At 34.8% G+C, this 72,089-nt stretch overlaps 1 protein-coding gene across 1 annotated transcript; it reads right to left on the bottom strand.

Annotated features, from left to right (window-relative positions):
* Positions 1–49,639: 49,639 nt before the first annotated feature.
* LOC131854080 (uncharacterized) lies at positions 49,640–68,887 on the bottom strand. Its single transcript, XM_059205204.1, has 4 exons — positions 68,529–68,887; positions 66,559–67,388; positions 49,998–50,120; positions 49,640–49,738 (listed from the first exon to the last, which is right to left on the bottom strand). The coding sequence occupies exons 1-4, from the start codon at positions 68,821–68,823 to the stop codon at positions 49,640–49,642; spliced, it is 1,347 nt and encodes a 448-aa protein (XP_059061187.1). The 5' UTR covers positions 68,824–68,887.
* Positions 68,888–72,089: the final 3,202 nt, after the last annotated feature.

Genomic DNA, 72,089 nt, shown 5'->3' with positions numbered 1-72,089 from the left:
TTCAAATAAGAAACGTGAGCAGGGCCGGCGCTAGGGTCCTCAGCGCCCGCATGGCATTTTTAACCTGGCGCCGTTTATTTTATTTATTTATTACAGGCTACTAGGCCTATTATAGATACCATATAGATTAACATACATATAAATAAAATTAAGATATTAAATTGTTGAGAAAACTCTTTTGATATTAATATATTTCAAGTTTTCTTGTATTCTATAATAAAAAATATAAAATCAAAATTAAATTATATAATTGTCACTTCACTATCTTTGTCAGTTATCTAACTAGCACGGGAAGATGGTACGTTTTCGTTCGTTCGTTCGTTCAAGGAAAATATGTGGAAAGAAAATTCTTTTCAATTTTATGTCGTCTCAAAAATGGACATGGCAGATATAAAAAGCATTTGCATAGGATGAAAATGGTTTCGTTTACTATATGTGATTTTTGTTCTGCCGACGAAGATCAATCATTAGACCACTTGTTTTTTGACTGTCAACATTTCGCAATCCAGCGATTAATATTTATTGATAAATTGATCAATATATATTATAAAATGGAGATCCCGCGCTCCTACCAGAATCTATTGAAGAACCCAGAAACTTACAAACCCATTTTCGAGTACGTTATATTAACTTTTCAAGATTTGTAACTTCTGAAGACAATTATTAGAAAAAAAATAATATAAGAAAATATTACGGAAGACAATGGCTGTATGGGCTGAGTCCTTTTGCCTTTCCCTAAAACGGGAAAAACCGAACCAAAAAAAAAAAATTATAACGGGAGGTAATGACAGTTAAACTGTATACCCTCAAAAATATTTAGTTTGTTTTATATGGTTTTTTTATATTATTTATAATTTCTGATGCATTCTGATGCATTGTTTGTGTCTGTTTGAGTGTTTTTCTTTGTAAATTATGTAATAAACTTTATGGGACACAGTCACCTAGATACATCATAATAATAATTGCATTTAATAATGTCTAGTAAGACAAATTCAATATTGTCTACTAAGCACTGCTGTGTCTAAACTGTGTCACCCTACTTTACATTTTCCTATTGTTATTTAGTATATAAGATCATTATTTCTATGTACACATTGTCAGTTTATCATCATCTGTAATATACATCGTCTCGACCAGCAACATCGTATCTTTACCCGCAACAAACTTCAAACAAATTCAAACTGCCTATCATCTTACCATTAAATATATTTTTCCAGTCATAAATAGTTTTACTACATATTTGTACAATATAAATTGTCTGTGTGATTACGGCACTGACGGTGGCAATCTGCCACGGTAGCGCCGGTACACCACCTTCGGCCAGTAGTCCACCTTCATGGGGGCGGCATGTTCGTGGGGACCTGGGCCACAAACGCCATGAAACTCGCGTTGTGGCTCGACTCCAGCTGCGTCACCCTCATGTTTCCCTATTTATATTTAAGATTATCATTATATAGTATAGAATAAAGTCACTGTCGCTGTCTGTTGTATGCTTAAATCGTTAAAACTACGCAACGGATTTTGAAGCAGTTTTCTTTAATAGATAGAGTGATTCAAGAGGAAGGTTTATATATATAATACATGTACACCCATGCGAAGGCGGGGCGAGTAGCTAGTTTATTGTAATTTATTAAGTATTCTATAGATTTTATCTTATATATAAAATTCTCGTGTCACAGTTTTCGTTCCCATACTCCTCCGAAACGGCTTGACCGATTCTCATGAAATTTTGTGAGCGTATTGAGTAGGTCTGAGAATCGACCAACATCTATTTTCCATCCCCCTAAGTGTTAGGGGTAGTCCACCCCAAAGTTTTTTTTTTATTTTAAGGCAAAACAAGGTTTGTATGACAGCTAGTATTTTAATAAAATTGGGCGGCTTTTGGGAAGCTTCGTCAAGTCTTCTCGTCGTCGCTACCACAAAGCGTTAAGACCAAGGTTTATAACCAGTGCGTCCTACCCGTTATGACTTACGGTACCGAAACGTGGACACTGACGATACGACTGGTCCACCAACTCAAAGTCGCTCAACGAACGATGGAAAAGGCTATACTTGGAGTTTCTCAGAGGGATCAAATCCGGAACGAAGTAATTCGCCAGAGAACTAAGGTCACCGACATAGCTCGTATTTGAAAGTTGAAGTGGCAGTGGGCTGGTCATATCTGTCGCAGAACCGATGCTCCCTGGAGTAGGCGTGTTCTAGAGTGGAGACCGCGAATTGGCAAACGTAGTGTAGGACGCCCTGCAGCTAGGTGGAGCGACGACATACGTAGGGTTGCGTGTAAAAACTGGAAGAGAAGGGCTGAAGATCGTGCCCAATAGCGTGCCTTGGGAGAGGCCTATGTCCAGCAGTGGGCTAATGATGATATATCCGAATCTCGTGATGGCGCCCCCTTCGACGAGGCGCCCGCATGTGTTGCACGCCCGTTTCTGCCGGCCCTGAACGTGAGTCTACGGGACTATTGTCCCATCGGACAATAAGATTGTTTGCTCGGCTCTTTTATAATTACACGACATGCAAACGACAGGTTGAAGGAAATGCGAACTGTTAACGTTGGTGATAGCGTTGTAAATGTTCTAAATGATGTCATATATATACTTATATAAATATAAATAACCGAGGAAAATTTACACAACTCCATCTAGTCTCAAGCTAAGCAAAGCTTGTATTATATGCACTAGACAACTGATATAAATATCAAAATAACTTTATTCATGTAGGTTTATTACAGACTCTTATGACATGTCAAATCTACCATTTGTTCGGAACATTTTCGAGTACTGCCAAGAAACTCAGCTCGTATTTTTTTTCAAATAAATGTTGTACATACGTATAATTAGTAAAAATCACGGTCTATTTTTTTTTTTTATTGGATTGTTTGGGCTATTGTCAGATGTGTAGCACCTGTAGCACTGCGACCTACATAGATCTATTGTGCTCGCCCTTTTCAGAGTTCGCTACCTAGACCCGTCAGGGACAAGAATTGAAGGATATTCTTAGGAGCGATGGTTTTTATCTCCTCGGGAAAGAGTGTAAACTTTCCAAAGGAGATATTTCGTTTATGCATGAGTGGGCTACAACCACATAGGATGTGAAGCGGCGTTTCCTCTTCAGTTTGGCAGAATCTGCAGATACTTGTCGTGCATAGGCCTAGTTTAGCCATATGCTTGTTTCATTTGCAGTGTCCTATGAGGGCCCTAGTCATTATGCATATGTTGCTTTTACTCAATAGCAGTAGTCTATTGGAGTATTTGTTCGAGAAGCCCGATATTAGGTCTTTTGAATGTGTTAATCCTGGCATTTCTTGCCAGTGATTCAGTGCTTCTCGTTTGGTTATTAATTTGAGATGTCCCAGTTTTAGGCAACGAGGCACACCACAGAAGGGTTCTTACCACGTTTTATATTTATTTGCTGACTTCCCGATATTTCGGCAGTGTTTCAACCACCATGATCACGGGTAAACTCAGTTTACCCGTCAGTTTACCTGCAGTTTACGTATAAATAATGACCGCGTCAAGTTTAAAACAATATTGTACATGTTTACAATAATACAGATTCATTTTTAAATCCAAATTTGGGAGAATAGAGTGACCACCAGCATATGAAAATTTATCAAAAGCAAATAGTGTAATCAATGTTATATACATACACAGAAACTCATTAATACAAATGTTTGTACCATGCGAGGAATCGAACCCGCGATCGTCGGAATTAAAACGGTGTACTAAACCGCTAGACCACCGAGGACTTTACACACATCACGTCACAATAATATTAACATTACATATAATACTCTGATATTTCTTACATATTTCCTAATGAGTATATTTTCTTTTTCTAGTATATTGAAGCTTCACAATGTGAAATGTAAGACAATACTTTGCCGGAAATATGAGTTTTGCTTAATGGAAGGAAATTATATGAAAATAATACTTATATTTTTATCCTCAATTGCTAGCAGGCTTTACTAATGTCGAGTAAAGCTTGCTACCAATTGAGGATGAATATATATACGACCTCCATTTCATATTATTTTTAAATTTTATAATTTATATCTATATATATATATATATATTGAAATACCATCCTGATCATCTGGATGAATGGCGGTCTTCCACAGTGCGGTTTTCTAGAAACTTTTTGCCTCGCACAACCACATTGTGGAATCACCTTCCAGGAATGGTATTTCCGAACCGATACGATATTGAAACCTTCAAGAAAAGAGCTTATTCCTTTTTAAAAGGCCGACAACGTACTTGCAATTCCCCTGGTGTTGCGGGTGCTCATGGGCGGCGGTAATCACTTACCATCAGGTGATCCGCATGCTCGTTTGTCCCCTGTGTTATAAAAATATATATATATATATATATATAACTCAAAGGTGACTGACTGACATATTGATCTATCAACGTACAGCCCAAACCACTGGACGGATCGGACTGAAATTTGGCATGCAGGTAAATGTTATGACGTAGGCATCCGCTAAGAAAGGATTTTGATTAATTCTACCCCCAAGGGGATAAATTAACGCGAGCGAAGTCACGGGCAAAAGCTAGTAGGTATATATATAATATTGGAGTGTCTGTTTGTAATATTGAAATAACCGTTTTTACTACATGCAAATGAATATAAATACCGTACATACACCAAAATACCATTTTTTACAATTTTTGTCTGTCTGTCTGTTTGTTCCGGCTAATCTCTGAAATGGCTGACGAGACTTTTTTTGGCAGGTAGCTGATGTAATAAGCTGTAACTTAGGTTAATTTATTTTAGCTTTTTTTTTATGTTACAAAAATAAAGTTTGTTTTGATATGTTTAAATGTCTTATTATCTAAAATATAGGTTGTACGCTTCTAGATTTAAATATGTCGATACTTCATCACTCCCTTTAACCCCTAGATTTTCTTTATATTCAATCAATAGCCTATAAAATAAGTTTAATCTTTCTAGCTTTAAAAATAACAACACTTCCATAACCTTTTTTTCGCAATAAAAAGAGCCTATGTCCTTTCTCAGGGTCTGGACTATATGTGTACCAAATTTCATTTAAATCGGTTCAGTAATTTTAGCGTGAAAGCGAGACAAACAGACAGTTACTTTCATGGCATTATATACATTTTAAATATTTTTTTTTTTATAATTTTTTTATAACCACAGACACAAAGTCCGTGCTCTTATTAAGTTAATTTTTACATTTTTGTTTGACTTAAATTGATTTATTTCAGTAAATCTATTTTGGTCAGGCCCCATATAACAATTTTATGGATGTCAATATAATAATAATACAAATTTACTAAAATTAAGTACAAATATTAAGTATATACAAGTCGGAATTGAATATATATATCAAATTTAACAATAAAATAATAAAATAGTCATATAATAAATTAAATTACAATTAAAAATAAATGTTAAATTAATTTACAATTATAATTAAAGTAAATACTAAGTTATACTGTTTTCAGGCGTGAGTGAATATATACATGGCAACTATACTACTATGGTGTAATTTACTACTTCGTGTTTTACCAGGGCCATCCTGCAACCTTCCCTATCCTCAGTTTCAGCTCTGTCACTACCAACTTCCATCCTATCTATACTTATAATTTTTGAAGTAGTATTTAAAATGTACTACTACTACTATTAAAAATGGAAGTAAGGATAATAGGAATTAATAATATAACATTTTACAATTAATATACAGGGTGGCCCAGAAGTCACTTTACATTTTGAAAATTAAATAACTTTTTTTCTATTAATATATATATTTTTCTCTTTTCAGAATTAAAAAATATAATCCCTGGAAATATCTATCATGGATAAGTTAACAACAGAACAACGAGTGAAGATAATTGAATTTTACTATGAAAATGGATGGTCAATTGTTGCAACGCAAAGATCGTATAAGCGCCATTTTAATGTTCGACAATCTCTCTGAAACCTGACAGCATAATTTACTCATTTCTAAAAGTCTGCTGGTTTTAAAGATTGCACTAATTGTACCTTGTAAGGGTACATGTGCAAGTCTCTCTGAATGCGCTGCAGAGAACTCCGTGAGATGCCAAGTTCTTGACAACGCCTAGTTGGGTTTTCTTCAATGCTACGGCTCATAGCTTCAGTACTTTCACGTGTACGTACTGAAAGACCTCGGCCACTTCTAGTCCTATCACTTACTGAGCCATGCTGTTGAAAACGCTTCACTAAGTTCCTTATTGCAGGCCTACTAGGGGGATGTCGAACATTAAAATGGCGCATATACGATCTTTGCGTTGCAACAATTGACCATCCATTTTCAAAGTAAAATTCAATTATCTTCACTCGTTGTTCTGTTGTAAACATATCCATGATAAAAATTACCAGGGATTATATTTTTTAATTCTGAAAAGAGAAAAAGAAATATGTCAACAGAAAAAAAGTTATTTAATTTTCAAAATGTAAAGTGACTTATGGGCCACCCTGTATATACAAAAAGGATATATATACTCAAACATATTGAATAGATATTTAAAATGATGATCCCAATATTGCATTTGTTATTGTAAAATTTAATTTTATACTTCATATATCCTTTGAAATGTATATCACAAGTCACTATCTGTATATAAATCTCCAAACGGCTTCCTCACAGAAAATATTCATTGTAAAGCCTTAAAATAGAGAGTTGTAAGTCATCGCTACCCCACTGTACTGAATGCATTTGACCTGGGAACATAATCGACCGGAACTACTGCATAATATTTTGCTTGGAAGCGTACCATGTCCGCAGTGGAGGCTAAACTTAGTAGGAATTGCAAGTAGTTGCATGTACGAAGGAATGTAAACTTATGAATCACACGTAACGTTTCAACAATTATAATCTGAATTTACTTATTCGGAATGTAGACTCATTATAGATAGATAGATAAATGCTTTATTCACAATCACAGACACATAACATACATGAGATACAGAAAAACACGAATTAATACAAGAAATGTAGGTGACTTTATGTGCCGCAAAAGTGAAAAGGTAGCCAACTCAGCATAATGCTACAGATAACTCTGCAGCGCTGATATTCTGTTGGCTCCTTACTTATACTATACTTATTACTTTTTTTTTCTGTGCTTATCCTGCAATCAGTCGGAGACTATTGTAACATTATTTGTTAATTATAATTTATTTTGTATAAAACATACATATATTTAAAATAGATATTTATTCGATTAATATAATCTGTAATGTTAAATCTTATCTTCTAAAGATATAGGTCAATTTGACATACATCTTTAGAGGTCAATGTCATTCAAATCGTCAGATGTCAAAGTCATTCTTTTAAATAAAACTTTATGATCAAAACGGGAAAATAACATGATGGTCAATTTTTGTCGGTTGATATATAAACGAAGTGAGGAATAAAGACAAACAAATAAAGACAAAGCAATTTGTATTATCTATTATTAAACAGCTGTTTTAATTATTAGCAAAGAAAAGGGCACCGATATAGTCGTAAAATATTGTGTAATTATGACTCATAAGTATGAGAGTGGCACCGGTGTCAGAGAGGTTGAAGAGTAATCGTCTATCATGGTATGGACATGTAATGCGTAGGAATGAGGATAATATTTTAAGAAAGGTGTGTTAGTAACATATGAATGTGGTTATAAGTGCAGAGGAAGGCCGAAAAAGAGATGGATGGACTGTGTGAAAGATATGGTAAGAAAGGAAGTAAATAACGCGATGACTGCGAACAGGGATGAATGGAAGAGAGAAACATATTACGCCGACCACAAATAAATGGGATAATGAAGAAGAAGATGATGATGATATGACTCATGTCATATAAAACTATATAGGGTTTATAAAAAATTTAGACAATAAAAAAGGTGTATAAAATAGTTTCCAACATATACCTTATTGTATTTTTAAATACAAGATTTTAAATGTTACAAATGTTGGCAAAGGACGTCCTCTCGACTCGACCTCTAAAAGAGATTTCTTCCAGTCAACCAAAAACAGCGTGACACAGGAAGTAGTGTGTGGAGAATAAATAATAGACGTAAGAAAAGTTAAAATTAAAATAAAAACGTAAACTAAAGAATTCAAGTCAAATCATGACATAGTATAAAATAAATTCGCTGTCGCTGTCCGTCCCTATGTATGGTTAAATCTTTAAAACTACGCAACGGATATTGAAGCATTTTTTAGGTAGAGTGATTCAAGAGGAAGGTTTATATGTATAATACATATATACCCGTGCGAATTCGGAGCATTCGCATGGGTATTAGTATAATATATATAACTACAAATATTATACAATATATATATATATTTAAATAATTAATACATAAATATATACCTAAAGATTATACTACAACGGAGCAAAGAATCGTAGCCAAATTTAACCTGCCTGAAAATGATTAAAAAGTATTCTTAAAAACTTTCTCTGTAAAAATGGTAAAAAAGTCAATTTACATAAGTATAGAGTATTATAATATCCTCACATATAGTCTGAACGATGCAGCAAACAAGCGTAGAAAATTTTGATCTGTTTGAAAAAAGATTAAATTGTATTATTAAACACTTTCTCTGTAAAAATGTCAAAAAAGTCAATTTACATCTAGATTATCATAAAATCTTCACATACAAACAAACAAACCAAAATTAAGTATAAATACAAATGTAAAAATAATATAAAAATAATTTTATATTTAATATATTGACATTCATAAAATTATTATATGGGGCCTGACCAAAATAGATTCTGATTTATTTAAATAATTTATACAAAATGAAATGTAAAAGGTTAACATAATAGGAGCACGGACTTTGTGTCTGTGGAAAGAAAAAAAAATCCTTACATGCAGCAAACAAGCGTAGAAAATTTTGATCTGTTTGAAAAAAGATTAAAATGTATTATTAAACACTCCCTGCAAAATAGTAAAAAAAGTCAATTTACGTTTGGATTATCACAATATCGTCACATATAGTCTGAACGATGCAGCATTTTCTGTTTGAAAAATGATTAAAATGTAGTATTAAACACTTTGAAGAATTGTGACTCTGAAGTGGCAATGGGCAGGGCACATAGCTCGTAGGACAGATGGCCGTTGGGGCAGTAAAGTCCTCGAGTGGCGACCACGGACCGGAAGACGCAACGTGGGAAGGCCTCCAGCAAGGTGGACCGACGATCTGGTCAAGATCGCTTTAAGGCGTTGGATGCGAGCAGCGCAGGACCGATCGTCGTGGAGATCTTTGGGGGAGGCCTATGTCCAGCAGTGGACGTCTTCCGGGCTGCGATGATGATGATGATTATGATGATTAAACACTTTCTCTGTAAAGCCGTCAAAAAAGTAAATTTACGTCTAGATTATTATAATATCCTCACATATAGTCTGATACTCAGTAATAACCCAATATTTCTTGCTCTATACAATTTTCCTCTCAGGTAACGAACGCGCCACAAACCGCCAGCTTCCCGGCAAATGATGTAACTACTGTCACACGCACCCTGCGCGGTAACGAGACGATAAATCTCCACAATAAATATAGAAAAAAGTTTTTAAACCTGCCTCGTACACGTATAAAGTAGTAGCTGTGCACGCGGTTTTACTCGCGTGAAATTAGTAGCCTATGTGTTATTCTGATGTGTAAGTTACATTATTAGTTTCATCAGAATCTGTTCAGGAGTTTTTGCGTGGAAGGGTAACAAACATACTTCCATACTCACAAACTTCCGCGTTTATAATACTAGCTGTTTTTGCGGTTTCTTATAATTTTAATATAAAATATAGCCTATGTGTTATTCTGATGTATAAGCTATATTACTGTAAAGTTTCATCAAAATACGTTCAGTAGTTTTGGCGTGAAAGAGTTACAAACATCCATCCGAACTCACAAACTTCCGCGTTTATAATATTAGTAAGATATTTCATGAAATTGGTATGTGAAACAAGATCACGGCTCGCCTTATGGGAAGTGTTTATTTACGTTTGTCTTATTTTATATATATACTAGCTGTTCCCGCGACTACGTCCGCGGGGAATTTAACTTTATTTTTCTAAAACAAAAGCAACCTAAGTTACTCCTTATTACATCAGCTACATGCCAAAAAAAGTCCCGTCAAAATCGGTCCAGCCATTTCAGAGATTAGCAGAGAACAAACAGACAGACAGACAAAAATTGTAAAAAATGTTATTTTGGTGTATGTACCGTATTTATATTCATATGCATGTATTAAAAAACGGTTATTTCAAAATTACAAACAGACACTCCGATTTTATTTATATGTATAGATAGACAAAACGATCTAATAAATCTAATAAAATTTAATTTCATTTCATTTCATTTATACGTTTGTTTTGTCTGTATATATATAAAAATATTGAAATCATTTAATATTGTTCATACAAAATATACAAAAATCATAAATAATGTATTTTACATAATAATTATATCTCAGGATAATTCACATAGCGCGATCTAGTTCTAGTCTAAGTAAAGCTTGGTACTAGAATACTGATATAAATAGACATATTTTTTTGTATAAATAATGTAAATAGAAAACACCCAATTCAATATAAACAATCCATTCTCTTAAATACAAAATGTTTGTACTGTGCAAGGAATCGAACCAGCGACCATCAAGTAAAGCAGTGTGCTAAACGCTCACTTGTACTTATATGTAACTTCATTACTTTGTCCTTTTACCTTTGAATTTTAGTATATAAATAACTTAAGCTGGTCGTACGAGCAAAACTTGCAGGTACAACACGAGCGCACCTGTCCCACGCCACAAGCAGACCACTAAACGGGGAACTAAAATTAGGTAAGAACATACATGTACTTCATATCTTCTATATATATATATATATATATAAGTCAAAGGTGACTGACATAGTGATCTATCAACGCACAGCCTAAACCACTGAACGGATCGGGCTGAAATTTGGCATGCAGGTAGATGTTATTACGTAGGCCATCCGCTAAGAATGGATTTTGATTAATTCTACCCCCAAGGGGATGAAATAGAGGATGAAATTTTGTATGAAACTTTGTTAATTTTAAACCGATCGGGCTGAGACTTTGCATGCATAAAGCTACTATGACGTAGGCATCACCTAAGGCTAAAAGCATTTTGATAAAATCCACCCCTAAGGGGATAAATTAATGCGAGCGAAGCCGCGGGTAAAAGCTTTATTACAGTCCATTTATTAAGGAACCCGTTATTATGTTAGTATAGACGAAACTCACAAAAATATGTGCGAAATCGGGTGAGAGCACTAGTCTTATATAAAACATAGTTACCCAAAACTTCCCAAATATTTTTTACACGAATCGGTCTACACAAGAGACTAAGTATGGAAAACTAGTCTTGTGTAAATGATAGTCCCCCAACATTTCCCAAAGATATTTTACACGCATGACGGTTCAGATGAAAGGCTAAGTGTAAAAAAGTAGTCTTGTATAGAACGTAATTACCCAAAGATTCTTTACACGAATGACTGTCTAGATAAGAGGCTAAGTGTGGAAAACTAGTCTTGTATAGAACATATTTAAACAAATTTTACCAAAGATTTTTTACACGCATGACTGCCCAGATGTGAGTCTAAATGTGGAAAACTAGTCTTGTATAGAACATAGTTATCCAAAACTCCCCAAAGATTTTTTACACGCATGATGGTCCAGATGAGAGTCTAAATGTGGAAAACTAGTCTTGTATAGAACATAGTTATCCAAAACTCCCCAAAGATTTTTTACACGCATGATGGTCCAGATGAGAGTCTAAATGTGGAAAACTAATCTTGTACAGAACATACATAGTTACCCAAAACTTCCCAAAGATTTTTACAACGGTCTACATGTCGAGTCTAAATTTGGGTAATAGAGTCCAACATGCATTACCCAAAATTTCTGTCAAGTAAATGTCTTATGATGTATTTGAAGGTACAGGTAAGGCGAACGACTGAGGTGTTCTTTATTTCATCCACGAATACTGCACGAAGGTTGGCTCTTATTGCTGTGTAATTTATGTAGATTGCCCCACAAATGGTTGTAGGGCACACGGTCGTCTACTCGGGTCGGACGATGCCGACACACTTAATTTAGGGCCCCGGAGAGCCTTTTTTATTTTAGAAACATTTTCCAAGATATAAAGTTCTGAACACGAGGTACATTATCCTCGTTTTCTATGTTTTAGCCGAAGGAGTCTTGTTTAACAGTCTGTTATTACAGGAAATAGATTTAAATGAGGCAATTTACACGTAAATATAATAAATATTCTAAAATATTAGGAAACTTTTTGAGAACCATTATGCAAACATCTTAAAATTCTCCATTAAAACATTTTTGGAACAACGATGGCCGCAGGTTTGATTAACACCTCTCACGGTACAAGACGATTATAGTTTCTGTTCATCTAGAGTATTTATGTACATATAATAATAATAACCTCAGGACAATTCACACAGCGCCATCTAGACCCAAGTTAAGCTAGCTAAAGCTTCTGTTATGGGTACTAGATAACTGATACAAATACATAGATATTTTTTTCGTAAATACATACATATTATACATAGAAAACACCCAGACCTATACAAACAATCATACTCATGAATACAAATGTTTGTGCCGTGCGAGGAATCGAACCCGCGACCATCGGTCGTAAGGCGGTGTGCTAAACCGCTAGACCACCGAGGCCGTCTGATAATGTATGTATTTAAAAAAATCTATTTATACCAGTCGTCTAGTACCCATAACACAAGCTCTCATTAACTTGGGACTGGATGCTGCTGTGTAAATTGTTCAGAGATATTAATATAATTATTTTGCTTGTATAATAGTTCAAAATTTTAGAATCCTCTAAGAAAGCATTTTTGGAACACCGTTTATTTAGTCGTATAATAGGTAGAATATGTATGTATGATAGCTGATTGAATACTGTTCAGTTTTGACGGCCTCGGTGGTCTAGAGGTTAGCAGTTTAGCTAGTTACTCGACAACTGATATGAGTACTTAGATACATTTTTTTTTTGTAAATACATAAATAAAAAAACTGAGCTGACCTTTGAAGTTACCCTTAAAGTCTTCACAAGCCCTTCCTTTGTTTGGAGTGCCATCTGCACTCGCCCCATCGTCCGGTGAAGCTGTAAAGGCCAAGTGCGGTCAATAACATTAGAATAGTCCAAAAAATAACATAATACGCTCTGGTCCTATTACCGGCCAGGAATTACTATGTAATATTACACACGATGTTTTATTACAAAGGTCATGTAATGATATACTGGAGGCCACACTCGCAACGAATACCAGTTCACAATTGTACTTATTAATACAAAGTTCTGTACTGTGTGAGGAATGGAACTCGGGACCATCGGAAAGTAAAACGATGTGCTAAACTGCTAGACAATCGTAGGCACCTGATGTCTTCGTTGTCTTTCACCCACATTCAGACAGAATTATCGTTTTAAAATCTAAATATATATAACTCAAAGGTGACTGACATAGTGATCTAGAGTTATAATAATTATAATAATAGTGATCTATCAACGCACAGCCCAAATCACTGGACGGATCGGGCTGAAATTTTGCATGCAGGTAGATGTTATGACGTAGGCATCCGCTAAGAAAGGATTTTGATTAATTCTACCCCCTAGGGGATAAAATAGGGGATGAAAGTTTGTCAATTTTAAACCAATCGGACTGAGACTTTGCACACATAAAGCTACTATGACGTAGGTATCTCCTAAGAAAGAATTATGATAAATTCCATCCCTAACGATAAATTAACGCGAGTGAAGCCGCGGGCAAAAGCTAGTCTTCCATAAAAAATAACTGTAGATCTATAGTTGAAGCCAATTTACGTTTATAATATTATAACATCCTTATATATCGATACAAACGATCATACTTATGAATGAAAATGTTTATACTGTGTGTGTACAAATGTCTGTACACTCTGGTTCTATTACCGGCCAGGAATTACTATGTAATATTACACACTGACCTTTTATTACAAAGGTCACGTAATACCGTAATTTCTGCGAGCTTAGATTTATGCGACAGTAAAAACTTTATAGATCAAGGTACCAAGGTTAAGGATCAACGTGTTAGATGTATTGGAATTGGATCGGATGTTATTGCTATTGGGATTACTGTTGTAGCTTTTAATATGACATTAATCTATATATATATACGTAATAAGTCTGCTGAACCCGAGGTTAACGTAAATAATTAAATCTAGATTAATATTATACAGAGAAAAGATGCGAATTTTTTTATGACTAGCTGATGCTTGCGGTCCTGTTTGATTTTTTGAGAGGAAGGTAACTTTAAAAGTTGGAATGTGATGGACAAACACATTATAGCATTTATAATATTATTATGGGGCGACTAACTTCTCAATTATTAGATTAAACTAAAAATTATTTTGCCTACTAAGAATTATCAGCAATGTGGCAGGAAAATAGTAGTAGATTGAAAATTCAATGAAATTTGGTACACAGGTAGTCTAGACCCTGAGAAAGGACATAGGCTATTTTTTAATGCGAAAATAGGGTTGTAAGGGGTTGAAAGGGGGGATGAAAGGTTGTATGGAAGTATCGTCTATTTTAAAGCTAGAAGCTAGAAACTTATTTTTAGGTTGATTAAATATAAATAAATATGACATTCAAAGATTGTAAAAATGTTGTTAAGGAGTTATAATAGAACAGAGGATGAAAATTTGCATCGAAATTCGTCTTTTTTGAAGCTAGAACAATGAAACATTTTTCGTTGGCTTTTTAGAAATTATTGAATATGTTTTCTTTTTTAGCCAAGGTCAAATTCAAATTCAAAAATCATTTATTCATGTAGGACATTTTAGCCGCTTATGAACGTCAAATTTTTACATTATAATTTTATTTTTTCACTACCGTCCAGTTCGATCCAATTGAGAAGAACTGGCAAGAAACTCAATTGAATTACTTTTTTTTTAAAGCCAGTTTATTTACAATGTATATTTATATAGGTGTCTATGTCTAACATTAAATGAAAATTCAGTGCACGAACAACTATTGCCATGCACACTCGTCATTCAAGTAATCGTTTAGTGAGTAATAGGCTTTGCTCAGTAAATATGATTTAACAGATGTTTTGAATTTATTTAAGGGTAATTCCAACATATCCTTTGGTATCTTATTGTAAATTTTTATACCTATTCTCACAAAAGACCTATTAACTTTTTCTAAACGATACTTGGGGACAGCAAGTTTGTCTTTAAATCTAGTATTAATATTATGAACTATAACAGTATAACACGCGGACGGAGTGGAGGCACAGCTAGTATACTATAAGTTTCAAGCGTGTAAAGCCGGGGGCACATCCTAACTAATTCCCGGGTGTATTAATATTCATTGAGGCGTTAAAGTCTGAAATGGTTTTGCTGTCAAATTGATGTAACCCAATATTCTGAGTTAATTAAATCTTAGTAATAAGCGTATGACTAGAGCAGTGGATTAGCGGAAATAGTCCTGGATTAGAGAAGGGAAATATTAATTAATTTCAGGAAATTTGTAAATCAACACGGAAATGAGGCGAACCTATAGATATACATATATAATATATTTAATTAAAAATAAAATATGACTATAACTATCTTCGGACGAAGTTGGTACCGAATTAATAGAAATAGAAATAGAAATAATCTTTATTCAAATAAACTCATTACAAGCACTTTTGAATAGTCATATTTTGATTCTACCACTCATTCGGAATGCAGATTCATCACAAGAAGAATGAGCAAGAAACTTGTGTGTTGCTCTTTTTAATAGATGTTTTTAAGTTTAATAGATGTAATTAAGTTAAATTAACAAATACTGAGACGCGGAAACACTAATTAAGATGTCGAGTTAGCAGGTGCCCAGCGCGGTGGCTCAACGAAGATGTGGGGCGCTGATTGGTCATTTCGAAGTACGGGCACAAAGTACAAGGCCGTGCTCCTCATCAGCAATTTCCGTATTAGCAACAGCTATAACATACGTTGATATAGATATTATAGGCCGTATAAATTGATATTTTCTGAAAGGCTTGGCCAAAAAAAAGCAGTAGGCAGTTTTTCGTGCTCATTCTTTTTGTGCAAATTTTCATTTCTATTGAACGGTAAAATAAATAAACATGTGATTAATCAAATGTTAACTTAAATTATTGTATTTTTATAAAGATTATATCTATTACTAGCTGTACCCGTCACTTCGTCCGCGTGGAATTTTACTTTATTTTTCTAAATTAAAGTAGCCTAAGTTACTCCTTAATATATCAGCTACCTGTCAATAAAAGTCCCGTCAAAATCTGTCCAGCCATTTCAGAGATTAGCCGGAACAAACAGACATATATTACTGACAGATAGACAAAAATTATAAAAAATGTTATTTTGGTGTATGTACCGTATTTATATTCATATGCATGTAGTAAAAAACGGTTTTTTCAATATTACAAACAGACACTCCAATTTTATTTATATGTATAGATTAGATGGACATCAGTTTAGACTATTTTTTAAAATAAACAGATTACAAATAACCAGTTTTGAAAAAAAAAATATTAGGCAGCCGCTACGGTTTAAGGGTTTAGCACTCCGCCTTACTTCCGATGGTCGTAGGTCCGATTCCTGGCACGGTACAAACATTTGTATTCGTGAATATCTTTTTATACGTCTTGGTATTTTCTATGTATATCATTTTTAAAAAAATGTCTGTATTTACATCAGTGTGTCTAGTACCCATAACATAAGCTCTGCTTAGCTTGGGGCTAGATGGCGTTGTGTGAATTGTCTTGAGATATTAATATAACACCGCTTTACGAGCGATGGTCGCGGGTTCGATTCCTCGCACGGCACAAACATTTGTATTCATGAGTATGATTGTTTGTATCGGTCTCGGTGTTTTCTATGTATAATATATACCTATGTATTTACAAAAAAAAAATCTATATATATGTATCAGTTATCTAGTACCCATAACACAAGCTTTAGCTAGCTTCACTTGGGTCTAGATGGCGCTGTGTGATGTCCTGCGATTAAAAAATTATTTATTATAATGGTAATTAATATAACTATATATACTACTAATAATAATAATAAAAATAACTACTATACTACTATAGATATTGGAATACAACTGCCTGCGCTGACGGGTATACGCTTGCAGCATTAGAGGATTATAGGGTTATCATAACCCTAATAAAGAAAGAAATAAAAACATTTATTGACAACCATTATTGCTAAAAGCTAGGGTATATATATAAATAAATCGATCCAATGAGTAATATGTTAGGTTAGTTTTCTACAGACAAAGAACCAAAATGAGGGCGATACAACGGAAAACTACGCAACGGATTTTGAAGCGGTTTGTTTTAGATAGTGATTCAAGAGGAAGGTTTATATATATAATATATGTGCACCCGGGCGAAGCCGGGGCGAGTAGCTAGTATTGTATAATATAATAATGTAATATGCTATCTGAAAGACGGAATTATGTAATTATTTACAGAAGCATAACCAATATAAATTTTGCATGTCTTCATATAAGGCGAATTGTATGGAACTATATGTACCCACTTCATAGTCTCTGTGCAGACCATATTCCACGCAGAACAAACGATTTTATTTAATTTCTAATTTAATATAAAAAAAAAATTCAGGTACCCGCGACCCACTAAAGATAAAACGGCGCGTTAAACCACTACACCATCGAGGTATAATAAATGCAGCAGTAATTAAATCTATTCATTTTCCTAAAACACAGTCATGAAAATGTGATAAAATTTTATTTCATGCAATCAAGCGGATTCCATGGAACCCAATATCGAGGGTCAACTGTCTGTGGGTCGGGGTCAGTAATAATGGAGGTCGTTACGTGTCGTGCGGTGATCGTGCGATCGTACCGATTGCACTCATATACTACAATCAGTAAGTAATTTATTAAATGTCTGCCACTTTGTGTCGACAGTTGAGATTTCATGACGACAGTTTTTTTTATACTACAGTGGTGGCTAACAAGCATACGGCCCGTCTGATGGTAAATTACCGTAGCCTATGGACGCCTGAAACACGAGGGGTCGAACCTGAGACGTGCGCTTTGCTGACCCTTAAGAAATCTTAATGTACCCCTCTTGAAAAACCCCATGCTGTAGTCTCGTGAAAAAACCTAAGCAGGAAGTTTATTCCACGGGGTCGAACCTGAGACGTGCGCTTTGCTGACTCTTAAGAAATCTCAATGTACCCCTCTTGAAAAACCCCATGCTGTAGTCTCGCGAGAAACCTTGGTAAGAAGTTCATTCCAAAATCTAAGTGTATGGAGGAAGCTGCTCTGAAATGGCACTGTCCGAGACCACTTTGTTCAGTAAAGACTAAACTATTACTAAGGGGACTACAAGTTGATGGCTGACGGTAAGTGGTACCTGTCGTCTACACGATAGACAAAAAAAAAAGTTATTCAATTGAGTTTCATGCCAGTTCTTCTCAATTGGATCTATATACCGAACTGGACGGTAGGGAAAAAAATTAAAATTAGAATGTAACAATTTGACGTTCATAAGCGGCTAAAATGTCCTACATGAATAAATGATTTTTGAATTTGAAAATTTGACTTTGACATCACATTAACCAGACCCTGGTCATCCATTATAGAGGATTTACCTGTAATCTGGGTTCTATAATTCATTCTCGACGACCTCGGTGGTCTAACGGTCTAGCACACCGCTTTACGACCGGTGGTCACGGGTTCGATTCCTCGCACGGCACAAACATTTGTATTCATGAGTATGATTATTTGTATCGGTCTGGGTGTTTTCTATGTATAATATGTATTTATTTACAAAAGAAAAAAACTATGTATTTGTATAAGTTATCTAGTACCCATAACATAAGCTTTAGCTAGCTTAACTTGGGTCTAGATGGCGCTGTGTGAATTGTCCTGAGATTATTATTATTATAATTGTGCTGCCAGAAACATAAATAGAAATAGAAATCTTTATTCAAATAAACTCATTACAAGCACTTTTGAATAGTCATATTTTTGATTTTACCACTCGAAACGCAGATTCAAATTCAAAATTTTCATTATTATTTTTTATTTATTTTGTGCCATTAAAAAACATACAGCCTCAAATTTTCACAGGTGGTAGAAGACGACCAACTCCTATTTTTTAATAACTTAAAAAAACATACAGCGTTAAATTCTCAACCTTCTACCACCAACTCCTATTTAATAGCGATTTTAATTTATATAGCAAAACAACGTTTGCCAAAAAGCTAGTATAGATATAAATATAGCTAGATATTTAGAGCTGCAATGGTATTCTGTAAGCGTTTTATCAACTCATTTCACTCATCGCTTCACTCAAGGCAGTCGTATCACTTGTCAAATATGAAGTCCCCACTGAGCTATCGAGTTGATATCTTTAGAAATACAGGCAGTCCTACAGAGCTGCCTGTATTTCTGAAAAAATTACTAGTACCTGTTTTACCTTTATCCCGCTCTCGAGCGTGTGGCGCTGCAGTCGCTATCGAGTTTTACAGAATTGATATCTTTAGAAATACAGGCAGTCCTACTGAGCTGCCTGTATTTCTAAAAAAAATAGTTGACGACCTCAATTTGTATTCATGAGTATGATTGTTTGTATCGGTCTGGGTATTTTCTATGTATAATATGTATGTATTTACAAAAAAAATCTATGTATATGTATCAATTATCTAGTACCCATAACACAAGATTTAGCTAGCTTAACTTGGGTCTAGATAGCGCTGTGTGAATTGTCCTGAGATTATTATTATTATAGATTATATTAACTAATGCTTGTTTTACCTTCATCCCGCTCTTGAGCATGTGGCGCTGCAGTCGCTATCGAGTTTTACATAATACCAATGTAGCATCTCACCGCGGATACCACTTTCGAATTACAGAATAGGTCTACTGGTAGTGGAGGCGAGCGAGGCAAATTTGGTTCAACACAGCTAATGCATGTCTAATGGGCTGTGATTAACATTTGCCCGTTCTGACCATCGTTTCCAATTCATATTTAAGTTATTCATATCTATTTCATAATTATATGATTTACGAGTGTATGTATATATTTAATAACTGACCAGCGCAACTTCGTCTGCATTCTTGACATTTATATACATTATATATCGCCCAATTTACATAATTTCTTGTTAAGTTATAGTCTATACTTTTTTCTGACGTATAAACTATATTACTGTAAAGTTTCATTAAAATCCGTTCAGTAGTTTCTCTCGTTCAGAAGTCTCAGCTCGATCGGTTTAAAATTGACAAAGTTTCATACAAACTTTCACCCCCTATTTTATCCCCTTGGGGGTAGAATTAATAAAAATCCTTTCTTAGCGGATGCCTACGTCATGACATCTACCTGCATGCCAAATTTCAGCCCGATCCGTCCAGTGGTTTGGGCTGTGCGTTGATAGATCACTATGTCAGTCACCTTTGAGTTATATATATTTAGAAGATGTATACTCGTGCGAAGACGGGGGGAATAGTTAGTAATATTATATATTAAGATTAAGATATACGTAGAAAAACACGAAGATTAATATATACAAGTTGTTACCTACTACAGCGTCTAATTTTTAGACCAAAGACTCCTATGTCGTAACATAATAACATCCTATATCCTATCCTTTTTTACATAATCAGGGCTATAGGGTGTATCTGTAGCTTCATGCTGACTTGGTTGCCTATCCATGTATGCGGTATACAAAACCATCTCTATTTCTTTTATTTGAACACTTATTTTCCTGTAACCTTATTTTCATGTAGGTATTTGTTATTGGTGAATTCAAAATTCAAAATTCAAATTCAAAAATCATTTATTCATGTAGGACATTTTAGGCGCTTATGAACTATTTTTACATTATAATTTTATTTTTCCCTAACGTCCAGTTCGGTTTATAGATCCAATAATAAGATAATAAGAATAAAGAATATATTTATATATCTATATACGTTCAGTACTGAATAGTAATTAATATATCTTATATATAAAATTCTCGTGTCACAGTTTTCGTTCCCATACTCCTCCGAAACGGCTTGATCGATTCTCATGAAATTTTGTGAGCGTATTGAGTAGGTCTGAGAATCGACCAACATCTATTTTTCATCCCCCTAAATGTTAGGGGTAGTCCACCCCTATTTTTTTTTTTATTTTAAGGCAAAACAAAGTTTGCCGGGACAGCTAGTATCTGTAATATTGAAATAACCGTTTTTTATTACATGCATATGAATATAAATTCGGTACATACACCAAAATATCATTTTTTACAATTTTTGTCTGTTTGTTTGTTCCGGCTAATCTCTGAAATGGCTGCACCGATTTTGACGGGACTTTTATTGGCAGGTACCTGATGTAATGAGTAACTTAGACTACTTTTATTTTAGAAAAATAAAGTTAAGTTCCACGCAGACGAAGTCGCGTGTACAGCTAGTAAACAAATATAATTATGAATAGTATACTATTTAAATCTTCGACCATTAGAAAGAATTCATGAAAAGGTAAATAATATTTATTTTAAAGAACAATACGCAAGAAGAATTCTTGTGATGAGTCTGCGTTCCGTATAAAAACATATGACCATTAAAAACTGCTTATATTAAGTTTATTTGAATAAAAAATATTTTTATAAAATGAATTGTCACATAATACAATACTAATAATAATAATATATTGCCATACCGCATGACGAGAACCTCGTGAAAGCCGAAACTGAGAAAAAGAGAAAATATCTCGACCTGGCTCACGAGGTGACCGAAATGTGGGAGGTGATGTCCACCGAAATCATTCCAATCGTTATGTCGGTGAACGGTCTTATCCCAACCAGTCTGGAACAACATCTCAGACGGTTGGGATTCCGCGGCGGCTCACTCCCGGGAAAGATGCAGAAAGCGGTGCTCTTAGATTCTGCCCGCATTGTACGCCGGTTTCTCTCCCTGGGGCCCTGAACCCCGGCCGACTGTGCTTCTGCCGGGGGTATGTTGCCATCTCCTCTCCTTAAGAGGGGAGATGAAATTATCAAAAAATAAAAAACTTCCTTTCTATTCTATTCTATTCCGAATATATGTAGTAATAAAATACTAGCGCAAAATGGACATTACTTTTAAAATAATATACAGAACGTCATACATCTTCATCTCACAAGTGTACTCGTAAATATTGACAATAAAATACAAGTTGGATTTAAAGTTAGCATAAGCTCTACTAAGATCTAAAAGTAGAGCGTCAGAAACTTCGGCCGGCAAAGTGTATGGTGGCCGTTCCACGAGTGCCAAGTTGGCCGTAGGTACAGTAAAGAAACATTTTTGTAGAAAACATTGAAAATTTATGATCTAATATAACCGAAGTTGCTACTCGATATGAGTATAAACGGAGCCGAGTTGAATTTTAGATTTTACAGCTTTGTACGTCATTGATCGAGCGCAATGTTTGCCTTTGGTGTTTTTGATCGAGGCCCTGTAGAGTTTGAAACTTGTTATTGACTAGTCTGTCCGAAAAATACCTAAACTTGATTTATTGATGATTATGTTTATAGTCAATTTTATTTATTACTAACTACTCGCCCCGGCTTCGCACGGGTGTACATGTATTATACATATAAACCTTCCTCTTGAATCACTCTATCTATTAAAAAATACCGCTTCAAAATCCGTTGCGTAGTTTTAAAGAAATAAGCATATATATGGACGGACAGACAGCGACAACGAATTTATTTTATACTATGTAATGAAATAATAACAAACCTGGATTCCTAATAGTGCCATCTAGTTCCAAGCTAAGCAGAGTCTACGTTATGGGTACTAGACAACTAATATCAATACTTAGATATATACTTTTTAATAAATAAAAAGCTCAATAAGAACGCGCCTTAGATTATGATTGAATAAATGACATATGTAAATAGAGAACTCATGAATACAATAGTTACTTTTAAACTTTCGTGTTTAATATACATTATTTACCTCTCTCAGAGCAGTCAGCTCGTGACCATGGCTAGTGCAACCTAGTCGAAACGTCGGGAGAGGTTCGAGGTCGAGGACCTTTATTTCCCATAAAATATTCGTGTTAAGACCCGGTCAATAATTTTAATCATGAATACAAATTTTTGCACCGTGGATTCGAACCCACGAACATTGGAAGTACGGTATCCTAATCGCTACACCATTGAAGCTGCCAATGCATTGAATGTTTTCTTAATAAAAGAGTTGTGGCCTATATATATAGGTTTATTTCCGCGACTTACAAATCATAGAATACAATTCCTAACTGATGATATTTATGCCTGAAAACCTCTTCTTACAATGTCCAGTTAGAATGTCCACTTGTACCTTAACAGAATCAATCTTTTATGTTAATTAAGACTACATATATACGTATAACACGATTAGTAACAATGTTACACAACTTCTGAAACTAAATATACGTTCAAAAGTGCGTAGTCAAAATTTACTGATTGACGTACCGATACGAGCCCTAATATTAACTGTAATGGCGCTGCAACGCCCTCACCCAAATGTTTTTCACGTTCATTAAGATCTGTATCAGGTACAACTTTGACTTTCAAACGATACTGTAACAAATGCCTCTTGTAGATATCAACAATTCCTTATGATGAGACAACATTTCTGATGATTTTTGTATGAATTTAATTATCTACTTGCTTTTGCCTGCGGCTTCGCTCGCGTTAATTTATCTCCTTAGGGGTGGAATTTATCAAAATACTTTCTTAGGGGATGCCTACGTCATAGTAGCTTTATGCATGCAAAGTCTCAAACCGATCGGTTTAAAATTTACAAAGTTTCATACAAACTTTCATCCCCTATTTTATCACCTTGGGGGTAGAATTAATCAAAATCCTTTCTTAGCGGATGCCTACATCATAACATCTACCTGCATGCCAAATTTCAGCCCGATCCGTCCAGTGGATTGGGCTGTGCATTGATAGATTACTATATCAGTCAGTCACCTTTGAGTTATATATAGATATGTAGATACGTTTAAAAGAATATATCAATTGATTATCTTGTCAGTTTTTCTTAAATGCAGAAGCTAGCAAATTTTAATAATGCATATATGTAAATAACTCTGGACTTTGAATATTGTAATAGAATTATTTAAATTCGCAAGTTCAAAGTATTAAAATATTTTGGATATTATGTTCTCTTTAAATTTAAAAATATAATGATGACTGTAATTATTATATTCAAGACAACTGAGTTCTAAGACACTGAATCTGTAGTTTAGATGGGATGGTAGGGAAAAAATAATACGAGGAACTTAATATCCTACATAAATAAATAAGTTTTGAATTGGACTATAGTACCAAAGACGTGTTACTTTAATTTAAACCACGTAACCTAAAATAAAGGTTTAGAATTTACGGTATGCAAAGCGTTAAGAGTTCAAGAGTAACAATCTTTAAGTTTTGTTTAAAGAAATGCTAAAGTTCGGAACTTCTGAAAGCCACAAAAAAGTATCAGGCGGAAGTGACGCGCGGTAGCTGTAAATCCTAGCTACAACAAAGTTTTAGGAGTCGACCACCGTTGGAAGTGGCCTGGCGTGTAATTTAAATGTAAATTGCCCACTCGCCCGCCTACCTTGGTTTACCGAGACGCCGATATTTCAGAAGAATGGACTTTTTGCCCGAGAGTGCAATGAAGTGTCCCGTAAATTACCTTCCGCCGAATTATTGGTGATGATAGCGTTTTCCGACAGCTTTATTGGTGATATTTATACGAAAGTGAAAAGTTATGCTATCATTCGAATCGCTGAATCGCTTGCAGCTGAAAATATTTTATTGGCGAATAAGATCTCAAGAAAAACCGATAAAGCAACAGCAAGTTCTATGTTTAACACTTATTATTACGTAACAGATCGTTTGCCTAAAGATTGTGTACAAATTCGTGCAAGTGCGAAGTCCGCAGATGTATCAGTAAGTGTCCGCAGATAATTGTGTAGAATCTGCGAATACCGAGATAGCACTTGCGCGAATTTGTTTGCATGTCATGCAGCTTGCTTTATAAGTTATAATCGGTTTGAAAGATGAATTACAGGTTTTGGAAAAGACGAAAATTTAAATTCAAATTCAAATTCAAAAATCATTTATTCATGTAGGACATTTTAGCCGCTTATAAACGTCAAGTTTTTACATTATATTTTTTTTTCCTTGCCGTCCAGTTCGGTATATAGATCCAATTGAGAAGAACTGGCAAGAAACTCAATTGAATTACTTTTTTTTTAATCCAGTTTATTTATAATGCATATAGGTGTCTATGTCTAACATTAAATGAAAATCCCGAACATGAAAACTATTGCCATGCACGCTCGTCATTCAAGTAATCGTTTTGTGAGTAATAGGCCTTGCTCAGTAAGTATGATTTAACAGATGTTTTGAATTTATTTAAGGGTAATTCCAATATAGATATCCTTTGGTATCTTATTGTAAATTTTTATACCTATTCTCATAAAAGACCTATTGACTTTTTCTAAACGATACTTGGGAACAGCAAGTTTGTCTTTAAATCTAGTATTAATATTATGAATATTGCTGTGTTTTGGAAATAAGTCAAGATTTTTATGAACATATAGGATATTTGAATATATAAATTGAGAAGCAACGGTGAGAATATTTGCCTCTTTGAATTTCTCTCTTAATGATTTAAGGCTGGCAGTCCGCATACATAAGACAAAAGTTCGTGACTAAATTGTTTTAATATACAGAGGTACAGTAAAATGTGAAAGTGGAAGGATGCAGCTACCAGACGCCGGCATTCATATATAATCGGATATTTATATATTTAATTAAGCCTTATATTATACTTAAAACTTAATTAAATCTAAAATTATCTTTAAGGGGCAGTAAAATCCTCGAGTGGCGACCACGGACCGAAAGACGCAGCGTGGGAAGGCCTCCAGCAAGGTGGACCGACGATCTGGTCAAGATCGCTGGAAGGCATTGGATGCGAGCAGCGCAGGACCGATCGTCGTGGAGATCTTTGGGGGAGGCCGATGTCCAGCAGTGGACGTCTTCCGGGCTGCGATGATGATAATGATGAATTAAGTCTTATGAGTTGTCTTATGAGAGTACTTATGAAAGTTAATTAAAAAGCATTGTATTAAATATAGATGCCAATTACAAATTATTTTCTCTATAAAACTATCTAAAGAGAATAACTAGGTCCTCAAGAACTAGGTCCCCTAAGGAGTACCTTAGGGAACCTAGTTCTTGGTAGTAATTAGGTACGTATATAAAAATAAAATTGTAACTGGCAGTCTACAAATATGTACGTTGCCATGCCGTGAAAACATAATAAAAAAAAGTAATTGGAAAACATAATTAAAATTAGAAGAAAATTAAAATAGAGGTAGAGTACATATATATTAAAATAAAAGTGTAACTGGCAGCCTACAAATATGTACATTGCTATGCTGTGGAAACATAATAAAAGAAAGTAAAAAAGAATAAAATTAAAAAAGTTAAACATGAAATTGTATTGTTATCAGTAAAAATGAATGAAAATAGAGAGATGCTTGTAGAGATGTTTATTATAGCAGAGCGCAGTGACTGAAGTGTTTTTTTTTTTTTTTATATTTAAATACATTTTTCCACAGACATATTCGTCCGTGCCTTTTTTAATTTACTTTAATATTATTATATTTATTTAATTTCCATTTTTGTACAACTCCAGCCGAGATGTTACAATTTGCCTAACAGTGACACCGAGGCAGACCTTATCCGTCTGGCCCAGAACCACCGCTGGCCGGCCGGGTGAGTTGACAACATGCAGTGTCACCCATCTTTATTTGGAAGATTAGATTTATCAATATGCATATACAATTATATAAATCTTACACTACTACTAATTTCACAGTTTTCATTACATTGTGCAATGTAAGAATTCATAATGTAACAATACACATTATGAATTCTTACACTGCATATACAATTATATGAAATCTTATTCTAACACTATTTTCAAAGTTCACTATTTGTTATAGTCCAGGTTTTGTTTAATTATTGATTGTTTAATTTCACAGTTCACTTTTTGTCGTAATTCGGCAATTTTTTTTTTTTTTCCCTTTTTCACTTCCCTTTCCCCTTTTTTCTTTCTTTTTTTTTTTTTTTTTCTTTCTCCTTTTTTTTCTTTTCTTTTTTTTTTTTATACTTTTAGCGAGCATGTTCCGGCCTTTCCAGTCCAAAGCGCCCCGACGATGCATCAGCTGTTCTGGTTTTCTTTGTGCTGATTATTTTAGCGCAATCAGCGCATCAACGATCGCCCTGTCTCTATTTTTAATCGCCATCTGCAGTGAGTACTCACGAATGTCCGAGTGAGTCGCGCCTTCGGCCTCTTGTATAAAACGAGCAACTGCGTCTTCTCGATTTCTCGTATAATATACGCAGTCGCCTGTGTGCCTGGTGATGGCTACCACGGCATGAGAGTAGCTGCCATGCACTTCCAAGGGTTTACTTCTAGTATTGATGATAATAACCCTCTCCGATGTCAGTCCCTGGGCCTCATGAATCGTCAGCACTTTAGACTCCTCGTCCATTCCATATCCCTCGGATATTAGCTTTGCTTTCTCCGCTTGGGTATGAACCAGGTATAGAGTCCTGAAGACTGAAGTGTTATAAAACAAAATATATAAAAAGAACTCTCATATTTTGAATATGGATAAACGAATATAAAAACTGCCAGTGATTCTCATTGCAGGTCTAACATTATTAACTAAAATTTATTTTAAATTAATCAAACAATACCTCAATTCGGCTTTTGCAAGAGCATATTAAAATACTAAAAACTCACAAACTATTATACTTTGTGAAAATTTGTTACTTTTAATTTAAACTATTACTTGTATTTTCATCATCGTATTTCACAATTTGCCGCAACTGAAAAGATATATAGGTGTTGGCTTCAGTTTAATTTGGCACAATACGAGTTTCAGTAAGCAGAGCACAGTGCTCCAATTTAGAGCGGATAATAACTGGATATTGGATATTGCTGGAAAATGTTTGAAATCTAGTATAATGGACTCGTTTAAGAAACATAGTTAATTATTAAGATCACATTCATAAACTTAAGCAATGCTCTTGTCGGTGGAGCTCTTGCCACTTTCTACGATCTTCCATCACACTCATTAAGCCTTGATACGTTTGATGTAACTGTGCTTTGATCTTCCTCTCCCCTTCTTTACTTCTATCTTTCCCTCAATAATTACTTTATTTATATATAATATATAATGTTAAGATCACAACTAACTATTAATTGATCATAGATCTGGTAAAAACACATATGAAGTAGAATTGAGAAAAAGTAAATTTAATACATGTAATTTGGCAAATACATTCAAACTGTATTTATTCATGTATGTATACCATATGGTAGATTATGACTTTGAATTAAAGAAGAAATCTGTGGTATTTCATTCACCTGCCTGAGAAAGGTTTGAATATCCCCAGAAACCAGCAGAAGACTGTGTAATGACAGAAATAGGAAGGGGAAAGCGGGACTCACCGACCGGGCTAATTTGATTGTAAATTGAAGACCTTGGGTGCTTCGTCCTTGACTCCGATTCCACACACCACCAGCAGTTTATTTCACACTTATAATGCACTGGACACGTGAATTCACACAGATTTTCTTGTTAAATCTCAATTAGAATATGAGTAATGTCAACTCAGGTATTAACGGCAGCCATAATGAATTGCACATTTTCTTTTTTTTCGGGGTTCACACGCTCACGCAGTTAGCACCGGTTGGCGGGAATATTTGAATTTGGAATTAATTGAACGAATGAAATATCTTCTTATTGATCGTTGATTAATACAATGATATGGGGATTGGAAAAGGATGTCAGAACACCATAGATAGACACTTTTGACTATTGATACACAACTATTTGTTTGAAACACACACACACACACATACGCACACATATACAAAAACGTACACACACATATACACACATTTAGTATATTATTTGAACCTTCATAACCACATAGCTAAATGTCCCAATTTCATCTTTTACCTTTCCTTTACTATTTACTTATGTCTTATTGGAACTGCAATTTCTTTTTTATTGTTAATTATGTATATTAGTTTTTAAATATGTATTTAGTATACAATAATTTGAGGTAGACATTATTTAACCCCTAGATTTATTTCAATTAAAGTGCCCACGGGTGATTACCCAGACCCAACGTGTAAATTTACTTCCATTGCGGAGTGACCCACCGGTGGGCATGAGGTCTTTACGTGATAAATATATTGGTCTCGCGGTTTACCATACTGCCTTATTTGAGATGGTCACAGGTTCGATAACTTGGACAGTACATACATTTGTATACATGACTATAATTGTTAGTATTTCTCTGTGTATTTCCTATATATATGTGTTGAAAATTCCAACAAAAATAGATATTAAAACCTTCTTAATTATATAGAACGCTGTGTTCTCTATATTATGATTGTCATTTATTTTTAATGATCTTTAATATTTTATTATACCACTGTTGGAAACTATGTTATATACCTTTTTTATTGTCTATATTTTTTATAATATTATATTGTTTTTATATGACATAAGTCAATTTTAATGTACAAATGTGTTCTACAACTACAACAGTGCCGTTTTACTTTTTGCTCGTCATCTTGATCTCCATCCTTCACAACCACTAATTAAATCGACATTTAAAAAAAATACGATTTAATTTACAGTTTGGTGTTTTTGTAAATATTTGCAACGAACACATCCACGCAAGTCGTTGAGATTCACACAATAAGTGTTTATAAAAAAATGTGTTTTTACAGTTGTCTAGTACCCCTAACACAAGCTCTGTGTAGGTTGGGACTAGATGGCGCTGTGTGAAATATAACAACCTAAGAGTGATATAGGTGATAATAAATGGCTGATAACTTGTGTAAAAAAAAAATTAATATCAAAAACTGCTAAATACTAATTACGAATTGAACAATCTAAAACAGATATATATATATAGACATATATATTTAAACAAATATATGTATATATCTATATGTTAAGGGGGTCTTCCTATGTGATGGGTTGAAAAAATCGATTTTTTTTTTCATAAATTGCTCCCTTAACATGTCTAGAATACGGTAGTAAAGCGATTTTAGAAAATTCGAAGTCGTTTTAAAGATACAGCAGGTAAAAGAAAGAGCGGTTCGGAGCGGTGAGTTGGCAGTTACAGACCGGGCCTATTGTGTACCGTCGGCTTTATACCTGGCATCCCTTTTATTAATATATTTGTTTATACAAGTTTAGACACGTTTCTACAGACTTAAACAGAAATTTCTATTGTTATAATATTTTACCGAAGTTATTTTAGTCTATCCAAGAAAGTTATCCAAGAAATTACAAAATTCTACGGATTAGCAATTCGACGCCATCCAGATTCGCTTGAAGATATGAGAAAGGAAGTTTGGGCAACGTACTATCACAAATGTTCTTCTGATGAAAACCCTCAGCATCAATTTTGTCCAGAAGGCGAAGACAGTTGGTGTAAATGGCGTAAGGCTGAAGCTAATAATGAACTGGACCAATTTCATCACGATAAACCACCTCTAATTCCGCAAGTCCAAGAAGCTATCAAACCGGTTTTCGAAGATTTATCGAAAGACGAATTATTAATTCGTTGTTTAGGAGCAGAGACACAAAACAATAACGAATCTTTGAATTCTTTGATTTGGACTTTCGCTCCTAAACATCTTCATTCTGGTCCCAAAGTTGTTGAAATTGCTAGCTACTTAGCAGTTATTATCTTTAATGAAGGTTTTCAAGGTATTTTAAAAGTTATGTCGATTATGGGATGTCCTGTTGGTCGTGAAGCCCAAGCGTATGTTGAGAAACGGGATGAAAAGCGAATCTTACGCTCTGAGCGGCGCGTAAGTGATGTCGTTAAACAAGCCAGGATTGACTCAAGAGCTGAACAATCTGCTTTAAAAGAGTTTCACGAGGAAGAGGAAGGAATACTCTATGGACCAGGCATCGCCGATTGAGAGTAAGTTGATATTTTAATAGTTTTTAACGGACTTGAAACTTTAAACGCGTTTTTCTCAAAACTGTGTTTTTCAAACTTTCCTCCATTGTATCTCAGAAACGGCTGGACCGAATTACTTGAAATTTACAGGGCACACTCAATATATGTAAACGCATGGAATGAACTATTAACAATCGAAAATTTTCAAAACTTCGATTTTTTTATAGCAAAAAACAAAAAAAAAAAACGCCTAATTTGCAACTTTTATTTCAAATGTCTATCAAAAATCCAATTTTTTTTATATTCATTTGATTATAGGTCATTCCGTGCTTTTAAGCCTACAAATTAAAACGCCTTTTTTTTTTTTTTTCAGATAAGCCGATCAGCCGGAATCGTGGAGGAAGTGGGAGCTCTTTTTTTCGAGGCGGGGGTGTTCAGAGCGCTGTAACTCTAGTTTGACTGAATATTTTTAGCTGAAATTTTATATTTATACTGTCCAAATATGTGTTAATAAATGATAAAAAACTTGAAGCTCTAAATATTTACTGGTCGTAGAAAAAACTTAAAATATCCCTAAAAAACAGGCCGTCACATAGGAAGACCCCCTTAATATGTGAAGCAAAAACTTTGTACCCCTTTTTACCTTTGGAGTATGAAATTTCGCATATTATACTTTACTAGTCACTCGCCCCGGCTTCGCCCGGGTGTACATGCATAGGAGGAGGAGGAAGGTTTATACCTTCCTCCTGAATCACTGTATTAAAAAAACCCGCTTCAAAATCTGTTGCGTAGTTTTAAAGATTTAAGCATACATAGAGACGGACATAGATATAGAGATGATGTGCAGAATTCTAATATGTTTTTTAAATTTTACATATAAATATGTTAAATCAATGCGATTACTTGAATGACGAGCGTGCATGGCAATAGTTGTTCATGCACGGGATTTTCATTTAATGTTAGACATAGACTATTATCTATCTATATTTTTTTTATTTTTTTACAACACAGGGGACAAACGAGCATGCGGCTCACCTGATGGTAAGTGATTACCGCCGCCCATGAGCACCCGCAACACCAGGGTAAATGCAAGTACGTTGTCGGCCTTTTAAGAAGGAATAAGCTCTTTTCTTGAAGGTTTCAATATCGATCGGTGTGGGTGATCAATGTGGTCGTGCGAGGCAAAAAGTTTCTAGAAAACCGCACTGTGGAAGACCGCCATTCATCCAAATGATCAGGATGGTATTTCAGTTTCTGGCGGGTGGTACGGTGGTGAAACTCAGCAGCTGGTATTAATCCGAACAATTCCTCAGAACACTCCCCGTGATATATGCGGTAGAAAATGCACAGAGATGCAATATCTCGCCGCAAAGCCAATGGGTCGAGTCTGTCACATAGACGTTGATTACCAATGATATAAATATACATTGTAAATAAACTGTAAAAAAAAAAGTAATTCGATTGAGTTCCTTGCCAGTTCTTCTCAATTGGACACCGAAATGGACGGTAGGGAAAAAATATAATATAAAAAAAATTACGTACATAAGCGGCTAAAATGTCCTACATGAATAAATAATTTTTGAATTTGGAAAACAAACAAAGAATATTACAAAGTAAAATACAGACCTAACTAATGTGTTTATTAATTGTTCTAGTTTCTCTCTAGTCTGTGCTTAAGTAATAGATCTCTCTGTATAATAATATTGGTATAGCAATTTCGCAGCCCTAAGGTATTTATCCACTTGACGCATGTTTGACAAGGCCTGCTAATTACAGAATTCCTAGGCGTTAACAACTTTAGCCCTGTGTAAACACGTGATAAATTGGCAGTGATAGCTACTCTGTGGAAACAAGCGGCGCCAGTGTGCGTACACAATCAATACAAACACATTGCTTGGGGTGGAAGGTGATTGTTAGTAATGTGGATTGATAACCCCATTGCTAGCAATGTACCATGTCAGGTCGACCTCCACGCGGTTACCCCTGGAAACCATCGTGTTAAATTCCTGGTGAATTTGTCACGATGGGCTAACTGACCTGACCTCATGCTCATCTTATCATCCTCCACTGGTGCCCCGCCAGTGTAAACCGTTAGCGCAGGCGGGTGCACCATTCCATTATCATCCACAAAAAAAAACACATTGCTTTAATTGCATTAGTGAGTGGGTTTATTTAGAGTTGCTATACTATACCCCTTGACTACTCCGTGCAGGAGAATCTGTTTGAGGGATTTGCTGCAAGAAAAAAAGTGTGTTCCTAGTTCATAGGGTGTTTCAGGCATTTGTGGCCTGGCCATTAGGAATGTTGGGAATGCCTAGGAATATCAGGCGTGCCTTGTCGATCCTTAAGAAACCTTAATTTACAAGTAGAAAGTACCCTTTTTGAAAAATTCGCCTTTCAGTCTCTGGAGAAAATCTAGGTAGTTCAATTCTCTTATTATTGTTTTTTTTTTCTTTCATCATATATTTGTCCACTACTGGACGTATGGCTCTTGCATAATTTTCTACTTCAGTCTGTCTGTGGCGTGTCTTGTCCAGGTCGGTCCTGCTGTCTTCCTAATATAATCAGACCATCTGGCAGTTGGTCTGCCTACGCTTCTGCTTCCCATTCTAGGTCGCCACATTAAGGATCTGTATGTCCATCTGTTGTCATTGGTCCATCCTCTTATTATGATCTGCAAATTTCCATTGGCATAACCACAGATAACATAATTATACGAAAGAAATTTTTATGACCTTTATGTAATTTATGCTCACATTGTTTCCGTGCGAAAATTTTATACTCAAATTTAATCTATGTTTACGTTATTAGTTAATTTGTAGTACATAATAGTTCTAAAACGTAAACTAGATGTCGCTGATTCATTTATATTTAAATTCTACAACGCGATGGCAAGATGTTTTTACATTAGTTCATATTGAAGAGAACGTTTTATAATGTATACCTCTCCGATTGATCCTCTGTCCAATTAAAACGGGGATCGATATTACGACGGCCTGAGCCGAGGTTCGAAATCATAGCGGTGCCATCAGACTAATGTCGTAATCAGTCAGGCGGGAGTTGGCCTTCAGCCGCTCCATAAGTCCTTCCGCGGGTTTGGAGTGCCATCTGCACTCGCCCTCTATCGTCCGGTGAAGTGTAAATTCCAGCTGCGGCCAACAGCATTAGAGTCGTCCGAAAAAAAAATGTATTTATATATATGATACATATATACATATGTATATTCTTATATCTAAATATATGTAACTCATAGGTGACTGACTGACTGTCATAGCGATCTATCAACGCACAGCCCCAACCACTGGATGAATCGGGATGAAATTTGGCATGCAGGTAGATGTTATGACGTAGGCATCTGCTAAGAAAGGATTTTGATTAATTCTACCCCCAAGGGGATGAAAGTTTGTATGAAACTTTGTCAATTTTAAACCGATCGGGCTGAGACTATGCATGCATAATGCTACTATGACGTAGGCATCGTCTAAGAAAGGATTTTGATAAATTCCACCCCTAAGGGGATAAATTAATGCGAGCGAAGCCGCGGCCAAAAGCTAGTATGTATATAAGATCTAGATCTAGTACATTTCAGGTCTTCAGTACAGTTCTAAATATCAAGACTAAAGTTGTTTTATTCCACAGAACACGAAGTTTTCCAACCGTTATAATATTTGTACTAATAAAAATTAAATATTACAATAAAAAGTTTTCTCGTCAGAAATGTTCCATTTGTTCAGTAGGCACCTCAAATATTAGACGTGATTTCAATTAATACCAGTTAATTATAACTTGCTTTAGGTCACATTAAATAGAAACGGTACTTCCTTTTTTTATTTATTCATCCCTCTGTGTCAATGAACGCTTTTATAATATTTGCGACTAGCTGTTCCCGCGACTTCGTCCGCGTGGAATTTAACTTTGTTTTTCTAAAATATAAGTAGCCTATGTTATACCTTATTACATCAGCTACATGGCAAAAAAAGTCCCGATAAAATCGGTCTATCCATTTCAGAGATTATCCTGAACAAACAGACAGACAAACAAAAATTGTAAAAAATGCTATTTTGGTATATGTACCGTATTTATATTCATATCAAAATGTGAAGTATGGAGACCAAGACGACCAGCAAAAGAAAACGGCACCAGTATGGTCGTAAAATATTGTATTGACTTATCTCATTAATAGATAATAAAAATAGACAATAACAATAGGTTTACAAAACAGTTTCCAGCAGCATGTAGTAAAAAACGGTTATTTCAATATTACAAACAGACACTCCTATTTTATTTATATGTATAGATTTGTTTAGGTATTTCCAAACGTTAGATCTCATGAAAGACTTCCATTGCTTTGAAACCTACTTAATTAGACTAATACTACAGATGTCTGTTAAGATACTGCTTTTGACGATAAGAACTCTGCGTAAAATATATTCTCACAAATATATTCTCTGTATATAAAATATATTCTCTGTATTAATTGCCGCATGCATTCTTATGTAAAATGTGTATACTATAACTATCAGATGGCAATTGTGAGTAGCTTTGACGTGGTCTAGTGTTTTGAGTAGTTATGCTCACTAAAATGTCCAGACTTGTGGCGGCGTGGTGGGCCGGGTCATTGGTACCCTAAAATATGGTCGAGCGCAGTGATGGCTGGCTCATCCGTCATACTCGTGAACGGGTGCTGCTTGTAGGGACTGGTCTGCTCTAATCACTATGACTGATTTCCTCTTATTAATTGTTTAACCAGTTGGTTATGTATTCAATATTTTTTCTTTTTGAGTATTTAATTGAATTAGTGCTAATTGGTGGTTTGTATTCACACACTTAAACTTAAAAATGTAAAGTAATAATAAAATTATTTAAAAGAGCAACACGCAAGTTTCTTCCTCGTTCTTCTTGTGATGTGACAGCTTTCCAAATCAGCGGTAGATTAAAAAAAATGTAATGACTATTCAAAAGTGCTTCAATGTAAGTTTATTTGAATAAATGATTTTCTATTCTATTCTATTCTCACAAAATCATCTTGTACTAGTTTTAATGTTTATCAATAAAACTAGCTACTCGCCCCAGCTTCGCTCAGGTATACATGTATTATACATATAAACCTTCCTCTTGAATCACACTATCTGTTACTGGCAGCTTGTCTACCATTCTTTTTATAAACTTTATATTTTTTATATCTATTTTTTATACGTCACTTTTGACTATATATATTGTTTTGTTACTTCTTGCTGTGAGCCCTTTTGGGAAGAATACACATTTTTGCTAATATTTGGATTTTATTAAAATAGTAGTTGTGTTCCCGCTCCAGTAACACTATCTATTAAAAAACCGCTTTTAAATCCGTTGCGTAGTTTTAAATATTGAAGCATATATACCACAGATAACATAATATTACATAATACATACATAGGGACAGACGGCGACATTGTTCTATATTATGTATATCTTTGTTCTACGTAATGAAACTTATGTAATTAATAATTTTCAAATTTCGAATTTCGAATCTTCATATAATTAAAAAATAAAATATGGTTTGATGGCCATGAAGGTAATATATATTAATGTTATCCTTACTAATATTATAAATGCGAAAGTAACTCTGTCTGTCTGTCTGTCTGTCTGTCTGTCTGTCTCGCTTTCACGCCAAAACTACTGAACTGATTTAAATGAAATTTGGTACCCATATAGTCTAGACGCCGAGGAAGGACATAGGCTACTTTTTAATGTGAAAAAAGGGTTGTAAGGGGTTGAAAATGGTAATGCAAGGTTATCTTTATGCGGTTGAATACACACTTATTATAATAATGGCTTAACTAAAACATTAGATATTTTGGAAAGTCTACTTTATAATTATATTATTAAGTCTATTTTCAAAAATTTTTAATTTCTGTATTACACCAGTATGCAGATATGCGACTTATTAACGCTCATATGTCATAAGCAGCGCGCATGCGATGTTGCGCGCGCAACTGATTATTGTCAATCCGTTGTCTCCTTATGAATTTAAATGAATAAACGTTTGCTCTGCAATTTTATTTTATAAATACATAAATATAATCCTGGTATAGCCTATAACTGATGACCCTGCCCTTGGACAAGAGCGTAAGAACATATTATTAATATTTTTGAAGAATAAAACAACATATAATATTAAAAATGTTGTCAATACATATGAACAACATTTCCTTGGAAGAAACAACATCTACCGTTCCATCCGAGCTATTCAGGTTCGGAATACGCGTTTCTCCATTCTGGCCAGTAGAGTCAGAGATATGGTTCGCGCAAGTAGAGGGATAGTTTGCAATTTAAAATATCACATCTATTATTTTGATTTAACAAAATTTTATTATGTTATTGGCCAACTGGACCACCAATTTTCAAAAGAATTTAAAGAAATGTTTAAACTGTTTATTAAATATAAATAAATATGACATTTAAATTTGTAAATATCACATTGTCACCATTCAAGGGGTAAAATAAAATAACAGTTTTTATGGAAATTCGTCATATTTGAAGCTAGAACGATGAAGCTTTTTTTCTTACGCTTTTTTGGGTCAGTTTATTTAATAAATACCTTACGAAAGTAAAAGTGACTCTGTCTGTCTGTCTTAAAAGCCAAAACTTCTGAACTGATTTTAATGAAATTTAAAGTCTAGATCTTGAGATAGGACATAGGTTACTTTTTAATGCTAAAAAGGGTTATAAGAGACTGAAAGAGGAATTTTTTTAAAGTTTAAGCTTCAATCTTATTTTTTTGCGTATTGATTAAATATAATTAACGATTTTTTTTATTAAATGGGTTGTAAGGGTCAAAAGGGGAGTTAAAATGTTGTATGCATGTATTGTCATTTTTTAAAGCTAGAAACTTGAAACCCATTTTTTAGGCTGTTGAGAAAATATCAGTACCTACCGCCACAGGACTCAGCCATAAATGGTTACAGTATAGCGACATCTTATCATTGGTACATGATGACACTAATATAAGTAGCATTAAAAAAAACAAGAAAAAGGGTTATAAGGGGTTGAAAGGGGAGATGTAATGTATGTATGGTATGTATGGAAGTATCTTCATTTTAAAGATAGTAGTTTGAAACTTAGTTTTTGGCTGTTGATTGAATTGTATGGAATTATGTATGGAAATTCATTTTTGAAGCTAGAACGATGAAACTTTTTTATTGGGTTAGATTATTAATATATATTTTTTATTATTTGCTCAAGGTCACTATTTTACGCGGACGAAGTCGCGGGTACAGCTAGTACTTTATAAATCTAAATATATATAACTCAAAGGTGACTGACGTAGTGATCTATCAACGCACAGCCCAAACTACTAGACGGATCGGGCTGAAATTTGGCATGCAGGTAGATGTTATGACGTAGGCACTCGCTAAGAAAGGATTTTGATTAATTCTACCCCCAAGGGCATAAAATAGAGGGTGAAAGTTTGTATGAAAATTTGTCAATTTTAAACTGAGCGGGCTGAGACTTTGCATGCATAAAGTTACTATGACGTAGGCATCCTCTAGGAAAGGATTTTGATAAATTCCACCCATAAGGGGATAAATTAACGCGAGCGTAGCCGCGGGCAAAATGTATGTATATATATATGTACTTAACCACTACTAAAATACCCGACTCGTTAAGTCGCTAGATCTTTGATTTGTAGATAGTTTTTTTAAACTATTCTAATTATGTTGGCTGCATATGGCCTTTACTTCACCGAACGATAGGGGACGAGTGCAGATGACACTCCAAACCCGCGGAAGAACTTATGGAGCGGCTGAGAGACAACTCCCGCCTGACGGATACGACTTTAGTCTGAGGGCACCGCTAGAGGTACGAACCGCGGTTCAATTCGTAATTTCAATCACAGCATGTATTGAATGGGGAAACGATCGGAAGGGAGCTGGTTTCTACAGCTTCACCGAATGATAGTGGGCGAGTACAGGTTACTCCAAATCCACGGTAGGACTTATATGTCAGTGACTTATTGCAGGCCAACTCCCGCCTGATGGATACGACTTTAGTCTGAAGGCACCGCTAGAGGTTCGAACCGCGGCTCAGGCCGTCGTAATTTCAATCCGAGTTTGAATCGGATGGGGAATCGATCGGAGGGGGATATATAGTAAACTTGAGTATAGTAAGGCTAATCATTTTGTCGTATTTTTTTTTTTATTATTGGGTTGTTTGGGCTATTGTCAGATGTGTAGCACCTGTAGCACTGCGACCTGCATAGATCTATTGTGCTCGCCCTTTTCAGAGTTCGCTACCTAGACCCGTCAGGGACAAGAATTGAAGGATATTCTTAGGAGCGATCGTTTTTATCTCCTCGGGAAAGAGTGTAAACTTTCCAAAGGAGATATTTCGTTTATTTGTTTATTTGTCGTAACTAATCTATTAGAATAATTGTAGATTAGTAGAATTGGTCAGCATAATGCGCGTTATTATTAGTATTAAATCTATTGTATTAATCTATTGTTACTTTATTTTATGTTACACTTTGCAGTAAAATATGAGTGAAAACAATGTATTAAAACTAGTGTGATTCTTTACAAATAATGTTTCATATAACAGGTTATGGGGCTATGGCAACCGGTAGGAAGAAAATAAAAGAAGAAGATAAGAGACAATCACTGTATAATATTCGGAAGGTGGATAAGTAATCGACAATAAGAAAGCTAATGTTAAAAGTAGACCTAAAAAGAAATGTATGGACTATATTAAAGACGATATGCCCTGAAAAGAAGTAGATACTACGCAAACTGCAAATACAGATACACAGAAAAAAAAACATATTTCGCATAATGTGTAATATGTATATAATAGTCGTAGTTCGCTCGCTCTTTGCAACATTAGCAACAGGTTATGGGGCAATGGCAACTGGTAGGAAGAAAATAAAAGAAGAAGAGACGATACACTCACTGTATAATATTAGAAAGGTGGACAAGTAATCGACAATAAGAAAGCTAATGTTAAAAGTTGACATAAAAAGAAATGGAAGGACAATATAAAAGAATATATAGCTAGAAAAGAAGTAGATATTACACAAACTGCAAATACAGATGAATAGAAAAGAAAAACATATTACGGTCGCTCTCACATTTGGGCTCTCTTTGAGTATGAAGATAAATAATTCGTGGAATTTATTTTAGACAAATTTTCCTTACAGGAAAAAGCGAATATTGTTTCCCCAAGGCTTTTAAAGTCAAGACCCTTAAGAAGTTGTTCCTGAATGTACTCGTAATATAGAGTGTTTGAATATCCGTTCTTATTTACAAGTGTGTAAGAAATCCTGTCATTGACGTATTGTATACTATATAAGTGTCTATTGTCGGTGGTGTCACTTTTATATATATTTCAATCATTGTTAGAAATACACAAAAACAAGGAAAATCTAAAACAAAACCGATATATACGTAATTATAACACACGAAATAAAGACAATCTTGTAATTCCAAAAAAAGACTAGCAAAATGTATTAAGCAAGAACAATCATTGAAGATAATAATCTAAATATATATAACTCAAAGGCTACTGACATAGTGATCTATCAACGCACAGCCCAAACCACTGGACGGATCGGGCTGAAATTTGGCATGCAGGTAGATGTTATGACGTAGGCATCCACTAAGAAAGGATTTTGATTAATTCTACCCCAAGGGGATATAATAGGGGATGAAAGTTTGTATGAAACTTTGTCAATTTTAAACCGATCGGGCTGAGACTTTGCATGCATAAAGCTGCTATGACGTAGGCATCCCCTAAGAAAGGATTTTGATCACTTCCACCCCTAAGGGGATAAAATAGATGATGAAAGTTTGTATGAAAGTGCTGTAAAGCCGCAAAAACTATACCTAATAATAATACTTCTTAACACGAGCGAAGCCGCGGGCAAAATCTAGTGTACAATGAATTGCCATAAGAAGTAGCCGATTTACCAATATTAAAATTGAGAAGAAGTATGAAGTCATTTATTGAAAATAAACCATTTATCACATAAATGAATTTATGTCAAAAACAAATTTAAATTTACGTTAATGATTAATGTTAATGTTCATTTACTTATTCAATAATTTTGTAACTAACGAGCTAAATGTAAACTGTTTTTAGATGGCAAATAGATGGCAATTGTGAGTAGCTATGACGTGGTCTGGTGTTTTGAGTAGTCATGCTCACTAAAATGTCCAGACTTGTGGCGGCGTGGTGGGCCGGGTCATTGGGCTCCCTAAAATATGGTCGAGCGCAGTGGTGGCTGGCTCATCCGTCATACTCGTGAACGGGTGCTGCTTGTGTGGACTGGTCTGCTCTAATCACTATGACTTATTTTCTCTTATTAATTGTTTAACCAGTTGTTGTATATTGAATGTTTTTTTTCTATTTTGTTATTTCATTGAATTAGTGCTAATCGGTGGTTTGTATTCACACACTTAAACTTAAATTGTAAGTAAGAATAAATTATTTAAAAGAGCAACACACAAGTTTCTTGCTTGTTCTTCTTGTGATGAGACTGCATTCCGAATAAGCGGTAGATTAAAAAGAAATGTTATGACTATTCAAAAGTGCTTCAATGTAAGTTTATTTGAATAAATGATGTTCTATTCTATTCTATTCTAATAAATAAATCTAAAAAAATTGTGGAATGAAATTCCTACCGAGGTTTGCCCTCGAGACTGCATGGGGTTTTTCAAGAAGGGTATATTAAGGGTTCTTAAGGGTCGGCAACGCGATACCCCTGGTGTTTCAGGCGTTTATAGGCTTCGGTAACCCTTTACCATCAGATGGGCCGAATGCTTGTTTACCACCATAGTAGTATAAAAAAAAATCTAAATATTCTTTAATTCTTTCTTTCATTTATTCTTTCACAGAGAAATAAGAAATAAAACAAAATGGATCTATTATAATATATAATTTTCGGTTAATTTTCAAATTCTTGAACTATAACATTTGAAAACTGACAATTTGCATATATAACGAATTAATACATGTTGTATTATAATTGGTGGCAGCCGTGAATTTAGAATTTGGTATTTTATTACTATCTGTAGAAAAAACTTAAAATTCGTACCGCTGACATCTATGTATTATCTGATTGCACTAAGAATGAGTACGTAGCGGTTTCTATGTTGGTTATCGCATGCCTATTACTTGTTATGTAATTATTTATTTAAAATAACTCTTATTCAAAAGAGCAAAAATACTTAGTGTTTTTTATTCATTTTCTTTGTGATGAATCTGGGTATCGAATGAGTGGTCGAATAAAAAACATCTATTCAAAAGTTCTTGTATTAAATTTATTTGAATAAAGATTATTTCTATTTCTATCTGGTACTATCACAATTTTTGAATTCATGAGCATGACTACAAATAGGTATTTGTATAGAAGTGTAGTGTTATCTACATACCTATATATAGCTACATAGATACCGCGTGTGTATAAGTAATATTAATAGCAAGGAAGGCTTCCGTGCCATGTAAATAGTGAATTTCTGCGTTTGTTATTCAACATAACAATTTTAATAACATCTCACTAATATACGCAAATGTTTTGTTGGTGTAGGAAATAAATGAATTTTGAGAGTGGCGCGGTTCACGAATTTATATACAACTTGAATTATAATTGGAAAGTTACATAGATAGATAAGATCTTACTTATTTTTAATCTTTCGCGTTTTTATTTCTATTGTTATCTATTTTAACTATATTATTATTTATTGCAATTTAACACAGAATTAGAGTATATGAGTCTTAACGCATAAGCGATCTCTTCCAATCAACTTTTGGGTAGAGGAGAAAAACACATATATATATTCTTTCATCTTATATCGAATTAAATATTGAAGTAATTCATAGTCCTAACGTCCACACTGTAATATGCATTATCTTACTAATTTTTTCCATTATTTTACTAACATTGTAAAAGCGAAAGTTTATGAGTATTCATGGATATATGTTTGTTACTCTTTCACGCAGAAAGGATTTTGATGAAATATTACAGTAATATAATATATACAGATAGAGTGACTCAAGAGTTAGGTTTAGGATATATAACGTCCCACTACTGAACACGGGTCTTTAAACGACCGATAACCTACATATTCTGTGTCAAAGCGGGCGAAGCCGCGGGCGGGTAGCTAGTATAATGTAAATTGGTCAAGTAACTGTAATATAGACGAAGTTGCGCGGGCCAGCTAGTCATTATTAATTTTGAAACTATTGAATCCATTTTTCCCAACACACCCTTCTTTGGAAAGCTCGAAACAGAAACCTATATTATATTGTCTGACCAACGTAATAATAGTGATCAGAATTTTCCTATTACAAAGAGACATGTAGCCAAGTAATGAATATATAGTTTTACAATATTGTTATTATTTATTATGTTTTTATTATTGAAATTACTTTATTTCTTCTGCGGATAACTGTGTCGAATATATCGCGCTCTGAGAGTCCGAGTAAACATTCAAATTCAAAATATCTTCATTCATGTAGGTCTATTACAGACTCTTATGATCTGTCAAATCTACCGTCAGTTCGGAATGATTTCGAGATGAGAAGAATTGAAAAGACAGCTCGTATTCTTTTCGAATAAATGTTGTACATGTTCACAATAATACAGATTCATTTTTAAATTCAAATTTGGAAGAATAAAGTTACCACAAGCATATGCTGTTGCTAAAGCAAATAGTCTAATCAGTGTTCGTAACCCGAACAGACCAATCCACACACGCTCACGTCAACGAGTATGACGGTTGAGCCTGCCATCATTGCACTCAACCGTATTACAGCACATGACTATTTCTATGAAGTGATTTTCCATTAAACACATTCCTATTTAATCCACCATTCCACATGCGAGGCAAACAAGCTTCGAAATTATCAGGGCTGCGCCTCTAGCGTAATTTCCTAGTAATATCCGCGTCGTATCCGTTATCCGTTCGGTTTCGATCGCAAGGGAATACGGGCACGTCGCGTATTCGATTATCCCGTGTTTTTCTTTGTTTATCCTCTCAAAGGGGGATATTATCGGGCCCCGTTTTAGCTCCGGGTCCTGATTTTGCGACCATTTCGCCTCTTGTGATGTGTTCATTATTGCCGTATTAGGACTTGATCAAAGCTTTGGTAATAAATATTTCTCATGCACGTTTCTGTGTACCTACCTGTCTTGTTCGAGGAAATTTTGATGTTCAGTATATTTTTAAGGGCGAGGGAATTTTTATTTGGGGTATTTTTAATTTATAGAGTGAGACATAGAATATTATTTGTTAATCGTCTTTTGATTTTTTTAAATAGATGATAGTGATGATGATGATAATGAAATGATGCACCCGCTTGCGCTAATGGTTTCGGCCCGTAAGTGTGGAAAAAAACCAGCAAAAGCTGAGAAAATGCGCCAATAGTGAAAATAATAACCTCAGAACAATTCACACAGCGCCAACTAGGCCTAAGTTAAGCTAGCTAAAGCTTGTATTATGGGTACTAGACATCTGATACAAATACGATATTTTTTTCGTAAATCTAAATATATATAATTCAATGGTGACTGGCGTAGTGATCTCCGCACAGCCCAAACCACTGGTCGGATCGGGCTGAAATTTGGCATGCAGGTAGATGTTATGACGTAGGCATCCGCTAAGAAATGATTTTGATTAATTCTACCCCCAAGGGAATAAAATAAGGGATGAAAGTTTGTATGAAACTTCGTCAATTTTAAACCGATGGGCCTGAGACATGCTACTATGACGTAAGCATCCCTTAAGAAAGGATTTTGATAAATTCCACCCCTAAGGGGATAAATTAACGCTAGCGAAGCCGCGGGCAAAAGCTAGTACATACATATTATACATAGAAAACACCCAGACCGACACAAACAATCTCATGACAACAAATGTTTGTGCCGTGCGGGGAATCGAACCGCGACCATCGGAAGTAAGGCTGTGTGCTAACCGCTAGACCTCCGAGGCCTTCGTTAGTTAAAGTACACATTAGTGTTATAACTGCTTGTATAGCAAGTATAAGGTGTTCATACAAAGTTTGTGTTTCTCTAACGTGGCCCTACCGATGCCGGTGGGTTGTTAATTATACAAAATTCCCATAGGCATAAATTTTCAATATCTATTAGGTTAGAATGGAAATGGGTCAATATAATCTAATGTTTTCATAAGTGGAGGTATCGGATTTTGTATGTACCGCATCTGTAACAATAAATAGTAAGTCAGTATAATTTGGGAATGCGACTTTATGCTATTAAACTTAAAGTCGATATTGCGTTTTTTAATAAAATCCACCCTCTCTCAAAGTAAGACTTTATAATTATTGTATACATTATGTTGCCAATGGCAACCTTTTTGATAATTTTTATGTTTTTTAAATATATTTGAATTTTATATTTTGACGTTCTGTTTTTATATACCGTTTGTTTTCTTATGCCATATGGTCTTTATATTTTTGCTAGCGAGCTGATTACACCTATTTTACCTCACCTAGGAACGTGTCTCATTTTTAACCAGCCCTAAGCTCCTTCCTTCCTTCCGTAACTCATTACATAACATATCTTTAGTTATCGAGATATTACGAATAACAATAAAATTGGTGTGTCTGTTTGTAATATTGAAATAACCGTTTTTTACTACATGCATATGAATATAAATACGGTACATACACCAAAATATATTTATTTACAATTTTTTTTTTTCGTGGGTAGACTTGGAAAATAATAAGACGTATCTCTTGTTGATAAATTTTAAATTAATTGTATATAATAATAAATTTAGAGTAATTTTAAATTATTATGTATATATAAGGTGTGTTACCCACCAGTAAGCGTTATCCAGCGTTTCACTAAACTATTATAAACATTTCGTGTTCGTAAACTTGACTTTCGTGAAACTTATTTCAAAATGGATTCTTTGCACAAGTGTATACAGGAACTGACACAAAGGATGACACAATTTGAAGCTGAATTGGTTGCTGCCCGTGCCTCGCCCGCCACCGGGTCCATTACACTGGATTCTCTGGCATCGGAGTTCCTTACATTCAGGATGGGTGTCATTGAGACCCTTAATAGTCAGCTGTCTCTTACGAATCAGCTTTCCAAAGATGTTGACAGACTGGAGATGCGCAGCCGTCGGAAAATTTTGCTGCTACATGGCATAACTGAAGACAAGGATGAAGCTGCTCTTGAGTCTGCTGTGAGATGCTTGAGGCAATGTCAGGTGAGTCCAGAAGGGATAAGCAGATGCCAGCGTATTGGACGGTCAGTTAGTGAAAAACCGCGTCCCCTTCTGGTCAAGTTCCATGATGTGGCAGAGAGAGATAGAGTATGGTTTGCCAAAAAACACTTTAAAGGCAGTGGTACCACAATATCTGAATTTCTGACTGCATCTCGCCATAAGCTGTTTATGGACGCCCGCACCCGGCTAGGTATTTCACGTTGCTGGACGAGAGAGGGTGATATATACTGTATGTCGCCGGATGGGAAGCGACATCGGATCACTAGTCCTGCCGACCTGAATAACTTTGCTGGTACAGATACATCGGTTGCGCCTGGTGGGAGCCAGCGTCCGGCTAAGCCAGCACAGGCCATGGCTCGATCTCAATCTCAACTGCCGGCTACGACAAAGACAAGACGCGCGGCCACAGCAACGAAGAGATAATCATATTTCTGTACATGATTATGTACTGTACTGTTTTATGATTTGTTGTTAGTAGCTAAAATTATTAATCACGCACCCGCATTTCGTATATCCAATCGTAGGTAATTTTACAAGTACATGTATTAATTAGAGTCTTCAAAACACTGTAGGTGTTTGCATAAAACATTGACATTTATTAGGATTAAAATTAATATTATTTTGCAAATCTTTGTATAACTCATGAACACTATGTTCATAGATAACAGATCACAGATCACAGATAACCTTATTTAAATTGTTTCTTTTTTGTTTTATGTTGTGTCAAATGTAATGTCCATAGTCAATAATGACGTCTTTCCTTGTCAGTCTTCTGTCAGTCATTAGAATCTTAATTTATTTGTATAGAAATAGAAATAGAAATAGAAATAATCTTTATTCAAATAAACTCATTACAAGCACTTTTGAATAGTCATATTTTGATTCTACCACTCATTCGGAATGCAGATTCATCACAAGAAGAATGAGCAAGAAACTTGTGTGTTGCTCTTTTTAATAGATGTTTTTTTTTATATAAATAATTACAGTGTAACAAGTAAGAGGCATGCGACAATCAACATAGAAATCGCTACGCACTCATTATTAGTGTAATCAGATAATATTGTCAGTGCTATGTATTTAAAATTTTTCTACAAAAACATTATTATCGTTAACGAATTCTTCAATTTTATAGTAAGCTTTTTTGCAAAGGAAGTGTTTTATTTGACATTTAAATCTTTTTTCTGGCAGATTTATAACAGACTCTGGTATTTTATTGTAAAACCTTACGCAATTGCCATAAAACGAATTACTAACTTTAGCCAAACGACATTTAGGTAAAATCAGTTTGTTATTGTTACGTAAGCTTTTATTAGTGCAATCACTAACTCTTTTGAAACTGTCTATATTCTTCCTGGCATACATGATATTTTCATAAATATATTGAGAAGCAACGGTGAGGATATTTGATTCCTTAAAGCACTCTCGCAAAGACTCCCTGGAACCCATGCTATAAATGGAGCGAATGGCCCTCTTTTGTAAAATAAATATTGTATTTATATCAGCTGCTTTGCCCCATAACAAAATACCATACGACATAATGCTATGGAAATAGCTAAAGTACACAAGTTTAGCCGTTGCCACGTCTGTTAATTGTTTAATTCTTCTTACCGCATAAGCGGCGGAACTAAGTCGACTCGCTAATTTAGTAATATGAGCGCCCCATTGCAACTTGGAATCTAATGTGATACCTAGAAATACAGTATCATCCACAAAATTAATAGGTTTATTGTCCAACGTGATTTTTGAATCTCCCGGCCTTACATTGGGGAGAGTAAATTTGATACATTTAGTTTTATTTGCATTTAGTAACATGTTATTAGCCGTAAACCATTTTAAAACATAAGAAAGAGCACCGTTTACTTCGTCCAAATCATCAATATGTCGATTGACTTTGAATACTAATGAAGTATCATCAGCAAACAGAACTATGTCAGCTATCTTTTCTACCACATAAGGAAGATCATTTATGTAAACTAAAAGCAAGTATGCAAGCAAATGTACTGTCAATATACAGCTATACGGTTTTAAAAGTGCGGTGTTGTGTATTTATGTATTTCTTTTGTTTAGTAAGTAATGAAATGTTTATATGTTATTGTTTTCCATAATCTCTCAAGGCTTCTGGCGGGTAACGTTTGTGTTGTAATACAGTTTATATTGGTAATTTATTACTATTGAATTATATATTATATTATACTATATAGAGATATACACTTTATTGATATTTATTTATTATTATTTATATTATTTATATTAATAAATATGATATATATTTATATATTATTGATTATTTTACATGATGCCAGAAACCGTAGATAATGATGTCAGTGATGATTACTTGTCGTTTGAAAGTTCGACTAGCGATAATAGTTTTCAGAGTGCTACCTATGATTCCCTTACTGATACCCTTGTTACAGAATTTTATGATTTTTCAAATAATTTCAATGCAGTACACATCAATGCTCAAAGCATTCCAGCCCACTATTCTGACATGCTTCTTACATTTGGTAACAATAAAAACATTCATGCTATCCTTGTCTCTGAATCCTTTCTTCATCCTTCGTTACTATCTACCTCATATTCTCTTCCTGATTTCCATTTATTACGAAATGACCGCATTTCTACTTCGCATGGTGGTGTTGCTATTTATCTCCGCAGTCACATTCCTTACACCATCATTAGCAAATCCCCACAACCTCCTCCTCCGAACTCAGCTGAGCATCTCTTTCTTGAGATTACTCTTTGTAACAGCAAGGTTCTTCTGGGCGTTTATTACTGCCCTAATCTCTCGATTAACTACTTTCCATCCTTTGAAAACCTACTGGAAAATCTTAGTACGTCCTATAGCCACAATATTATTATGGGAGATTTTAATACCTGCCTATTGAAAGCTGATTTTCGAGCACGACGCCTTCAGAATGTTATTAAGTCAGTCAACATGTCCATACTTCCTCTAAATGCTACACATTATTTTCCTAATTGCTCCCCGTCCCTTCTGGATCTTATTATGGTTACTTCTCCCGGCCATGTAGCGAAACATGGTCAAATTAGCGCAGATGCCTTTTCCTATCACGATCTTATATACCTTTCGTATAAAATCCGACCTCCTAAACCTAAACCCAAAATCCTTTTGCAACGCAATTTTGGAGGCTTGAATGTCGATGGGCTTCGTGAGGATGCCAAAAAGATAGACTGGTCTGTAATAGATCAGGCCGTAACAATAGACGATAAAGTGGACATCTTTAACTCTCTCCTTACACAGATCTTTGACGTCCATGCACCAGTACGTCGAGTTAAAATTAAGCATCTTCCTGCTCCTTGGCTTACTGATGATATTCGTCTCATACGAGAAAAAAAAAATAGAGCCAAAGCTCATTTTAAGGCTAACCCCACAGATACCCGTCGACGAGACAGATATCACCGTCTAAGAAATCACTGCAACATGATGTGTAGAGACGCACGGCGACACCATATTCATAATTCTATTGAAAATGAAGACCAAACTAAAGTTTGGAAATTTCTTAATTCTATGGGAGTTGGTAAATCTCGTAATACAGATTATTCCGCAAATCTCGATCTTGACATGATCAACAATCACTTTGCCTCTTCTTCTAGTCTTGACAACTTGGTCAAAACTAATACACTAAATTGTCTTTCTTCTAAATCCACTCCTAGTTACAATCCTTTTGTTTTTAATCGTTTCACTGTCTGTGATGTTAAGAGAAGTATACTATCGATTACCTCCAATGCTATCGGAGCTGATGGCATTAGCCGTAAAATGATCATTCCCTTATCAGACATTCTTGTTCCTATCATAACCAATATCCTTAATTTTTCCATTTCTTCTAGTTCCATTCCCCAATGCTGGAAAGAGGCTCATATAATTCCTTTACCTAAAAAAGCCAATCCTTCTTCCTTCAGCGACTATCGCCCCATCTCGATTCTTCCTTTCTTGTCAAAAGTATTGGAACGATTAGTTCATTGGCAATTAAGTTCATTTCTTACTACAAACTGTCTCCATAATACCTTCCAATCCGGTTTCCGCCCTGGTCATAGTACGGCTACTGCGTTGGTCAAGATTTCCGATGACATTCGATCGGGTATGGAAAATCGACAGCTTACTGTATTAACGCTACTAGATTTTAGTAACGCCTTCAATACCGTCGATTTTGACATTCTTTTAGGAGTTCTAAGTTCTCTTAACATATCTCCAGCGGTACTCGATTGGTTTCATAATTACCTGTATGGGCGTCGGCAGCGTGTTAAAATTGATCTATCCACTTCGTCGTGGTGTAACAGTATCGCTGGCGTTCCGCAGGGTGGTGTGTTGTCTCCTCTCTTATTTACAATCTTCATCAGCTCGATTACCCTCAAAATTTCTTCTTTCTACCACATGTATGCAGATGATGTACAAATATACTCACAGGCTACTCTTGAGAATCTTGCAGACGCTATTAATCAGACAAATAATGATTTGAAACGGATCTTGGATTGGAGCAAATGTTATGGTCTTCAAGTGAACCCTGAGAAGACCAAAACAATTATTATAGGTAGCCCTGCGTATACATCTAGACTGGATTACACTGACTTGCCTTCTATAATATTTGATAGCGTCTGTATTCCTTTTAGCGAGTCAGTTAAAAATCTTGGTGTTCTTTTTGATTCAACACTATCTTGGAAATATCAAGTAACGGAGGTTAGCAGGAAGATGTTTGCAGCCTCTGCATCACTCCGTCGTCTCAAAAACTTTCTCCCCACGGCCACTAAGATTGCCCTTGCAAACTCACTCCTTTTCCCTATCCTAGACTATGCTGATGTCTCCTATCCAGACCTAAATTCCGATTTACTCAATAAATTAGAGCGTCTTCAAAACCTATGTATTCGATTTATTTTCGGCCTGCGCAAATTTGATCATGTATCGCAATATCGTACCCAACTTAAGTGGCTTACTGTTCGACAGCGAAGAGATATGCATACCCTTACATTCCTTTACAACATCCTTTTTAATCCCAAAGCTCCTTCCTATCTCAAAGAACGTTTCATGTTTTCCTCTTCTACTCATTCTTTGTTATTACGTTCTTCCGAAAATCTCTTGCTTTCCACTCCTTCGCATTCCACTGAATTCTATCACAATTCCTATACTGTAACTGGTATCAAGTTATGGAACTCGTTACCTGTATTTATCAGAACTGCAAAGTCCATTCATATTTTTAAACGACAAGTAAAAGACTTCCTCCTCGATATTTAAATTTCAGTTAGTATGGCATTTTAATTTATATTTAGTTTATTCTATTTAACTTTAAAATTATGTATGTAGTTTATAATATGTATGTAGTTTATGTAAGTGTATCTAGTTTAATATATGAATATTATTGTGTACATAAATTTTAATTCATATAATATTTATTATTATTTTTCTTTATTATCATTATATATTTGTTACTTTTTAGTTTTCTCCTGTTCATGTCATTTAACCTACCTGTTCGATGTTTCAATCCGTTTCCCTAAGGTTGCCTTGAAAAGATTGCTTTTAGCAATAAGGCCGCCTTATTGTAACGATACATGTGTCTTTTATTATATTGTTTGTGCTTCTTCTTTACTGTACGTTGCAAATAAAGTATATTCTATCTATCTATCTATCTATCTATTTACAATTTTTTTATCTGTATATCTGTTTGTTCCGGCTAATCTCTGAAATGACTGGACCGATTTTAACGGGACTTTTATTGGCAGGTAGCTAATGTAATAAGGAGTAACTTGGACTTTATTTTAGAAAAATCATTTTATTTTAGAAAAATAAAGTTAAATTCCACGCGGATGAAGTCGCGGGAATAGCTAGTGCGTAATAGAACTACATCACTGATGTGTAGAATTCGGGGGAGCACTAACAGCCTCCTAAACACCATATGAAATATGTTGGATTGTCCGCTCCAGAGACACTGGACATCGCTGCACTGCTGCGGACCCAGTGCTTCTGGACGTGGACGTAGTCATAAATATATCATAATACGGATACGAAATAAATGTATAAATATAACAAATATATCTCGGTAAAATCTTCAGGGAAAATATATAGAAGTTTTTGTTGCAAACAAAATAATTACACTCATAAGTAGATATTATCTAGAGAGTTGTCTGTACGTCAGTACTCTAATAATACAATACAAAATAATACAAATAATACAAATATAATGAAAATTAAATAATCCCGCGTGTGTATAAGTAATATTAATAGCAAGGAAGGCTTCCGTGCCATGTAAATAGTGAATTTCTGCGTTTGTTGTTCAACATAACAATTTTAATAACATCTCACTGATATACGCAAATGTTTTGTTGGTGTAGGAAATAAATGAATTTTGAGTGTGGCGCGGTTCACGAATTTATATACATCTTGAATTATAATTGGAAAGTTACATAGATAGATAAGATCTTACTTATTTTTAAACTTTAGCGGTTATATTTCTAGTGTTATCTATTTTAACTATTTTTTTTTCTTTTTTTTTTAATGCACGGTACAATTAAATATAGTTAGCCCTGGCTTTCGATTTAGGTGAAACCTGTGTCACGAAAGCCAGTTCCCTCCAACATTCTGTAAACATTTTTTGGTACATCTGCAGTTGTGTACATAAAGGAATACAAAAAAAAAAAAATGTATAAAGAGACGCTATTCTTTTTGACATACTAGATTGTACTGGACTTTTATTTAATACAGTGTACTGAGTAAAAAAAAAAAAATCAAAGCAATAAGTACTTATACAAGAAAAATGAGGAAAACAAAAAAAGAATAAACTATATTATTATTTATTGCACATTAACAAGAAAAAACAGAATTAGAGTATATGGGTACAAAAGTTAGTCTTAACACATAAGCGATCTCTTCCAATCAACTTTTGGGTAGAGGAGAAAAACAGGTGGTGGATGGCGCATGATGTGATGAAAGATAAATCTATACATATAAATAAAATTGGAGTGTCTGTTCGTAATATTGAGATAACCGTTTTTTACTACATGCATATGAATATATATACGGTACATATACCAAAATAACATTTTTTATAATTTTTGTCTGTCTGTCTGTCGGTCTGTTTGTTCCGGCTAATCTCTAAAATGGCTGGACCGATTTTGACGGGACTTTATCTGGCAAGTAGCTGATGTAATAAGGAGGCTTGGGCTACTTTTATTTTAGATTTTTTTTTATTTTAGAAAATAAGTATAAAAATTAATTCCACGCGGACGAAGTCGCGGGAACAGCTAGTACTTAATACATGCATATTGTATTAAGTAATATGTAATAATAAATATTCATAATAGATAAATACTTTATTCATATCTTCATGGTACATATACGTGTAAACCGTTTTCCCCTTGGAAGGATATAAAAAAATACAAGTAATTGTGACTTTATATAGTCTCTAAATATATGAGTTGATGATGAAATGATGATGAAATATATGAAATGATGAGTGTTTTATAAGGTCAGGATTAAAAAATTATTCAATAAGTGCCTGATTTATGATAAAATATTTAAATATTGAGATAGTTTAGTTACAAGAATGTACAGATAGTACCATTACATTCAGTATTTACATATGGAGGTACTAAAATACAATAATATCTAAGCACAATTTACACAGCGCCATCTAGTCCTAAGTAAAATATAATGTGCTAATAGGATATATAGATCATTACATAGTATACTCGTAAAGCAAAGTCGCTGTCGCTATCTGTCCGTCTATGTATGCTTAAATTTTCAAAACTACGCAACGGATTTTGATGCGATTTTTTTAATAGAAAGAGTGATTCAAGAGGAAGGTTTATATGTATAATATATGTACACCCGTACGAAGCTGGGCAGCTAGTGTCCTATAAATAATAGTTTCTTTTTGAGATTCTGTAACGTGGATAATCGAATCACAATAACCTCTTTTTGTCATGTATCGTGAATACCTCAATAAAATTACGGTTCATCTATAATAACTTACACATCGTTTCATTTAATTGAATTTTCGAGCGCATACCAAGTTAATATTTATTGTTATTCATATCTCGATAACTCGATATGATCGCGGATTAATTTGTAGTTTTTAATATATATAAATGCGTTTTCTTGAGAGATTTGAGAGTATGGGGGATTTCAAGAAGGGTATTTTTATATGTCAAAGACCGTATGCCCATCGGTGGGTCACTCTGGGCACTTTAATTGAAATAAATCGGGTTAAATAATCTCTACCAAAAATTATTGGATACTAAAAACGTATTTAAAAATAATATATGTAATTAATTATAAATGAATGTACTAGCTGTGCCTGTAGTTTTACTCGCGTTAAATCTTATATATAAAATTCTCGTGTCACAATATTAGTTACTATACTCCTCCCAAACGGCTTGATCACACTTTTATGAAATTTTATATGCATATTCAGTAGGTCTGAGAATCGGCTATTATATATTTTTCATACTCCTAAGTAATAAGGATTATCCACCCCTAACATTATTTTTTTATTTTTTGTGTAATTTTTTTTTACTATGCATCACTAAAAAATACATACACCCCTAAATTTTCACCCTTTTATCACCAACCACTATTTTTTTAACGCGTTATTTATTTATATGGTAAAACAACGTTTGGGACAGTAGTACAATACATAAATTTCAATAAAAACATAGTATATGTGTTATTCTGATATATAAGCTATATCACTGTAAAGTTCCATCAAAATCCGTTCAATAGTTTTTGTGTGAAAGAGACAAACATCCATCCATACTTACAAACTTTCGCGTTTATAATATTAGTAAGGTATATAATAATACCCAAGTTGCTTAAGAAATTGCATTAATAGCTTGTTAAATTTGAGTTTTAATATCATAGAAAATACTGTATAACCACACGAGCTGGGTAGTGATATTTGCATAGAGCTTTTGCGCAGAGTTTCATCTCGTTAAACTAATAGGATGCAACAACTGGCGCACTTGTAACGTTAAATTAGATCTTGAACGCTGAAATTCACTATTTGTATTATATTTGTGCATGTTGTAGTTAAGACTACAGTATTATCGTATTACTAGCTACTCGCCGCGGCTTTGCACGGGTCAACATGTATTGTACATATAAACCTTCCTCTTGAATCAATCTATCTGTTAAAAATCGCTTCAAAATCCGTTGTAGTTTTAAAGATTTAAGCATACATAGGGACGGAGAGACAGCGACAGCGACTTTGTTTTATACTATACTAGCTACTCACCCCGACTTCGACCAGGTGTATATGTATTATACATATAAACCTTCCTCTTGAATCACTCTATCTTTGAAAAAACCCGCTTTAAAATCCGTTGCGTAGTTTTAAAGATTTAAGCATACATAAGACGGGCAGACAGCGACAGTGACTTTGTTTTATACTAGCTACCCACACTGCTATTCTATGTATAATATGTATCTATTTTACGAAAAAAAATCTATGTATTGTATCAGTTGTCTAGTATACATAACACAAGCTTTAGCTAGCTTAACTTGGGTCTAGATGGCGCTGTGTGAATTGTCCTGAGATTATTGTATTATATTGTCTCTTATGTAACCCAGACGAAATTGCATAGATCAGCTAGTGTGATTTGATGAATCACACTAGCTGATCCACGATACAGATATTTTTAAATCAACAACCATTTTCCTTTGGTGTTTCATAAGAGAATAATATTATTTTACGATTCAGTTAGCCACGTAAATTCTGCGAAGCAAATATGCAATGTATTGTTTTAAAAATACGATTCGTTTTCATTCTGCTGTAATTCGCTTTCGTTATATTTATTTAGTTACCCGCTAGTTAAATATAAATTAAGTATATTACAAATTCAAATTCAAAAATCATTTATTCATGTAGGACAATTTAGCCGCTATTGGATGTAAAATTTTTTAGGTTATAGATTTTTTCCCTACCGTCCAGTTCTGTATATAGATCCAATTGAGAACGAATAAATAAATCACTTATTTTTTTAAAAGCCAGTTTATTTACAGTGTATATTTATATAGGTGTCTATGTCTAACATTAAATGAAAATGCACGGGGCATGAACAACTATTGCCATGCACGCTCGTCATTCAAGTAATCGTTTAGTGAGTTAGGCTTTGCTCAGCAAATATGGTTTACAGATGTTTTGAATTTATTTAAGTGTAATTCCAGTATATCCTTTGATATCTTATTGTAAATTTTTTTATACCTATTTCCATAAAAGATCCATTGACTTTTTCTAAACGATACTTAGGAACTTACCATTTACCATTAAACAAATATGTGGCACAACAAAAATCTGCAGATTTTGCCAAATTGAAGAGGAAACGCCACTCCACATCCTGTATGGTTGTAGCACATATATAAACGAAATATCTCCTTTGGAAAGTTTACACTCTTTCCCAAGGAGATAAAAACGATCGCTCCTAAGAATATCCTTCAATTCTTGTCCCTGACGGGGCTAGGCAGCGAACTCTGAAAAAGTGCGAGCACAATAGATCTACGTAGGTCGCAGTGCTACAGGTGCTACAAGCACTTGACAATAGCTCAAACAACCCAATAAAAAAAAACTTAGGAATAGACAAAATTAAATAATGATAAAGCTACTAAAAGGAATACAGCTCGAAAAACATAACGCTGGAAAGAAAATTATCATACTACGGTAAGTGAATTTCTCTCAAAGCGAAACTCTCTTAAAACTACAAAAAAAAGTCGTAGCATAAAATCACACCTCAGTTAAGTTTCAACTTTTGAATTTTCCTCATGGAAAACTTTGAACTACTACTGGCGGGACACTTGTGAAGATTTCCTTTAAATCCATTCGAACGTTTGTTAAGTCATCGCGCAAGATTTGCTTCCTACCTTTATAGGAGATTCTATTTCAAGAGTTCTTTTATTATTTTCCTTATCCTGTTCACTTAATTGCACATACTTTTGAAATATGCATATTGCGGCGAGATATTGCATCTCTGTACATTTTCTACCGCATATATCACGGGGAATGTTCTGAGGAATTGTTCGGATTAATACCAGCTGCTGAGTTTCACCACCGTAGCACCCGCCAGAAACTAAAATACCATCCTGATCATCTGGATGAATGGCGGTCTTCCACAGTGCGGTTTTCTAGAAACTTTTTGCCATGCACAACCACATTGTGGAATCACCTTCCAGCAATGGTATTTCCGAACCGATACGATATTAAACCTTCAAGAAAAGAGCTTATTCCTTTTTAAAAGGCCGACAACGTACTTGCGATTCCCCTGGTGTTGCGGGTGCTCATGGGCGGCGGTAATCACTTACCATCAGGTGAACCGCATGCTCGTTTGTCCCCTGTGTTGTAAAAAAATAAAATAATATGTCTATGTCTAACATTAAATGAAAATCCCGTGCATGAACAACTATTGCCATGCACGCTCGTCATTCAAGTAATCGTATAGCGAGTAATAGGCCTTGCTCAGTGAATGTGATTTAACAGATGTTTTGAATTTATTTAATGGTAATTCCAGTATATCCTTTGGTATCTTATAATTTAGTGTACTATAATATATATGTTTATTTATGCCTATGGTTGCTCAGTAGTCGAAATTCGATCCTAATCACTTACCATCAGGTGAGCCGCATGCTCGTTTGTCCCCTGTGTTATAAAAAAAAAACTTGTTAATATTTCCTTTATATCAATTTGAAAGTTTGTTAAGTCATCGCGCAAGATTTGCTTCCTACCTGATGTATTTTTTAGCCACAGTGCAGTGATCGTAGGAAAAGGGAAATAAGGAACTCGCCCAAATTGCACAAATTATAATATAGATGATCTGCGTCGGCGACTTGAAGCACTGATGTTTTCAATTACAATACACCACACTCGCGACACAAATACAGTTTGTTATAATATTTAAGGAGCTCCTTGATTAATTAAAATTGATGCATGCGGTGGTTGTTTCACTTGTTAGATGGCGGCGAATAATGAATTGTCCATATTGTGCCGGGGAAAGGGGGGCGGGAGAAAGCAGTGTGGCGGCTTACCAACCTATTATTATTATTTTTTTTTTATGGTTTTATGGTTTTAGAAGACACGCGAGCACTACCTTTATAGGAGATTCTATTTTTAAGAGTTCTTTTATTATTTTCCTTATCCTGTTCACTTAATTGCACATACTTTTGTAATATGAAATACGTAAATGAAAGTAGCAGAGTGTGTTTTTATATCTTTCATTATAGAAATAGTCTGGTATGAATTTATTGCATAAAATGTGTTGATATATTGAATGTGGTTATTTAAATTATTAATATTTGTTACATACATTGATGCGCGGTGGTCTAGCGGTTTGGGGCACCGCTTTACTTTCGATGATCGCGGGTTCGATTTGTCGGGAACATTTGTATTCATGAGTATGATTGTTTGTAACGTTCTGGGTGTTTCTATGTATATTATGTGTGTATTTCCAAATAATATCTAATTATTTATATCAGTTGTCTAGTAGGTACCCACAAAATAAACTCCGCTTACCGTGGCACTATATGGCGCTGTGTTAATTGACCAGAATATTTATTTATTTACATTTAGTAATTTTTGATGTGCAACAGACAATAGGTAACAATTTTAAATATTATCTTAATAAACTTATTATACACATTATTCATCATAAACGTAATTTTTTTTATACCACGTAGGTGGCAAACGGAATCTGATGGTGAACGGTTACCGTAGCGTTTGGACGCCTGAAACTCTAGGGGTGTCACATGCGCGTTGCCCTTAAGAAACCTTAATATACCCTTCAAGAAAAACCCCATGCTGTAGTCTTTCGAGAAAACCTCGGCAGATACATTGTCTTTACAATTCATAATGTAATAAGACTAGAAATATCTCTGGACAATTCACACACAGCGCTATCTAATCTTAATCTAAGCAGATCTTGTGTTATGGATACTATACAACTAATACAAAGAGATAATTTTTTTTTAACATGTGCATAAAATATTTTGTATGTCGCCATCATAAAAGCCACAGATAAGGTAAACTACATAGAAATATTACAGATAATTAATTTTATAAAATTTCTTCTATACAGATGTAATAAATTGTTAAAAATATTTCATCTAAAGACATAACACAAAGCTTTTCAGATATACAACTTAAGAAGCTTTTAGTGAATTTTCCTTGTGAATGCGAACAAAAATGGTTGTTACATTCAAAGCATACATCCACCTAATTTTGTTCTTTAACGCTTTGTATAGCTAGCTTTCGATCGCGGCTTTGTCTATGGAGTATAGTATTTAGAATAGCCATCCTTACTAATATTATAATGCGAAAGTGACTCTGTCTGTCTGTCCGTCTCGCTTCCACGCCTAAACCACTGAACTGATTTAAATGAAATTCGGTACACAGATAGTCTAGACCCTGATAAAGGACATAGGCTATTTTTTAATGTGAAGGCCTTTCTGGTAGTAGCGTGCACAAATGTATACAAATGTAGATAATAAATCAAATTAATAAACTTGAGTATTGGACACGAAAACACTGTCTTTGAGAAGAATGCCTATAGCCTATGCCTGAGATGTGTCAGCTTTTAAGTAAAAAAAAGAATGATGAAAATCGGTTGTAAATAAAATTCTGAAATAGTAATTAAATAATTATATCCCTAGACTTCACACAGCGCCATTTAGTCCCAAGCTAAGCGTAGCAGAGCAATATAATCGATATAAATGAATAGATATATTTTTAAATACTTATATAATATATATAGAAAACACTTATACAAACGTACAATAATAGCAATAATAGCAATGTACTATGTCAGATCGACCTCCACGCGGTCCCCCCTGGAAACCATCGTGTTAAATTCCTGGTGAATTTGTCACGATGGGCTAACTGACCTGACCTTATGCTCATCTTATCATCCTCCACTGGTGCCCCGCCAGCGTAAACCGTTAGCGCAGGCGGGACGCCATTCCATTATCATACACAAAAAAAAACACTAATACAAACAATGATACTTATGAATAAAAATATTTGTATTGTACGAGGATTCGAATACTAGTCATTGGATGTAAAGCGGTGTGCTAAACCACTCGACCATCGAGGTCTTCTGTAAAATATGAATATAATACAATCGAATTGAGAGAACCTTATCATTATATATCTTAAGTCAAAGTAGTAAGTATACAAACAGTTTTTTTTTATATATATAACTCTAGCCATTGCCCCTGGTTTCGCCCGGGTGGACATGTATTATACATAAAAACCTTCCTCTAGAATCATTCTATCTACTAAAATAAACTGCTTCAAAATCCGTTGCGTAGTTTTAAAGATTTAAGCATACATAGGGACAGACAACGACAGCGACTTTGTTGTATACTATGTAATGAAGATAATTTTCATTTGATGCGGTTGTTTCTTTCGTACAGACAGCTAGTTGCCGATTTTATTACAGTATATAATGATGTTAAGTGCTCTACTTGGAGATGTTTCTATAAGACAGTAATTTGAGAAAGCAATAAAGTTGACGCGTCTCCACTTGTGTGGAAGGCACTAAAGCGTTTTGAATGGGAGCTTACATTGAGGCGGGCGCTTCTAAAATATTGTGATTTTATTCCGAGTGCTGTCGGGTCTTATCGTTACCCGCTGCCAGGGAACACGGAAATGCCTCTTGAAACACTATATACATACTGCACACTTTTAATGTATATTAAAATTCGTTTCATGTAATGTTTTATAGTTATTTATAGATAGTGTTCAAAATCTACCCTGTAACATCGTAAGCACAGATTATTATATTAGAGTCCGTTAGTTTTCTGTTCCCGCGCTTTCACTTCCCCTCCCTTACCTAGTACTGAACTGAACGTACGGCGGACATGACGCGCGCGCGCATTTGTTGTGAATTAAAATAAATTAGAACTGTGTTGAACCTACTGTGAAACTGGAAAGCTAGCGAAGATATCTTCGAGACCCTGTAGCCCAAGAAATCCGCCGAACCATACAGGTACGTGACAGACGTTTTTCCCTATATATATACATAGTACTTTCCCTAACATTTTGGTAGCAGAGAGTAATTTCCCTAACAGATAGATAATTTATTTGCTTCAACATTTACAACAATAGTACAAATGTTCGCCTCATATTCAGGGGGCATGCAAATTATAATTCATAACAATTACTTTTACAATTAAATTACATTATAAAGAAGAATATCAGATGTCAGGTCAATTCCCGCAAAGATTAACAGCATTTTTAACGAGCTATTGGTGTAATTCTTCTTTCATCTCTCGAATTATCTGTGGTATTTTATTATATATTGGTATGGAGCTGACTATAGACTGCCTTGTGGTCGGTTTTTTTATGGATGATAATGGAATTGTACACCCGCCTGCGCTAGCGGTTTACGCTGGCGGGGCACCAGTGGATGATGATAAGATGAACATGAGGTTAGGTCAGTTAACCCAATGTGACAAATTCAGCAAGAATTTATCACGATGGTTTCCAGGGATGGAACTGTGTGGAGGTCAACCTGACTGGTCTAATGGTTAAGAATATCACCTTGTGATGGTCGCGGGTTCGATTTCTCCGACGGTGCAAACATTTGTATTCATGAGTATGATTGTTTGTATCGGTCTCGGCGTTTTCTATGTATAATATGTATGTGTTTACAAAAATAATTTTTAGGTATATGTATCAGTTATCTAGTGCCCATAACACAAGCTTTAGCCAGCTTAACTTGGGTCTAGATGGCGCTGTGTATTATATTCCAACATGATGATTAAAATTGACAATAGATTGCCAACTGACATAAATATGCACAATTTTAGACTTTTTAAATCTAGACTTTATTAGAAAATTGTTTTTATAGTATTAAGGATTTTTCTTGCATGTAAAATAATCTTAGTTGTTGACATATTTTAATATATAAACAATTTAATTTAATTATTACAAATATTTTAAAAAATAATATTATATTAATTTATTATTTACATAACCTAATTGTACAACTAAGAACCTAAAATTAAAAAGCTTAAAAAAATATAATATGATGACTAAAATATATTATTAAAAGGGGTCCCTTTAGGCAACGTTCCGAAGATACTGGCAGCGTTCCCTCTTTGAATAGCTAGACTAATTCTTTGTCCAAGGTAGCTGCCAGCTCTTCGGTCTTCTGTAAAAATAATTTTGCGTGGCTGTTTGCAGACTGAATACATTGGACTAATATTCATATTGTAAGACCTATTTGTAACACTGTTTTCTGCAAATAAATAAATAAATAAATACCAGGGTCCAGGTTATTATTTATCTGTAATTTGTCCACTTGACATATTTAACTGTACTGCCCCAGAGTTTCACAAAGCGGTAACAAATTTCGTGGAATCACAATATTAGAATAGGTATTATTCTTGTCTAAATTATTATTGTTATTATAATTATTATTACTATTAATGTAATGTATTGCGTAAATTTGATCCTTGATGAGTGCATTGGTATTTTTTTTTAAAGGATGATAATAGAATGGTGCACCCGCCTGCGCTAACGGTTTATGCTGGCGGGGCACCAGTGGAGGATGATAAGATGAACATGAAGTCAGATCAGTTAGCCCAACGTGACTAATTCACCGGGAATGTATCACGATGGTTTTCAGGGGGAACCGCGTGGAGGTCGATCTGACATGTTACATTGCTAGCATTAGTGCATTGGTATTATACTGTAAATCTCACCGAGAGCATGTAAATAAATAAAAAATTTCTTTGGCAAATAAATTATATCACTAAAAGGGTTAAAACACACGTTTTTACAATCTAATCCTACAATTATGCAATCAACAATACCAGGAGATTATGGAGGCCGGGTATTCATGGCAATGTAATCCAGACTATACCCGGTTCTGCCCGGTTCTGCCCGGCACGGCTTAAAACGGATTATACTTGCCCACGCTTTGTAATCAATTGGCCATCATTTATTTAAATAGATTCGATTGTTCCCGTTGGATATTGTTATAAAGATTTATGAAGTGGAACGCTGAGAGTAAGCTTAAAATACCATGGTTTATTATGGAGTACTCCCATGCTATGGACATAAAATCCGAACTAGTAGCGGCAGTGGACTTGCAAAAATAGTTGATCTTTTTTTTTTTGGACTACTCTAATGCAGTTGGGCGCAACTAGCCTTTACAGCTTCACCGAACGATAGGGAGTGAGTGCAGATGGCACTCCACACCCGCTGTAGGACTTATGGAGCGCCTGAAGGATACGACTTTAGTCTGAAGGTGCATTAGGGGTTCGAACCTCAGCTCAAGCCGTCGTAATTTCGATCCCCGTTTAAATTGGACGGGGGATCGATCGGAGGGGAATCGAAGGTAAAAAAGAAATAAGCACTGAAACACAGCTAGACCCTCGAGGCTGTCGAATCGTCTGGATATTATGCAGAATTTGAATACTAAAACATGCTGTGACAGTTCACCTTCTACATGTTTTATCTGTGGTGCTGTTCACGTATTCCATTTAGCACCTACCAACAGGCAGGCCGTATTCTCGTTTTATGTACATAGTTCAATTTATCACAAAGTGGGTCGTATTGTTTGCTATTTTAAATATAGACGTAAGTATATAGATATGTATGTTTTTGGAAATACGTTGCCAGACTGACTTCTAAAAAATGAAATTCCGTTGAGTTTCTTACCAGTTCTTATCAATTGAATCTATATACTGAAATATATGTAAAGAGAAAGGTTAATATAAAAAAGTTGATTTTCATAAGCGACTAAAATGGCGTACACGAATAAATTATTTTTGATTTCATTTGATTAAGTTAAATATCGTATATTTATTGAAATAGAAATAGAAATAATCTTTATTCAAATAAACTCATTACAAGCACTTTTGAATAGTCATATTTTGATTCCACCACTCATTCGGAATGCAGATTCATCACAAGAAGAATGAGCAAGAAACTTGTGTGTTGCTCTTTTTAATAGATGTTTTTTTTTATATAAATAATTAATAATATTATCAAAGAACCAACTACATTCGCCGACATTTTCCTCGCGACATCTGTTTAAACGATTCAGGACTCGTTCCGTTTCAATTCCACTTTGTTTGAAGCGGCAAACAATTCTTTTGATAAATTGTTTTTAATCCCAACAAAAACAAGATTATGCCAATTTGGGGAGAACGAAAAGACTTTCATAATGGAATTAGTTCATCTCGGCTGTTGAAAGGGGGTGTTTGACAGGGGCAGACTTGGGGTCATGGATATTTCTGACACCAAAACCACTATTAGAGAAGCGAGTTTGATGATCAAATCAAATCAAATCAAATCAAAAATTATTTTAGCCACTTATGGACTTCAATTTTTTTTTTAATTAAATTTTTTTACTATTAAGGTACACATAGTCTTTGTAATTAGAGCAGGATCACTACACAGCTATTTAATAAATACTCTACGGTCTATGGTTTCATCCACATTAAATTTAGACCCTATGTATTATTCTGATGTATAAGCTATTGTGAACGAAGAACTGTCTATATATCGGGCTGGTAGATATAATTATGCAAACACGGGTTTTAGGAAGCAATAATATAATATTATGTACAAAAGTATAATAATTAACAGAACAAGAATTGACAATGTCATATACATTTTTCTATATAAAATAATAGACAAAATACATAAATAATATACAAAGAGGTGCGTCGTGCACATAGTCTAAAGATCAAAAGAACAAGAGTCTTCAATTTAGTGAACTAAACTAAACTCAGCTTTTATACTGGAACAATGACAAAACAATAATACTAAAAGAAAAGTAAATGAATCATTATACATAAAGAAAAATTATATGAAGTACGAACTATGACATCACTATCGGCACTAACTTTTTTAAAGAACGTTTTAGAGTTTCTTCAACTGCTTGAACATCCTTGTTTGAACATCAGCCAATTCTTCAGGGAAAAAGTAACCACACGTCATCGGGGCCATCTACCTCGGGGAAAGTTTCCATCGGCTATTATAAGAATGTCTCCAATAGTGGTAGTTCAATCTGAGTTTGAGTTTGAATGACGAGATAATAGTCTTGGGAAGCACTCTCTCACCCATCAACTCCAAAGCTTAAGCATACTGTAATCCTCCAGTTACCGTGTGAAATGAAATCGCAATCTCAGTCGGACTGACAAGAAACTCCTTCAAAAATTTAATTGCATGGCCAAAAATCTGTTGATAAGGCTGTCCACCTCCGCTAATGTTGTAATAATCTCTACCTTTGGAGTTCCTTATCGCTCTCTCACCTTCATAACTCAGAGAACCATCTGTATGTACTAATATGTTCTCTATCTAAAACAAGAGGAAACTTGACTTCGTCGCTGACATCTAAGATAAATACCATACGAGCAGTGTAGTTTGTCAGGACCATTCTGTGGAGATAATACAGTTAACTTTGAGGTTTATGAAGCCAGTGGTCAGCAACACAAGCAATCTTATCACTAAAGGCATCTTCTTGAATATTGAATATGACGTATATCTCAGATATATTGAAATCTTCAACCATCAGGGTATTTCAAATATAAGACGTTAACGCGCGAAGTTAGTGCCGTTACATTAATAAAAATATCTATAAAAGACAGAAAATACAATAATTTAATTTAATTAATTTAGAAATATCAAGTATTTTAAATGTATAAATTGTAAACATAAACTACGCAGTCGCAATATAAAAAAATCAATTTATACGCAATTGCGGTTATAATTAATGTTGTAAACTATCAACTAAAATGTTCTGGCACAGATGAGTGACAAATGTAAATGTGAAAAATTGATGAACGTTGGCATTAATGCAGCTATGTACTTTAATTTTAGTTCAAATAGTTCTATTAAAGTAATGAAGATAAGTAGTGTCAGTCAATAAACTCGTCCCTGGGAGTCATAATAAACCAAGTGCATGTACTGGTGCGCTAACTACTTCTACATGAAACTCATCTAATGATTGATTAAAGCACAAATACTTTGATATCAGTGACAGCACGCTTGGTTCATCAAATATCTCAAAATTAACCTCCCAATATGTATGAATAACAGCTAGTAAACGAGTAAATCTCTCAACAGACTCTATACCTACTCGTAATGTAGTTGTCTATATAATGATCATGAAAGATGACGTGTGTGACTCTAGGAAACTGATAACGAGATTTATTATTAATTGGCAAATCCGTGAACGGACTCGATGCAGCGCCATATATCATTGAAGACATAAGATATGTTTTCAATGGTTTTTTAGAACTGTCTCTCCAAGTAAAACGTTGCGCATCACAATATACGTTGTGGATTTTAACCTGAGGATATATTGCTTTAATGTCATCGTTAATTATGACACTCTCCTCGTAAAAACGATTTACAATATTAAGAAAAGATTTCAAGAGATCTGGTTCACGCAAAGGTAAATTTGAACTAACTCCTAATTTGGCAACTGCATTATTGACAACTCGTAACTTGTCACTACCTAAATAGTAATCACATACATTATTTACAAAATGAACAGTATTTGTTCTATTCGCTACAAACCCGAAAAGAACCCACCCTAGTACCGTAAGAATGGCAACAGGTTGAGAACTAGTTCCCTGTCTTACTGCCATGGGAACAGACAAATTCCAATTATCTATACCGATTATAATGGTAGGTTTGGCATTATAACATAATTCGTCAGCTATATCTAACAAATATGGAAATGCAAGAACATCACTCTTATTGACATTTCGATTCGCCAGTCCGAGGTTACTAATAGATCTAGCTTGTTTGATGACAAAGGAATCAGCAGATCTCTTTCCTTTTATTTGAAAGTCAACATACTCGACTTGCGACTGTTTTGATAAGCCACCAACACACTGCAGTTCAATTTGTTCTACTGTACCTGTTACTCCAATCTGAGAGGTAATTTCTGAGTCAATGAAGGTAGCCGTGGACCCGTCATCCAGTAACGCGAAAGTATCAACAGAACCCGCGGGACCAGATACTGTGACAGCGACAATCTTTAGTAATGGCTTACAAGAAGTAGTGGTACTAACAGAAGATGTCTGTGATACCAATTCCGACGGAGACTGCTCTGCATTATCATTACCTGCATGTGACATTGGCCGACTTGACTCTTCAGATACCTGTATATTAGCTGCTGAATTAATAAAATTTGGATTATGAAGTAACTTGTGATGTTTATGTGTGCAACCGGCTTTATTGCAAAGTCCTTTAGTACGACAAGTATTATAATTATGTGAACCTCTTTTTAAACATTTCTGGCATAATTTATTTTCTTTAACGAAATGCCATTTATTATGAACTGTCAATGCCAAAAACTTATTACAATTGACTAATGCGTGAAATCCTTTACAATATGTACAAATTTGTTTTGATGAATTTTTTAATGAATTTTCAGCCGTTGTAAGAGATGTTTCAATACAGGAACCCGTCTCGAATGTTTGTGACGACTGCTCCAGCAAATCATACACTTCCGCGGCATTCACACGTTCTGGTTTTTTATGCCTGTCAATATTGGAAGTTGTGTTAAAACTGAAGTAATCCGTGACACCAAATTTAGCCTGAATCTCAACCTCACGACATAAAAATTCAGCGAGCATTTCTAGCTTGTTTTGACCACTATATTCATGAGAAATAGCAAAATCATACCATCTACTTTTTAACACAATAGGTAGTTTTAATAATAATATATTAAATAATTCAGGTGATTTTATATAGTCACCGCCATCTAATAAGCGTAGAGTCTCTACACAATTACGAACTTTACTAGCAAATGTTGCTAGATCTTTATCGTTACCTAACCTCGGCAACGATCTCACTGAATAAAGTTCTTGTAATATAATTAAATCTGGTCGTCCAAATCGAACCTCGAGCGCACGCATGACAATATTTGGGTCTCGGGCAGTCACTAAGAGCTTGTCAACAGACTCTCGCGCGATACCTCGTAATGTACGCATTATATACGCACAGAGAACTTAGCTCGTCTGAGCTACGGCTCAGACGAGCTAAGTTCTCTGTTGGTGAATAACCAGACTGTGTGTCCTGAAACACACGTTTAAAAGAAAGCCATTCCGTAGGGGACTTTCCATCATAATGAGGAAGTTTTATATTAATCCCTTTCGGAGCGGTAATTTTATCTGTCAACTTATCTACTGCCGATACTAAGGCAGCGATCGGTTCAACTAAGGTGACAGTAGGGGGATGTGTGTTTACCGTAGGAATTTGCGGATTATTAAGAAATTGAGACGAAATAGGATAATTATTGTTATCTAACCATTTGTCCACAACTTCCGAGCAGCTACGATGAACACTAGCACGACTACCAGATCGGCTGCCCCGGGAACTGATTGCTTCAATTTCTGCTTCGTATTCCTTCCTCGCCGCCTCCAACTTAGCACGACGAGCTTCTGCCGCCTCCATTTCAATTTGTGCAAGGCGGTGTGCATGCTGTATTTGAGCTGCAAGTTTTTTAGCACGTATCGTGGCAGATGAGCGGCTGCAGGCCGATGTACTGTGAGTACTAACCGCGATCGGTGGTACGGTCGACACCAGCGCCGTGGCGCGGGCATCAGATTGCGTTTCCTCTGCCGGTAATGACAATGGCAACGCTTTTGCCGTACGAGGGTTTGCCGATCCTAGTTTACGACCCGACCGTGTTTCCATATTTATAAAATTGTGAATTTAAAATTTAGAAATTTGTTAATAAATTATGGGAGAAGGACCAAAAATGTGAATATAATTATGCAAACACGGGTTTTAGGAAGCAATAATATAATATTATGTACAAAAGTATAATAATTAACAGAACAAGAATTGACAATGTCATATACATTTTTCTATATAAAATAATAGACAAAATACATAAATAATATACAAAGAGGTGCGTCGTGCACAGCTATATTACTGTAAAGTTTCATAAAAATCTGTTCAGTAGTTTTCGCGTGAAAGAGTAACAAACATCGATCTATCCATCCATGCTCACAAATATTACCTAGTAAGATACAAAATGAAAATAAAACCGTTTGCATTTTGAATGCTCTATTTAATATTGACCTTACAATTCCTTTATTTAACTTACTAACTGTATATTTTGCTTAATAAAATTATAAATATGTCAGATAATAAAAAAATACAGTGTAATTCTTTATTACTAAGTAATAATAATCTCAGGACAATTCACATAGCGCCATCCAGTCCCAAGATAAGCTAGCTAAAGCTTGTGTTATGGGTACTAGATTGCGCTGTGTGAATTGTCCTGAGATTATTATTATTATTATTATTACATATTATGATCCATCGGTACTAACTAAGCTAGTTACAGTTTCCCAATATATCTTAGAAGAGCAGTTCTCGTGACTTCGTCCGTGTGGAATTAAACTTTATTTTTCTAAAATAAGACTAGCCTAAGTTACTCCTTATTACATGAGCTACCTGCTAAAAATACATAGTCATATTTTTTTCATAAATATATACATATTATATATAGAAAACACCCATAGCGATACAAACAATCATACTCATGAATACGAATGTTTGTGCCGTACGAGGAATCGAACCCGCGACAGCGAAGTAAGGCTGTGTGCTTAACCTTATAATTACATCACTTTTTATAAATGATAATAATGTTTTTATAGAAAATATCTAACTTAAAGTTCATAGCGCTGACAATTTTATCTGATTGAACAGAGATTAAGTGCGTAGCGGTTTCTATGTCGATTGTCGCATGCCTAATCCTTGTTGTTAATTAAATATAAGTAAATCAATATTTATTTAAAAGTTTGTGCCGTACGAGGAATCGAACCCGCGACAGCGAAGTAAAGCTCTGTGCTTAACCGCTAAACCACCGTGGCCGTCAAATATAAGTAGGTATATAGTAAGTAAATGATAAAGACAACGTTATGAATATAAAATTGCCTTCTCCCTTCCTCATACGCCCTCAATCCATTACTGGCAGACGAACAGAGAAAAGCCCACGAACTCTTTACCGTACTAGAATATTCTATCTCGATTAAACGTTATTCAAGCTTAAATTCGCCTTTTGGTGGTCTATTGGATCGGCTAAATGGAGAACGTAATGGATTGTTTGTTAAAGAAATTCTATAACACAAATACAGCGAGAATATACAGGCGTTACTCACAAAATGAGTTTTTATATGGGTACTAGCTACTTGCCCGGGTACAGGTACATGTATCATTACAGAGTATTAATATAAAACAAAGTCGCTGTCGCTGTCTGTCCGTCCCGTTAAAATAAAATCCGCTTCGAAATACATTGCGTAATTTTAAAGATTTTAGCAGACATAAGGACCGACAGACAGCGACAGCGATTTTGTTTTATACTATGTATAATGATGATATTATATTTTTTTATATATGTATATATATTTATCTGTTTGTATATCTTAATATCCGAACAGCTTGGTCAGTAAGCTGATTGAGGGTTCCAATTAAAACTGTTATTCAATATGAATGATGGCTTTTTCTATTTTCCTACAGAGCTACTTAGGTTGGACTAAAGAAATCAAAATTACCTATATAACTCCTAAACAATATCTATGACTAAATTACATCACTTTTTATAAATGATAATAATGTTTTTGTAGAAAATATCTAACTTAAAGTTCATAGCGCTGACAATGTTATCTGATTGAACAGAGATTAAGTGCGTAGCGGTTTCTATGTTGATTGTCGCATGCCTAATCCTTATTGTTAATTAAATATAAGTAAATCAATATTTATTTAAAAGAGCAACACATAAGTTTCTTGCTTATTCTTCTTGTGATGAATCTGCATTCCGAATAAGCGGTAGAATAAAAAAACTTGACTATTCAAAAGTGCTTATATTAAATTTATTTGAATAAAGATTATTTCTATTTTTATTTCTACTTTATTATCTCTGATCAACGCGACGGTTGACTGGTAGAGAATTCCATCAGGTATTAAGTCTATCAAGCATTCAATATATCATCATCATCATCATCTCAGCCCAGAAGACGTCCATTGCTAAACAAAGGTCTCACCCAAAGATCTCGACAACGATCGGTCCTGCGCTGCTCGCATCCAATGCCTTCTGGCGATCTTGACCAGATCCTCGGTCTACCTTGCTGGAGGCCTTCCCACGCTGCGTCTTTCGATCCGCGGTCGCCACTCGAGGACTTTATTGCCCCAACGGCCATCTGTGCTACGAGCTATGTGTCCTGCCCTTTGCCACTTCACTTTCGCAATTCTTCGGGCTATGTCGGTCACTCTGGTTCTTCTGCGGATCTTCTCATTTCTGATTCGATCACGCAGAGTAACTCTGAGCATAGCCCTCTCAATTGCCCTTTGAGTGACTCTGAGCTTATTCATGAGGCCCATAGTTAGGGACCACGTCTCTGTGCCGTAAGTCATCACTGGCAACACACATTGGTCGTAAACCTTCGTCTTGAGACACTGCGGTAATTTGGACGGAAATATATATCGGAGCTTCCCGGATGCTGCCAATCAAATCCAAAAAAATAAATAAGTAATCTATAAAATTGTACTAAAAAAGAGTTTTTAAGGCTTCAGATCCCAATTTATTTCCGATGATGGATTTATGAGTATGATTGTTTGTATGGGTCTGAGTGTTTTGTATGTATATTATGTACGCATTTACATATTTATCTGTTATTAAATAATAATAATAGTAATAATCTCAGGACAATTCACACAGCGCCATCTAGTCCCAAGTTAAGCTATCTAAAGCTTGTGTTACGGGTACTAGATAACTGATACATATATATAGATATTTTTTTTCGTAAATACATACATAAATAACAAACAATCATACTCATGAATACAAATGTTTGTGCCA

This window comes from Achroia grisella, unplaced genomic scaffold (genome assembly GCF_030625045.1).
Source record: "Achroia grisella isolate CSIRO2021 unplaced genomic scaffold, CSIRO_AGI_Agris_v1 utg947, whole genome shotgun sequence".
Taxonomy (NCBI): Eukaryota; Metazoa; Arthropoda; class Insecta; order Lepidoptera; family Pyralidae; genus Achroia; species Achroia grisella.
This window is presented reverse-complemented; position numbering and strand designations above follow the sequence as displayed.

Excerpts from the sequence above, each read along its gene's own strand:
- LOC131854080 (XM_059205204.1), bottom strand. The coding sequence starts at position 68,823 with ATGCCCGCGCCACGGCGCTGGTGTCGACCGTACCACCGATCGCGGTTA. Across the intron at positions 50,121-66,558 it reads TTAAAGCAATATATCCTCAG|CATTGGGGAATGGAACTAGA; the intron begins GTTAAAATCCAC and ends GCCTCTTTCCAG. Across the intron at positions 49,739-49,997 it reads CAGCTCCGATAGCATTGGAG|AATTATGAATATGGTGTCGC; the intron begins GTAATCGATAGT and ends CATTTTCAATAG.